This window comes from Danio aesculapii, chromosome 9 (genome assembly GCF_903798145.1).
Source record: "Danio aesculapii chromosome 9, fDanAes4.1, whole genome shotgun sequence".
In the NCBI taxonomy this organism is placed as follows: domain Eukaryota; kingdom Metazoa; phylum Chordata; class Actinopteri; order Cypriniformes; family Danionidae; genus Danio; species Danio aesculapii.
Window position 1 is genome coordinate 25230587 of NC_079443.1, and position 65448 is coordinate 25296034.

Consider the following 65448-nt stretch of genomic DNA (forward strand, 5'->3'; position numbering starts at 1 on the left):
TGTCACATCACCACCTCATTGACAATGTAAGCTGTGGGTAATGGTTTCGCTGCACACAATTAATTGTTGCAGTGAACAACGAGGCGCAGGCGTTGAGCCAGCTCTCGTGAAGTTCTATCATGCACATACCAGTGAGAGTTGGGGAAGTTGGAGTGTCGGACGTTGCAACCGTCTGCACAGAGGCCAACAGCTGCTCCTGGACATTTGGAAGCTCACTGAAGTCAGCCACGGACAGAGCATAATTGGCTTCGTGCGATATTCTCTGCAGTTCTCGGCTATCAGAGCCCCTCGATCCTATTCCCAAGGTCAAGACACCGAGCTCTTTTAGAGAGGATGCTGCTGCATCAACGCTGTCAAATGACCTTCCCCCGCTCAGCAGGATTAGTATCTGTGGCACACCCTCCAGCCGTCTGCTGCCGGAAGAAGCAGTAAAGACATTGTCTCTGACGTACTGGAGAGCTGCCCCCGTGTAGAGGGGTCGGCCTCCTTTGTGCCTCAGACCTCTGACCGTGTTCAAGATGTCTGCTTTTGCTGTGTAGGTATTCAGGTAGAAATGGACCTCAGCGTCTCTACTGTACTGCACAACAGAAACGCGGTCTCTGTTTGCCCCTATGTTGAATTTCTCCACTACTCTTTGCACAAAGTCCCGCATAGCTGGGAAAGAACTCCTAGTGCCATCTGAACCGTCCAGCAGAAACACTACATCTTTTCTGGGTGTGCTGTATTCAGCTAAGAGGGAGGGAAAGACAGCATCATTAGCAAAATAGTTATGACGATAAAGTATCTAAGCCTTACGAATGCCATATCAGTTCATCAGCTCATTAACTGTCTAAGCTGTGGGTAATGGTTCTACTGCAATCTCTTTCTCTATCTTTCGTTCAAATAAATAAAATAAGTAGGAACATCAAGAGGAAAGGCAAGACAGAGCGTATTTTAAAGTTCTGCTTTGCACATACCGGTAACAGTCGGTGAAGTTGGAGTGACGGGAATTGAAGTAACCTGTACAGAGGCAAGCAGCTGCTCTTGGACATTTGGTAGCTCACTGAAATCAGACACGGACAGAGCATAATCGGGTTCATATGATATTCTCTGCAGTTCTCTGCTATCAGAGCCTCTGGATCCTATTCCAAAAGTCAAGATGCCAAGCTCTTTCAGAGAGGAGGCTGCTGCATCGACACTGTCAAATGACCTTCCCCCGCTAAGCAAAACCAGTATCTGCGGCACACCCTCCAGTCGCCTGCTGCCAGAGGAAGCAGTAAAGACATTGTCTCTGACGTACTGGAGAGCTGCCCCCGTGTAAAGGGGTCTGCCTCCTTTGTGCCTCAGACCCCTGACACCATCAAGAATTTCTTCCTTTGTCGTGTATGTGTTTAGATAGAAATTGGCCTCCGCTTCTCTGCTGTATTGGACAACAGAAATGCGATCTCTGTTCTCGGCAACCTCCAATTTCTCCACCATTCTTTGCACAAAGTCTTTCATTGCTGGGAATCCATTCCTAGTTCCATCCGATCCATCCAGAAGGAACACAAAATCTCTCCTAAGTCCAACTACCTCAGCTATGAAACACATTTTGAGGAGTGAAATTGTCAAAAACAATACATTATTTTCCACAGTTTTGACATGAAAAACGCAATAAAAATGTTGCATTGAAAAGTTGGTCATTTTTATTTATGTAACAAGTTTACAATGTCTAGTTTACTACTTGTTCGTTGATTGAAAACAAATGTTTATTTTCTATAATTGATTATATGAAATAACAAAATGTTAACTTTAAATTTTAACAATAATACTTTTTCTTTTTTTAATATAAATGTTAGCCTAATTGTAATGCAAAATTTCTGCAACACTTACCGATTTGTTCTTTTTTGATGTAATTCATATTGTGTTTCAGTGCTTCATGTAGCTCTGCCTGGATTTTTGGTAATTCACTGAAGTCATTCAATGAAAGCACATTGTTTTCAGAAAAAATTTTATGTAACTCATTAGAGTCTGAGTACTGTACTCCAATTCCATATATTAATATACCACTTTGTTTGAGAGCAAAGGCTGCTTCAGAGACATTGTCCCTTGATTTTCCACCAGTAAGCAGAATTAATATTTGAGGGATTCCTTCTTTTTGCCTGCTTCCAGAGGCACTTATAAAAATATTTTCTTTGACATATCGAAGTGCAGATCCAATGTTTAGGGGTCTTCCACCTCTATGACTAAGCACTTTTACTGCATTTAATACATCTTCTTTTCTTAAGAATGAATTTAGATAAAAATTTGTGACAGCAACATTGCTATATTGAATTAATGCGATTCTGTCTTTATCAATTCCCACATTAAGAATTGAAATAAAATTGTATAGAAAATCACGTATTTCTGGAAATCCTCTTCTTATATTGTCTGAGCCATCCACAAGAAAAGCAATATCCCTTTTAAATCCTGTACCTAGGATTACAATAATTATAGGATTAGACAGACACAGCTTTAAATTATTTATTTAGATTTTCTTTTTGCTTAGTATTTTTATTAATCATTAAATCTTGATAAAGTTTTATCATGCATTATTGTTTATTCTTACCATCAACTTGGGATTCTCCTTTTTTTCTTACTCCTGTAAGCTTTGCCAAAAGGATTTGACGGACATTTCTAAAGTCATGAAAATCAGAAACAGCCATGGCATAATCTGTCTGAGTAGAAATGGCTTCCATTTCAATTAGATCTTCCAGCTTTGACCCGATGGCAAAAATTTTAACTCCCATACTTTTTAGTTCATTAGCTGGACCGCGAGGAGAGTCTTGGGATCTGCCACCAGCCACAAGCACAAGATTTTGACTAACAGTGCCTATTTCATGACTTCCAACTCTAGGGGTAAAAATTTTATCTCTAACAAATTGTAGTGCCTGACCAATGTATTGTGGTCGTCCCCCTTTTGGTTTGAGGTTGCGTACAGCATTTGCCACCTCAAAAGTTGATAAGTGTGTACTAAGATTAAAGCTTGTTGCTGCCGTATTACTGAACTGCACAACAGCAATTTGATCTTTTTCTTGGCCAACATCAAATGTCTCTACCAAACTGACCACAAATTCTTGTATAGCTGTGAATCTATCACTAGCATCATCAGATCCATCAATAAGAAAAACAATATTTCTTCTTACATCCAGAACCTGGCCTAAAATAAATAAAAGTGAAAATGTTTTTACAACAATCCTAAAGAAGCCAACATGTTCAGGAAACATGAATAAAAACATTCAGTAAACATCAGTTATCAAAGTTCTTACCCTCAGGAGTTGGATTTATCTCAGGAATTTCATCACCACTCAAAACAGAGACAACACTTTGGGCAATGCTGTTGATGGAGTTGAAGTCAGGAACAGAAAAGGCATAAGCTGGTGTTACAGACATTGTCTGTAACTCAAGTGTATCAGCATTTTTTGTACCAATTGTAAAGACTTTTATGTTGTTTTCTCTTAAATCCTGTGAAATTATTCTAACATCATCTGCAGATCTACCACCACTAAATAAATACAGAATTTGGGGTACACGCTGATGGCGTCTGCTTCCAGAGGATGGAGTAAATATGTTTTCTTTAATGAACCGCATGGCAGCTCCAGTGTTTAGTGGCCTTCCACTTTTGTGCCTCAAAGAGCGTATGGAATTTAGTACCTCCTTTTTGGTTGAATATGAGCTGAGATAAAAATTAGCTGTGGGATCCCGACTATATTGTACAACTGCCACCCTATCGAGATCTTCCTCCACATTTAGACTTTCAACAACCATGTGAATAAAACGGCGAATTGCCTCAAAACCAATTTTCGAATCATCAGAACCATCAATCAGAAATGCCACATCCCTTTTGACAGATTCTGCAATAAAGAAATCAGAAAATACCTGCCATTGTAGAACACTTTAAAAACACATTCTACACTTTTAGATAATGCATTTTGCCTAATCTAATCATGTTAGAAATCATGCTAGTGTGCACACATACAATAGAAAATGAAAGAATTTTGCCTTACCAGAAACCTGAGTAATCACTTTTGGTAGGTGTTGGTAAGATACTTCTTTTATTAATGCTAAAATATTCTCCTGAAGGTCACGAATGTTCCCAAAGTCAGAAATGGAAAAGTAGTTTTGTTGATGAGATAATGCTAGTAACTCAAGTGTATCAGCATTTTTAGTACCAATACTTAAAGAAATGACACCAATGTCTTTCAAAGCTTTGATTGGACCACGTATGTCATCATTAGATCTTCCAGAGCTCAGCACAATTAGAATTTGTGGCACACCCTCCAAATGTCTACTCCCTGCAGCTGCAGTAAACAAGTTGTCCTTGATATACTGTAATGCTGCCCCGGTGTGACGCAGCCTTCCTCCTTTATGGATTAGGCGTTTCACATGACTTATAACATCATTTAATGTTGAATGTGCATTTAATTGAAAATCAAAAACTGTGTCATCACTGTACTGGACCACTGAAATACGATCTTTACTTGGTGCCACATTCAGTTTCTCAACCAGAGCCTGAACAAAGTTTTTCACTTCTGAGAAACTTCCCTTTGTGTCATCAGAGGCATCAATTAAAAAAACAACATCTCTCTTTCCAGCATCTGTTGCAGATACATATAGAAATATATACAATCATGTAACTAACCCAAAACACCATTAAATCAATCATATGCAAAAGTAAATAAATATACAATCCTCATAATCGTAATGTTAATAACACTCCTTACCTGTTGTAGATGATGGAAGCCTCCTGGGCTGACGGGGAACTCTTTTAACGTATGATAAAAGATTCTGCTCAATAGTTTGAAGGGCATCAAATTGAGGAACAATAAGGGTATTAGCAGGAGTATATGAGATTTCCTGGAGCTGAATGACATCTGCATTTTGATTGCCAATACTAAATGGTACAATTTGTTCCCGTTTCAAAGCAGCAGCTGGAGTTCTAACATCATCCTGAGACCTTCCACCGGTCACAAGCACAGCAATCTGAGGAACCCCTTCCAGGAGTCTGCTCCCAGAAGGGGCCACGAATAGGTTGTTTTTTGCATATTCAAGGGCTCTTCCTGTGTTGAGGAGATTTCCTCCCTGGTGCTGCAGACTCTCAACTGAATTGAGAACTTCTTGTTTTGTGGCATGTGTGTTCAAGTAAAAATGGACCTGTGGCTCTCTGCTGTATTGGACTACAGACACTCTGTCTCTGCTTGGCCCAATATTAAGTTTGTCCACCACTCTTTGAACAAAATGACACATTTGTTTAAATGCATCCCTGGTGTCATCAGAACCATCCAGGATAAAGACAATGTCTCTTTGAGATGCATCCAATTCAACTAGGGTGAAAATTAAATGGCTTAATTAAAATGACATCACCAGCAAGCTACATATGGTATAGCACATGTAACACACTGTTACTTTTCAATAGTATTTACTAGGGATGGGACGGTTCATAAATATATATATATTTATATATATATATATATATATATATATATATATATATATATATATATATATATATATATATAGAACAGTTGGTTCTCTTATCATGGTTCAGTAAGCAAGTGTATTGTTTGGTTCATGTGTTTTTTGTTTTGTTTTAGTATCTGACTGGAATTTGTGATCCCGCTCTATGGATACCTGCTGACTGCAGTGCTCTCTCTCTCTCTCTCTCTCTCTCTCTCTCTCTCTCTCTCTCTCTCTCTCTCTCTCTCTTTCTCTCTCTCTCTCTCCCCCCCCCCCCCCCCCTCTCTCTCTCTCTCTCTCTCCTTCTTAGCCACTCACTCAGCACAGATGCATTTCAGACCCTTGAAGCAGTTAGTTGATGTGTTACTATTGTCACTACCCACTTCAGCCTATTCCGTCTCATCATGGATTAACTTTTTTTGATTTATACAGAGCTTACAACCTCTCTTTCGCAGTTAATGCTGCTACAGTAACTCACATGTTCCAGGTTATACCAGTTTAGGAATTCCAGCACACGATATGGCAGAAACTCAATACTAGCATTTGTGCTCATCTATCTCTCAGCCCACAAATGCAAATGCTTTTTTTTTATTATTCAACATGTTCTTTTACTTTAACATAACTGTGGAATGCATTTAACATAATGTCAGCATACCCATATTTAACAGTGAGCCAAAGTCTAAAGTGAAAGCACATAATATTGGACTTTATTGGAAAAAATGACAGCAGCCAAAATTAACATGCTATAATTACCATAAATCGACAACAAAATACTTTGTTAAAACTCTAACACTGTATTAAAATACATGGCCCATGCAGCCATACGTACTTCAGACTACATAATTAGCAATCTCCAGAAATGTATATAAGGCTATGTTTTCAGAATGAGCCTATGTTGATTTTTTCAAATATTGTATAAAAGATATAAGGCTATGTATTTAATGCTGATGTATGATATTTTTAAATGATATATGTGTTGCAATAGGGGATATCGTTTACTGAATCATACTGAAAACTGTGACCACAAAACTTTGTTATCAAACTGAACCTAAAGTTTTCTGAACCGTCCCACCTCTGTCATAAACAATAAAAATTCAAATCTGAACAATGAATGTAGACAGATTTACAATCCATGAGCCCCTATATATGTTGCTATGTGTGTGTTTTTTACTTTAAAAAAAAATAAATGTTTGAAACATCTAATATTCAATATTTGAGTTTCTGATTAATTACTAGTGTAATTAACCAGCTAGTTAAGAAATAAGGAAGAACAAGGATGAAATGCCAACAATGATTGAAAAATCATTGGCTCAGACCAGAGCTTATACTGAAAGAAATCTCCACAAGTAGTAAGAATCTTCCATGGTTAAGATAACCAGTGGAACAACAAATTTCAGTGATTGACAAAGCAAAAGATAAATAGTGAATATTTAGGTGCAAAGACCATTAACTGCCATTCGTTAACTGAGATGTTAAAAAGGTTGAATCAATCAATAAATGGCATCATTATTAAAACAGGCAGTTAAGTGAAAGAATGAGATTTTAATGAAGTTTAATTCCAAACAATCGAATGCTGAAAGTCAAAAGAAAAAGCTTGAATGTAAAGAAAAATGCAAGTGTGGTTATTCTTACCAATAATAGTAGGGGGTTCAATCCCCATTTTGGATTTGATAAAGGAGAGGATGTCCGGCTGAATATGTAAAAGTTCACCAGAGACTGGAAGATTAAAAATGAATCTAGGTGAAAATGCTATGGTCTGGAGCTCTGACTCTAAAGCATTCTTTATTCCAATGGCAATGGACAACACGCCAACATTTTTGAGATCTTCAGCAGGACCTGCCACCTGATCAATGGACCGTCCACCAGTCATAACAATCAAAACCTGAGGGACTCCTAGATAATGCCTACTTCCAGAAGCAGTAGTAAAAACATGGTCCCTGACATACTGTAGAGCTGCCCCAGTGTTTATGGTTCTTCCACCTTTTGCTGTAAGGCCATTAATGGCATAAAGTACAGCTTTCTTACTATTGTAAGTGTTAAGTAAGAAGTGAATCAAAGAGTCTTCACTGTACTGTACTACAGCAACTCGAACAATGTCCTGGTCAATGTCAAGATCCAAAGCCATTCTCCGAATAAACTCACGGATGGCAAGAAGATTATTTCTTGAATCATCTGAGCCATCAAGGAGAAAAACTATATCCCGTTTGTTAATTCCTGTATAAGGCAAGTGGCCAAGAAAAGAAAAATAAAGGATATTGGAATATATTTGACTCATTCAATATATAAATTGAATTGCAAAAGAATTGACAGAACATCAGCTGTTTCAATATGCAGGCAAATCAAGGAGCATCAGTGACATCGACCCCTCAAAACAATTTTGTGGGTCAGGAGGTGAAGAGCATTGAATAAGAAAATGCTCTTCCAAATGAAAATAGTTCAAAATAGTCCAGCGGAATGAACATCTTTGTATGCAAAAGATGCCAACTAAAGACATGGAAGCCATGCAAAAACACTGAAGAAGAAAGAAAAAAAATCGTAATTTTAACCAACATCATTCTATAATTAGCAGTTTCTATAAAGGATTTAATACAAATTTAAAATAGGTAATTCAGCAGGCACTCTTATCCATATTAACAATCTTTAAAAGGAACTAAAATTTAACCAAAAAATTGTTATCGTTTGCTTTAAGTGTAAGGTATTACTGTCTGAATTCAGAACTTCCATTTTATTAATTTATCCAGATCTTTTGCGGGTATGCTTTAAGGTTCAATTTATTTCTGATTCTACTAAAAGAAGTTCAGCAAATCAATGATTTGAGACTGGAATGATACAGTATTCAGCTAATTTAAATCTGCATTTTCCACGCTAATGCTGACTGTCACAATTTTAAGATGTGTAAGAGCAATGGAAGCTCCTATTATTTCACAACTACTGTAGATGGTCTGTTAGTCAACAATATTAGCAATTGAGGAATTTCTTAAAAGTTATCTACCAGATGAAGAAGTGAAATCCTGCTGCCTCACAAACTGGAGGGCTGCAACTGTGCTAGATATTTGTTCACCTTTGTGTTACATGACCTTTACGGCATTTAGAACCTCTCTCTTTGTTGAGTAATTTTCCAATAATACTCATCCACTGAGTTGTCACTGTACTGAACCACGTATTTTCTGTATTTATTCCCCTCAACCTTAATTTTCTCAACAACTTTTTGAAGAAAATCACACTGCATTAAATGCCCTTTTAGTAGAACTGGATCCATCCAAAAGGAACACAATTTCTTTTGCTACTTCTTCGGCATCAGCAAAAACAGCGCACCAGCAGTAAGAGAAACCGTATTCAGAAACACAGAAGAGCGTAGCATGAAGAAGACCACAGCAAAATAAAAAGCACAAGTTTTCTTACCTCTCTCTAGAAATTGCGTCAGGTCTTGATCTTGAAAGTTCACATAGTTCTTGAGCTTTTCCTGGACAGTGTTGAGCTGGCTGAATTCCTTCACATTGAAAGCAAATGATGGATTGTGAGAGATGGCCTCAATCTCTTTAGGATCTGCATTTTTCACTCCAACACCAAAAGGTACAACTCCCTCAGCCTTCAGGGCAACCGCAGGCTCTCTGACACTATCTCTTGATCTTCCACCAGTTAGAACGATCAAAAATTGGGGAACATTTTGTCCAGCTCGACCGCCATGTGCTTGTGACAGGATTGTGTTTTTCATGAAAGTCAAGGCAGCACCAGTATTCAGACCTCTGCCACCTACCAGAGTGAGCCCATTTACAGCTCTCAGCACCTCATCTTTGGTTTCGTAAGTGTCGAGGAAGAAGTTATGGCTTGGTCTATCACTATGCTGGACAACAGACACTCTTACTTTATTAATTCCTATGTCAAGAGGCTCAATCACTCTGGAAATGAAGTCACGGATATAGGGAAAGTCACCTCTGACATCATCAGAGCCATCGATCAAGAATGCAACATCCCTTTCTCCACCAGAGGGACCACGGGTTGGAATTTCTGTAAAAAAATCTAAATTAAAAATACGAATGAAAAACAGTCCAACTTTTGAACATCTAGGACAGAGAAGTGCCCTCACAGCATGTTTTTCCCATCTATTGTTACCAAAGGATACAAATAAATAATTCACTGGTATATTTGTTTCCTTTCGTTAACATCTGCAATAAAAGTAAGCAATAACTGTGACATTGGGTAATTCCCATTGCAGAGTTTATTATTATTATTATTATTATTATTATTATTATTATTATTATTACTATTATCAATATTATTATTATTTTATGTGTATTATCATGGCTGCACCGTGGCGCAGTGGGTCGCCTCACAGCAAGAAGGTCGCTGGTTTGAGCCTCGGCTGGATCAGTTGGTGTTTCTGTGTGGAGTTTGCATGTTCTCCCTGTGTTTGCGTGGGTTCCTCCGGGTGCTCTGCTTTTTCCCCACAAGTCCAAAGACATGTAGTATAGGTGAATTGGGTAGGGTAAATAGTCAGTAGTGTATGAGTGTGAATGAGTATGTATGGATGTTTCCCTGTGATGGGTTGCAGCTGGAAGGGCTTCTGCTGCGTAAAAACATATGCTGGATGATTTAGCAGTTCATTCCGCTGTGACGACTCCAGATTAATAAAGGGACAAAGCCGAAAAGAAAATTAATGAATGAATGAATGTATTATCATATACTCAATATATACATCTAAATTTCATTTATTCATTCATTCATTTTCTTTTCAACTTAGTCCCTTTATTAATTAGGAGTCGCCACAGCGGAATGAACCGCCAACTTATACAGCCTTTTACGCAGTGGATGCTCTTCCAATAACAACCCAGTCCTGGGAAACACCCATACACTCTTGCATTCACACACACATACACTACAGTCAATTTAGCTTATTCAGTTCACCTATTGCGTATGTCTTTGTACTTGTGGGGGAAACCGGAGCATCTGGAGGAAACCCACGCCAACACGGGGAGAACATGCAAACTCCACACAGAAATGCCAACTTACCCAGCCAGGGCTCGAACCAGCGACCTACTTGCTGTGAGGTGATTGTGCTACCCACTGCGCCATCATGCTGCCCCCATCTAAATTTATTAACTGAAAATGTAACAAAACTTCTGTGTGTTTTTTTTCCAGTTCTGCAAAAAACTAATCTTATAGAAATTATGCTTAGATGTTTCTCCTAAATTTTTTTTTTTTCTTTCATGAAACTATATTAGAAACTATAAGCAACTAAATGTTCTTAGTTCATTATTTGTGGTGACCACTATTAGGAAAAAAAAGATATTTTTAGGCTGCTGATGTTTCATAATAATCACCACGTTAAAAAGTACACTAATACACTAATTATAAGGGTGAAGGGATAATTCTGTTCTTTTTAAATTAATAATTATGATTTTGAATGCAGTTTTGGAAATGTATTTCATAAGAAGGTGCTTCAGCTCACCTGGTATGTTATCAGTCTCCCCAACAAAAGTGATGAGCGGTGTCATCATTTCTTTAACAACACTCGACAAGTCAGCAAAATTTCTTCTGTAATACGCCAAAGAGTCAATAAAAGCAATAGTTCTCAGAAAAGTCTCTTCCACTTGGCCAGCTCCAACAGCAAATGTCAAAACACCTTCTATAGCCACTTGGTCTGCAATCCTTTTGACACCATCTTGAGATGGGCCTCCTGTTATTAGCACCAGTACCTGCTGGACCCCTTCTCTTTTACGAGACCCAGATGAGGGTTGGAAGTGGTTATCTAGAGCATATTTCAGGGCTGCACCAGTGTTCAGTGCACTTCCTCCCATCAAACTTAACCGTGCAATGGCAGAAAGCACATTTTGTTTGGTGTTGTGAGAATTCAGATAAAATTCTGTACGCTGCCCCTCAGCAAACTGCATTAGTCCAATGCGCACCCTATCAGGTCGAACGTCTAGCTTGTTGACCACACCATTGATGAAGTCCATCACAAAACGCAGGTTATTTCCAACATAGTTAGATCCATCCACCATGAAGACAATGTCTCGGACAACTTTTTGTGTGTGGACTGTTGTAACCTCCACAATTGGTCCTAGAGGATTTGATATAACCAAAATAATCTCAGTTTGTGCTTTAGGTCAGAATCAATGGGCTAAAACAGTAAGTAAATAAAAATAAATAAATACATACAAACATGCATAACTAAATAGTTTTATTATATATACAGAATTTTATAGAGTAGTTTATGAGCAATATATTATCCTACAATTTGTTTATTTTTAAATAAATGTGCTTGTGACCTACCTGTTTCAGTTGGAGTCTCTGTCACAACAACACCAGACAATGTAGTGAGAGGGGAGATAATTTCTCTGAAGTTGCGTGACAACAACCTGAAGTCTCTATACATGAAAACCACACTGTCGTCAAAAGCTATTTCCTTGAGCTCTGCTTCCTGAGCAGCTTTGGAACCTGCAGCCAAAGTCAGAACACCCATTTGTCGAAGGGCTTCAGCTGGCTGTTGGACACTGTCTTTGGATTTTTTACTGGTCAAGAGCAATAAAAGCTGTGGCACTCCATCTTGAATGCGACTCCCCCTCTCAGCTCTGAACATGTTGGTCCTCACAAAATCCAGGGCTGCACCAATGTTGAGTTCAGCCGAAGGTTTGGGTTTAATTTTCCCAAGGGCAGAGATCAGAGACTCTTTTGAATTGAATGAGTTTAGATCAATCTCCATCTTTGGGATGGTGGAAAACATGGCCACTCCAATCTGTACCTGATCTGGGCCAATTGGTACGGTGTCAATAAACCTTTTGATGAATTCACGCACTGCATTGATTCCGATGCTACCCAAGCTACTGTCAATGAGAAAAATTACATCTCTCTGCCCAACAGCCAAAGCTAAAAGGAGGAAGAAAAAATAGTACTGATTAGTCATTGTGCAAATTCTAACCAAAATAGGACATACTGTATGGTTAGCAGTGTTGCCAGATGTTGCTGACTGTTTCCAGCCCAAAAGCTGTCGAAAAACTGAAAACCAAAAAGCGCCGCCCTACAAGATGGGTTGGGGGGATGTCGTGTCGGGAAGGGAGATCACAAGCATTTCTACACTGTTGTAAGCGTATGTATGCGAAGAACGGGGGCTATGGCATCTCTTTGGGGGATCAAAACTGGTGTATGAGGGCAGACTGGGGCTGGCGGGCACGCCGTTGCAAAACCGCCCAAATTTTCACTACCCGCCTATGTAATTTTTTACCCGCAAAAATAAATTCAAAACTACCCAATCTGGCAACACTGATGGTTAGCCCATTTATATTCATATATATATATATATATATATATATATATATATATATATATATATATATATATATATATATATATATATATATATATATATATACAGATATAGTGTGATAAAAATCACCTTTCCTTTACTTGCTATTAAGTGAAGATAGATAAATAATGTTAGAAAATAATATATATGGATTAGCATTCAGTGATTATTTGTTGCAAAACATGAATATAAATACCACTACAATTACCATAATTAAATTATATCCTGAAATTAAAAATACAAGACATGTTTTTGAGTGTAGTCCCTCTCCTCTTATAATGCTGACTAATTTTAGTTTAGTCTAAATATTGTATATTAAATAGAATATAATATGTTAACATGTCCTGACCGTGACAAAGCACTGCAATGATTTCCTTTTCTTCAGTTTCTCTATAGAATCCCCTCATACAGTAATTACATACCTTCTGTGAAATCTGTTTGAACCACAATGTTGCGCTGGGCGACCCCATTAATGTAAGGCAGTATCTGGTCACCAATGCTTGAGACTGTTCTGACATCAGGAGCCGACAGAACAAAGCTTTTGTCTGTAGCAATAGCTTCCAGTTGGGCAGAAGCAGAATCACCAGCAGCAATACCAAAGATGTACACACTGGCCTGTTTTAGGGCCCTTTCGCTCTGACTGACATCATCAGCGGACTCCCCAGCACTGATCACCACCAGTACCTGGGGGACCCCTTCCTCTGCCCTGCCTCCTGCGTCTTCGCCCAACAGACTGTCTGCCACCTCTTGCAATGCAGCCCCCAGATTTGCCTCCCCACCAGGGTATTTAAGCCCCCGGATAGCACTGAGGACACTCTGTCTGTTTTCATAGCTATTGAGATAGAACTTAATCTCAGGGTCAGCACCATAAAGCACAAGGGCTACACGAATTGCATCCCTGCCCACAGCAAGCCCCTCAATCACTTGGGCAGCCAAACCACTGATGAAGGGGAAGTTGGTAGCTCCAACGTTCTCTGATCCGTCAATTAAGAGTACAAGGTCAGCTGTCCCAGGGGCTTTGAAGAAGTGGAGAGAGGACAGAGAGACAAACAAAATATAATGCCAAAAGTGTGGGTTAAAAAACAGAAAGAAGGAGACAGGGGAAGGGTGCAAGCATAAAACATAATCATGGATAATTACAATCCATCATAAAAACACAACACAAACATATTATACTGCATGTCTGCTGAACCAAGGAAGATGCTTTCTTAATTTCATGCTCTAAAATAGTTTAGAATTATGTTGTGGGGTTTTACAGTACAGTGTGTTTAGGGTATCTGCATGTATAGTATGAAGTTTCTGTGTATGATCAACTGAAATCCTTCCATCTTCGTGTGTTCAGACAGACCATGCAGACTCTTGTTACAGTATTCAGTGATTACAGCACCAGTCATGACCCTTTTGTCTCATCTTTGGACCTTTAAAAAGTACTTTTGCTGTTACTTCATTAAATTTGCCTGGACTTCTAAAGACTTCACACAATTGCACTAAGTAATAACAACATTTCTATAGAAACAAATGGTTTAGCCAGACTATATCTAGTTTTGTCATATGATAATCTTTTGAGGTAATATTAGGATTAGGGAAGGTTGTGAACATTCAGCGGTACATTACAAATTGCTTAACGGCAAAATGTAAATGCACATGAAAAGCATACATTCTTTCATTTAAAAAATACGAGGTCTTTAATTTTTGAAAAACTGTTAAATATGCCCTTTAGCCTTTAGTTAAGTGAAAAACTCAAAGATGAGAACATTCAGGTTCATCACTGTTTTCATAGTGCAGAAATTTTCTTTACTGCTCTGGTTACACAGTGAAGACAGTCAGCACACAAACACATTAGAATCAGACATCAAGCTCCCAAGATATAAGCTGTACTGGTGGTTAGCCATCATCAGCTACTGATGATCTCTAAAGTCCCAGAAACAAACTGGTGACACCTTGTCAAAGAATTTAGGGATCAGTGAATTGTTTTTTCCGGACTCTCGAGAATTTAGTAGAAAAATGGATGGATAAATGAGTAAATGAATAATAGTAGAGGAAGAAGATGGATGTTGATGTTTCTGAAATTGTGTTATAAATATCATTATTATCTTATGTCTCTACATATAAGCACTACAAAAAGAGACAAGTCACAACATGCAGAAAATATGTCTGTGTGACAAACATATCATGTTAAAAGTCTGTGGAACGGTTAATCAGGTTATTTACGGGGGCTGGGGGTGGCATTTTGCATAAATTACCTATAGGCAGCTTTTACTGGATCTGCTTGTTCCCAATGATGACAGTAGCTTTTGAGACCCAGTTATCGGTTGGATCCTTTTGGATAATTTAACAGTTCTAAACAAAGTACACTCTTAAATAGTCTAGTATTATTTAATTCCCTGTAGCGCAATGGTCTTCAACTCAATTTCTGGAGGGCTTCAACTCTGCACAGTTTAGCTCCAACCACCTCCAACTCACACTTGCTTAATAGTCAGAGCTGCGGCCCTCCAGGAATCGAGTTTGAGACCTATGCTGTAGAGTATTAATTAACTCTATATACTCTATTCTATTTTGTAGATACTATTTTGGTAAAGATATTTCTTCTTACTGTCTTCAATAAACTGTTATACTTGTGACCAGCATTGAAGGAGTTCTATAATGATCATATGTTGAACAAATAGTGGTTAACTTAATAATAACTACACACTACGAATCATTTATTAAGCATTAGCAAATAGTTAGTTCATTATTTTGTAAGCATTAGCTCTACATTAATTGACATTGGTATGCAGTTTAAAACTACAGCCACACATGCTGTATTCTTGACAAGCACATGCAGAATGTGCATAATTTGTTAATAATTAATTTGTCATTACTAAATTAAGTATTTTATTTGCAAAGTAGTAAATATTTATTTATTTATTTATATATATATTTAAACATTATTTACAAAGTAGTTATTTAAGAGTAGATGGTGGTTTCTTAAGATCATTCAGAATGCATAAGTTAATGAATAATAAACCATTCAACTTAAAAAATTTGGATATCTTATTATGCAGGCATTAACTAATAGCCATTTGTATGTTAATAAATACTTTATTAACCCAATTTCATCCAGCTGTGTGACCTAATCTAAAGTGAGGACTATTTATGCTTTATAAATCCCTTATAAATGACTATTAAAAACCTAATGGCTATTTGTAGCTGTATTTATGAACTGCTTACTAACGTCTATTAATGTAGAATTAATTCTTAACAAATAATGAGTTACTTATTTGCTAATGCTTATTAATGATTTACAGTGTGTAGTTATTATAAAGTGTTAACAAACAGGGTAATAAAACAGAATGTTTACCAATAGAGCAAAGACAAAAATGAGAGTAATTTTAAGCACTCTGCTCAATCAACTTGTGCACTGTCTGTGGCACAGTAAAATAATTATGCTTCACCTAAACAGGAGGTTAAATGTTCAAGTACACATTTTAAGACCAAAAAAAAATGTAAATTAAATAAACTTACCATCTTGAGCTTCAAGTTTTGGGAATAGGCCAAAAGCCATTACACCCCAGAGGGCATACAGTAATAACTGGCTCTTCCTCATAGTCCACAAAAGCGTCAGAATAGACAGCTAGAGGGGGAAACAACAAAACTGTTTTTATGGAACAAAAAAAAAAGCATATAAACTTCAGGATCTTTTTTACTCTCACGCAGTGTCCTAAAGAGGCAGATTGACTGTTTCACAAGATCTTCTACAACTCTGTCATTACTTTGCAAAGATTGATAATGTTTTGCTATCAAATTATAGGTATCAAACGATCAATATTCTAAATATAGTCACTTATTGGGTTGTTTGTGTTCTCATCTTATCCCATAAAATATGACATAAACATTCTCTAAAATACCTTAGGACTGTTTGCGCTTACTTTTAGGAGGAGAGAAAAGGATTTGGCAGAACAGTACATTTATGTGACCTGTTTCCACTTTATGAGCCAAATCCACACAGCTGTCAGATTTCAGGATTTTTAAAAAGATTTCTTCCCACATCAGCTGTCCTCACTTGCCAATAAAAGCCACTGAGCAGTCCATAAGTGAAAAAATGAACACAAACAAATATGCAATAACATGTGGACAGATGGATGCCAGAACACAGAATGTCCTTTCCATGCTGAGCTCAAATTCACACTCTGAAAGGTCACAGTATGTCTTCATAACTATTAAACTGGAGGACTACAGGGAAATGACATGCTTAAAATCACATCAATCTCAGCTGCTAGACCTTAAGTCTACCTTAAGTCTATACTACTTGTACAAAGCCTTAAGTCATGGTACAAGTGAACTAGTTTTATGGTTTGTGGCCAAGTACCAATATGCTAATACACAAAAAGGCCACTATTACACAGTGCTCTAGAAAAAATAACAGATCATTTTATACTGTTGGTTCACTGAATTTTCCATTACAATGTATGTGCTTTTAAGTAGCAGCTAGTTATCTGCAGCTCTCACATGGCTGCCCACTGAAGCTAACCAGGGCTAGGTTGCTGTCGGAAGAGGTGTTAGTGAGGCCAGCAGGTGGCGCTCACCCTGTGGTCATTGTGGGTCACCCTCACCCTATGGTCTGTTACAAAAATGTAAAATGGTAATTCTGCATTTTATTTTTAAACTTCTGCTAACTACTGATGAATTTGAAAGACAAAAATGATAATTTCTATCAATTTCAGAAAATAGATCAACTGGTCTATATAAGTATGAGTATGAGTCCATTCTGGTGGATGACATATGACTTAAGCTTAGTGTCACGAATTAGAAGTAAAAAAAATAAATAAACAATGTAAACAAAATATAAAAAAACAATGATTTGTTTTTTAAAAATGGAGGGCAAAGATTTAAGTCATGAAGAGACCTTTAGAGGAGCTGTTTTTTGTTTGTTTGTTTGTTTGTTTGTTTGTTTGCTTGCTTGTTTGAGACTAGCATTTTGTTTATTTTTCTTCATGGCACTTTTGTGTTCAATTAAATGGCACATGCACAATGCATACTTCTGTCCAAGTGGTGGTGTTAAATGTGAAAACTATTTTAACAAAAGTGCATTGATTTGCTACAGAAAACTTTGCTTATTCATCCCCTGGAGCCATAAAATAACTAAATTTGGATTCTTGAGTTTCTCAGCAAATTAGTTAATTGATGGTCTAATTTTATTCTTTGTGTGAACTAATCATTTAACCTTAAACAATGATAGAGACTGTGGAATTGCCAATGGTAAGAGAAAAATTGGTGGATTTTGTGAAATTGTACTTAGTAAGAATTAAATACGTTTAGTAAGTATTTAACTTGAGAAAATTGCTGGAGAACCAAGCCCTAATTTCCTCGATAGGCTACAATTCAAAAGAGAGGAAAATGTTTATATAGACTTTGTGCCATTTTCTGTGAAATAACAGAAAAGTCCTCTAAATGATAATATTTATATACATTTTTAAGACACATTATCAGAAGTTTATAAAATTATTATATTTTTCTCTCAAAACACTTACCTATTAATTGCAATCCACTAATAATTTTAAGTGGAATTTATTGTTTTCTGCCACATTTAAAGCTATAATTATGAGACAATATGCATTTTAATAATTCTTAATATTAATTAAAACAATTGTGATGTAAATGCTAAAGTAAGGTGAATCCTATGAAAAAAATAATCGGAGAAAAAAAATGTAATCTTGGCTTGGCTAAGTTAAACAGTCCAGATATGTTAAATATTTAAATATCCTATTTAGAAAGCAAAGAATAAGTTTCAATTCAGATGTTAATTACACTTATCATGCAAGCTACTCTTTAAATACAGCATGTTTTTTTCTTCTTGGAGTTAATTTGTTGGAGAAAAGGAGGGAAAATGTATTTATTTAATGCCAGCACAGCTGGATAGCCACGCGAATTATAAAAATTTAAAAATCTGTCAACTTCACATTGAATTGCTCTAGTTATTTCAAATTTGCAATTGCAGGATATTGCTGAAAATTACTGTCATGCAGATAATGCATGAAGAAATAATGAAAAAAACATTAACTACAGTTTAGAATCATAAAAAAAAGTCACTTCACTCTGCAACAATATTTGTCAGACAACTTTCAAATCATTGAAATCTCTTTCTATGGTTTGACTTGCCAGCAACATTTTGCTGCCTCATTCATTAATGGTTTTTAAGGTTTCAATGACCAAGGAACAGTAATGAGATGAGAAACATATGTTTGAATCAAAACCAATTTCTGTCTTCTTGAACACAGATTGAAAAAAATGCCAAACGCATATCACAGCATCTCCACATTGTCCCCTAGTGGTTGAAGTGTAAAAAACTGCTACTCCTTATAAGTCTTCTCTCAAATCTTACATAGCAGAGAACATCGGAGGAAGGAAAAACTGTGCAAAAACTGTACCTTTAGCTTGTTACTAGAGAAATACAATCAAAGTTACACAGAGTATACCTCCCCATACCATGTGTATACTAGTACTGAATGATTCTGTGTGTTTGAGGTGATAATTCTGCTTGAACACTATGCCTACTGTATAGGCATGCACATGTTAATTGGAAATGCAATGGATCTATGTTTTCTAGTATTTTGAAGGGTCCACATCTGGTTCTGCTTGGCTTAAGTTTAATGCCTCAGCTTTAACTCTCCCAACATTCTTTGTCCATCTGGCAGAGACAGTGGAAAAAGTTTCTCACATCACTCTGTCTTTATACAGTGCTGGACAGAAGGTGGTTTTGAAAAGTACCCACAGTGAAATGTGCTTCCTGACTTGTTCTGCCTCTTGCTTCTGTTTAAACAAGGTTATAATCAGTGTTATCTTGATCAAACCAAAAACAACACAACTCAACCAGCCTTTTATAAGGACAATTCAGCAAAATACGCTTCTAAAAAGTATGCATTCTTCACATAAAAAGGACAAGGTAACCAAAGAAGATTATGTGCAGCCAAATCACCATCACTTGCTGTAACAGCAGTCTCAGAAACATTTCTACCGAATTTCTCAGTCTTAACTCATTTTTACAGCACATAGCCCCTCCTCATGTTTTCTATTATCAGAGCACGCTTGCACTCTTCTGCTTTGCCTCTTCCTGCGGTGCAAGAAATTTCCCTTTTTCCCAAAGCACTGGAATTTACAGTACTAATTCTAAGCATTTAAACTATAATTAAGAAGTAAAACCTCCTACACATTATGTGCATTGGATAAGCAATACAAAACCAAAAGCATACACCACACAACAGCAAACTGAATTTTAGCACTTTTACAAAAACATAATTACCTCTGGAATATAGAATTCAGAGCGACGTATTCCGCTCTTTCTGTGGGATATTCAATCGTCTGCAAAAAGACAACTGTTAGGTCATTATCTTCCAGGTATTTTCCTTCTGTGAGTTGTTCTGGATGTGTCAGGCAGAGGCAATGCTGATTAGCTCTTCTGTGACTCTGGTCTGTGTGCTCTCCAGAGAAGAAGTGCCACTCACTCCTGCCCGGGACAGAACACACAACTCAGAGAATCCTGGAGAAAAGCCACCCAAATTTTTCCACGCCTCTGCTTGCTTCTTTTTTCAGAGAGAAGGAAAAAGCATAAAGAGAAGGAAAAAGAGAGTGAGAGAGTCATAAACGAGAAACAGACCCAATGCCGTATTTGGTGTGTGTTCCTTATTTGGTATGTGATGTAACAAACCAAAGCAAATTTTTTTTCTTTCATCTTACACTCCTCCATCTCAACTTGTATCCTTGGCGAGGATTGAATAATCACAAACATGCCATATGAGTTTTCTTGCATGTCTATGTGGAATATAAAAAGTTGTGTAGTATCAAGCTAAGTAACTTTGGAAAATTGGACTTTGGGATTTAATTTTTTTTTTCTAATTTTGAACAATAATGATAACACTTTATATTGATGCCCCACTTTAGACACCCCGCTGAAGTAACTTCACAACTTCATCTAGCAGTCAGAGTAATGGTTTTATTATTACTATTTACAATAAAATAGTTTTTTTTAATTGGTAATCTCTGTTCATAGCTAATACAACCTGTATATAATGTTCATAGTACATCCATCTGTAAATATCACCATAGTTTTTCTATAACTGCACTTTATAACTTATATCTATATCCTGCACTTGCTGCTATTGCACTGCTGGTTAGCCCGAAACTGCATTTCATTGCCTTGTACTTGTACAATTTATTTATTTGTTTATTTTCCCGAACAGACATCCTACACACTATACGTATCTCTAAAAGTATTTCAATTTGCTATTTTAACAGTCTGCTGATACTGTACTAGTTGTTATACTTTCCTATGGTTGACATACTTGTAAATTTACTTATAATCAGGAGGCATTACCAAATGTTAACCAAATGTTTGGGAAAATAAAACTCAATGTAAACCAGTTACAGTTGCATCAGGTTCAATATTACCAGTCTAGAATCATAAAACATATTTACATGATGAATAAATATGCTTTAATATTTTGTGATACACAGGAAAAGTGAAAACTGTATAACACAAGTTCAGTGAGATAAGCGGAAAAGTGGATAGTTGATCATTCTCAGACAAATATCACACTTTGATGTGTTAAAAAGCAATGCAATTACTGAAAAGTACAAGAATACTCATAAAATTTAGGCCAGATGACTAAATTTTTGGTTAAATAATACTGTATTTCAGTGTTGGATCAACCAGTCTCTCTGTACTTTGAATTTTGTTAGAACTCTACAGATTTATCATGAGCCTTTAATTTAGCTCTGCTGTGGGCAGTTTTAACCTGACAATGTGAAAATGAATAAATTAAATGTACATGACCTACATCAAGGGCGTGGGTTTGCCCTTGACATTGGTGGGGACGGGTGAATCAAACAACCCCCAGCCCCCACAACCCCACAACTGCTATTAAAATATATTATTAATTAATACTCTCGTCATACAATTTATTAAGTTAAATGAAATAATCAGGCCTGTAGCCAAGGGGGGGTTGTGTGGTTAAAAAGACCAAAAGTTGCATTATTATTATTATTATTATTATTATTATTATTATTATTATTATTATTATGTTTGAAATGTTCTTATTACTCAAATGGCATAATTCTGACTGGGGAAAGTTGAATGTACCGGCCAGTTTGTTATTTGCCTATAAGCTTCAGTTTTAATTTGAAACAAGTTTTAACAGATTTCTAAAAAAATGTAATGATATATGATAAAAAATTTATCTTTTAAAATTAAGTATCTTTTCATATTTCTTTATTGTACATTTTTATTATTTTTCATTCATTCAATAATTCATTTATTCATTTTCTTTTCGGCTTAGTCCCTTTATTCATCAGGGGTCGCCACAGTGGAATGAACCACCAACTTATTCAGCATATGTTTTACGCAGCGGATGCCCTTCCAGCTGCAACCCATCACTGGGAAACAACCATACACTACACATTCACACACATACACTACGGACAATTTAGCCTTCCCAATTCACCTGTACTGCATGTTTTTGGACTTGTGGGGAAAACAAGAGCACCCGGAGGAAACCCACACCAGCACAGGGAGAACATGCAAACTCCACACAGAAATGCCAACTGACCCAGACGAGGCTCGAACCAGCGACCTGACAAAACGTGCTACCCGCTGCGCCACCGCGCAGCCCACTTATATTATTATTTTTATAAAACTAATATAAAACTTACAGTTTAAATGCACATTTGTAAATAAACACTTAACATAGTGAAATAGTATGGTAAGCAATTTGACAAAATGGTAGGAAATATTTTTTACATATCAAAAAGTCTGGTTATGATAACCATTCGACAAGATAATCCAGCAAAAAATAGTTCTTAAAATGTCCCTAAAGTGCAATATTTATAGCTCATCATTAAATAGAAAATCAAACGAATAACTGCAAAAAGGTTTATTTTATTTATTTATTTATTTATTTATTTATTTATTTATTTATTTATTTATTTATACAGGGACAATGTACAACATGACATGTTGTGCCAGAGTTAGCTATAAAGCTAATTTACATCTGCAGTCCCTGGGCAGGAAGTTGTAACAAATTTAACAGTAAAAAATAATACAATATACACTTACAGTACAATACATACAATACGTCATTGTCAATAAAATCAAATCAGTGGCTGCATATCTGATTTTGTTTAAGCCAAATTTTAAGAACAATTTTAAACTGATTAAAAGTGGTACTCTCTCTGATATGCACTGGTATTTTATTCCATCTTTCTGCTGCTTTAACTGAAAAAACTGATTGTCCAAAAGCAGTTCTCCTAAGCTTAACCAAACAATCACCTCTAACCGATGACCTAGTCTGTCTTATATTGTCCTTGCCGACAATCACACATTGTTTAAGGGGTGGTGGTGCAAGATCATTAAATATTTTATACATTAAAAAACATCAGCATAAAATAAGAAACTGTCGAATGTTAGTAATTTATGTTGTGCAATACAGTTACAATGATGATAGCTCCTTGGCTTTTTAGCTAAAATTTTTACAGTTTGTTTATATATAACATACAATGGTTTTAATGTTGTAATGTTCGTGTGGGACCAGCTTGTAGCACAATAAGATAAGTGAGGGAAAATCATTGTATTCATAAAAAGTTTAGCAGCAGTTTAGTTTTTAGGAAAACAAATAATCACCTCGTTTAATAAGCTGGCTACTGATCTGATAGTGTGATATCATGTTAAAAGAATGTTTATTAACTAATAAAGAGAGAGTTTAATAAAGACTTCCATTTAGTTTAGCTACAGTGCAAATGATAGTCATTTATCAGTATTAATAAATATGGAGGCTGTAGTTTTTCTGACAAATTGTTTTAACCAAAATTGGACATGCTACTCTGAGATATTAGGAGAACTGGCAGGGATCATATACTTGTACATGTAGCTGGTTATTCTGCAGTTAGTTTTCATGGAATAATATTCACAGACTATAAGTTTCTTATAATATTATACTGTGCGTTAAAGCGTAAAAAAATTGAGTAAATCCAAGGAATCATTTTTTCACCCAATTTTTTTCAGTGTGTTACTTCTGAATGCAGCAACAGCCTCTCACACGACAGCAGGAAGGTCACAGCCAATCACAATGTTCATATGTGTTTGGGGAGCGGTGCGATTCGAGGAGAGATGAGATTTAACCCTTTCTGCATGTCCATGTTAATATTGACAGCACGATTTTTTTAAGTGAATAAATTATTGGTGGGGACATTTCAATAGTAGGTGGATATTGGTGGGGACGCATTCCCTCCATTCATGCTAAATCTATGCCCCTGACCTACATAGAGTGACAATAGATCAAACTCACTACAGTTTGACAAATACTACTTTTGAGTTTTTTAGGCGAGAAATACTTGTTTAAATTGCAACTATACAGTTTATTTATAAGGATAGTGCCTATTTTTAATACTCATAATTTCGGAGATTCAGAGCGCCGGCGGCAATCAGCCTGTCATATTGAGCAGAGCAAAGACAGTTGACATACCGCCAAAAGATGGTGACAGAGACCACATAATAAATCTTTAAGTTAGAAAAACAGCATTTTCTCTCATTTTCTCATATTATCAATGGTGGGAAATTAAGGCACTCGGCCTGCGGCCTCAAGCCAACGCACACCTCCCACCAGTGCCGATATATAGCCATATCGCACTGCTATCAGAATCAGAATCAGAAAGAGCTTTATTGCCAGGTATGTTCACACATACTAGGAATTTGTTTTTGTGACAGAGCTTCTACAGTGCAACAGCATTACAGAGACACATGTGCTATATACTCATGTGATATTGCTCATATGCACAAAATAATGAGTTATGTAGGGCACTTTTCTGTCCATTTTCTTCTAGAAGAGAAGTAGACTACATCTACTGAAATGATAATGTTAAAAAAGAAACAAAAGTGGCAAAACAGAAAAACAAAGCATGAAACTTAATCTCCTGCATGAGCACACACAGCATCTTGTATGTGCTCTAACTGCTAGGCCATTATATTCTTTGAATTTGATTGAACATGTTTGTGTGCACATACTTTTGGTAAAGTTTTAACAATTTTGCCAAAACCACAACAGTCAAATGTTTTCCTTTTACTTCCCAGTCTGGCATTATTCTTTCTCCACTCCTTTCCAACACAACAAAATAAATTTCAATCTTTCATCAGAAATAAGCTACCAGCCCAAATGAATAAATATAACAGATACTTTATATGTGAATATGTTTCTGGCTAACTTTTTTGGTCACACCCATAACACATTATTATTTTCCTCATTTAAATATGATTACAGGTTGATATTTTTCTGATCCCATAACTCTGTGGCTAGTTGGAAAATATAAACAGATGCTTTTATTATAATGTTTACTTATACTTTATTTGTGTAGGTTTTACTGCAAATGTCACAACCATAATATCCATATTATTAATAATAACATATTACATTAACAAATTTTGTAAATGTATGTTAATTAAACTCTGAAAACTGGACTCACACAGTTTCAGTCTACTTTAATCTTCTATGTTAAGCTGCTTTGACAAAATCTACATTGTAAAAGTGCTATAGAAATAAAGATGAGTTGAATTGAATTGAAAAAATAAAAAGTAATTAGGTACAATCATTGCTAAACAATTAAATGCAGTTTTTAACAATTAAACAAAGCAATTTTGCAAAGGTAGGCCACATGTAGTCTCCAAAAACCCAAAACTCTCTATGTAAATATGCAGTTTCACTAACTTTATGCTACAAACTACACTTGAATTACAATCATTTTAGACTTTTTAGAGTCAAAAATAGCTTTCTCTGGCTTTCCGCTGTTTCAATAGTTTTACACATGGCCAGGTGGGCACAGGCCATCAATAAAGATGATTCACACATTGCAGATTAGTTCCAGCTGGACACATGTCGGAGAAACACGAACTTAACTTTGTAGGGAAGTCTGGTCTTTTTAAAAGTGCAAAAGCGTGCATCTAAAATAAATGCAGCACCAAACTTTTCTTCTGAACCAAAACCATAAGCAAAGCGTCTACAAGACTGAATGTTCAGATGGTAGCCGATCATCTGATTGTGTTAGTTTCCAAAGTCTCTCTCTCTTAATTTCTGTGAGAAGACTCTAAATCAGATGAAATGGATTTTCAGAGATGCCTGGCAGCTGTGCACAGCATGTGCACAACACATTTCTAAAGTCTTCCTTTCACCATAATCTTTTCTCTGGACAGTTGGGCTATATCTGTTTTGCATTTGACGAGCATTTTAGGATTCTTCCTGTGGTGTTGCAGCCTAAATACAAAAAAGCTTGCATCAAACAAATCTGACCATTCAAAGCTTTAGGGGATAAAAATAAGCATATAGTCAGGATTATATGTTACTGATGAGAGCAAAGGTTTGGTCACTTATTGTGTCCAGATTTGCTTTGGCTATTTAACATAATACCACATGACCATGGTATTTCTGCAAATCTGTTAAAAATACAATAAATCACTAACAGCAATTTTACTATGAACTAAAAGTGCTATACATGCTTACAAAATTATTTTTTCTCTAAAGAAAATCTACAAAAAGCTGCAAATAATCACTGGGTCTAAATATTTTAAATAAGCTTTATGTACCAATATTTACCTTTGAGTTCTCCAGGCACAAACAAGTACTTTTTAAAAAGGTACCCCCCTAGCGACAGTTTTTGTACATTTATTTGTGACAAAGTTATATGTTTTCCTCAGGTGTGTGTTTTTACCTGAGTACTGGAGGACTTTGGGACCACCTGGCCATATTTGGCAGCCCAGATTCATAGTGGAAGCAGAAAAAGAATGAGATAAGCAGCAAAAAAGAAATCAGAACACATACAATAATCAGAGCTTAAACAATCACCTATTTGTAGAAAACATTTCTACTTCCATGGCCACTATTTAACAGCCTAGAATAGTCCTTGGCTCTCAAAACTGTTTCCCATGTGTCAAATGCCCCATTTTAGCTGCCAGAAGCAGCCACAGTTTTACCCTCCCTTGTTGCTTCATTGACTCACCAATCTATCTGAACAAGAACTCGATTGAAACTGGATGTCCTGTACTGACAGCTGCTGTTTTAAAATTCTGAACCGAGTAACCATGACTACAATGCCACAATGACTAATGCTTCATAATGCACACATTATTCATGGTAGTGAAACTAGGTGTGATGGAACTTTTGGAAAATACCTCACAACACGAGTTCTCAAAAGTATCTTTGAAAAAGACAGTGTGCTCGAAAATCATACTCATGTTTTCCATGATGTACATATGCACTGAGGCTGAAAACAAGAATTTCCATGATTAAAGTGACTCATGCATAATGTTTGTTTGGAAAGCATCATACTCGTTAGGCATAACATTTCCCTCAACTCACATCCAGCTCAAACGGAAAGGCTTTGTGTAAACTGAGTAAAGAGCAAAAACTGGTGAAGAAAAAGCTACAGTGCATCAGTGAAGTGTGTTCCTGACGGTTAAATGACTGAGCCTCAAGCAAAAAGAATGCTTGTACATCTGTATATTGAAGCAGCTTAGAAAATGATTTTTACTGAAATAGAATTTACTGGTTTACCATATAAACCCCTCAACCATCCGTTGTACTGCAGCCCATTGTCCTGCTACCCTTGTGAATGCAAATTTAAAAAAACAGGTGTTATATCACTGTCTTAAAAAACTAAAATTTCTCAATGTATTTTTGTGTTTTTAATTTTTTTTTATTGTATATACCTCTAAAAGTACAGCTTTTCAAAAATGCTGATTTAAAGAGGACAACTTTGTTGAATCAAGTCTTTTTTGTTTGTTTCTTGCTCAAGTGGCAAACATAAAAAATAGACAAGTCTTGAACCACTCAGATAAAAGAAACAATAGGGTATATGCCGAGCCAGTATTTTTCCCATACTGATAAACTTCCGGTGACCTGTTATTGCGAGTTTTTCCCTATTTTATACAGTTCCTTTTACAGCATCGATGTTGTAATGTAATTCAAATACAATCAGTTAAACAGACTTTGGCTTTCATTTAGTTGCTCAAGCATAAAACGAGACAAAAGGCTGTTTACTCGCACGCAACTGTCAGATTCAGCAGGTTAGCGCAGAAGTTTCATTGAATATATTGAGGTAAAATAAATGCTCATATTATAAAAAAATTTAATTTAATGCAGTGCTACTTGTACAATCTGAGACCCACTATATATCAGATATCACTTAACCAGTGGAGATCACTGATTTTTAAAGAAAACAAACCTTAAACATGCCGAAATTGCATTGGCATACACTTCACTGGAAACGATTAACCCAGGTTACTGGCAACTTAAAAGTCCTATTAGCATGCTTCGGCATATACCCTATTAAAATATAATAAAAGATTATTTTGCCCAACTTTTTCAATTGGATGTTAATGTAAAAATATGTTCATGTTTTAATATTTCTTTTACTACTTACTGCTTGTAACAGCAAAAATATTTGCTAAAGAGTGGCCTATTAAAATCAGGTGTTATGTTGTATTCATGTAGAACAACACCAATATAACTTCACTTTAAACAGTTGTTGCACATTGTTACTGTTACTGACAGACGAGTCTCTGCATTCATCCCTTTGGCTAGCCTGAACCAACACACACCTGCAGCTTCTCCATGATGGATGACCAGCGTTCTCCAGCCCCATCGCCTAGACTGCAGCTCTGCACAGAAACTTTGGCCAGAGGAGAAATGGTCATGCCCAACTGAGCCTGGTTTCTTTCAAGGTTTTTTCCTTAACTTTCGTCAACTGGTGAAGTTTGTTCCTCACCAATGTCACCACTGGCTTGCTTGGTTTGGGACTTGTAGAGCTGCACATCGATAAATCTGCTCTTCAGTGTTTGGACTTTGCGCAGTGAAATTTTAACCACACTGAACTAAACTAAACTGAACTTCCACTCTGAAAACTGGACTGGCACAGTTTCAATTTACTAGAACTTTAAGCTGCTTTGACACCATGTACATTGAAAAAGGGCTTAAGAAATAAAGATGAATTGAATTAAAAGATTAATTCTGACTCCATTAGCAGGGCCGGAAGTAACACACAGGTGGGTCAAAAGTAACAAAAATATTTGCTAGATTTACATGGCTTAATCTTGATTATTTTAAATCTATCTGACTATGATATTGTTAATAGTAACTGCAAACATATTTTGTCAATGGCATTTTCATTTTAAATTACAGTTCCATCAAATATTTCAAAAGCAACCCAACAATGGAAAATGCTACATTTTTTTACAATTTTTGATTAATTTGCTTTATGCATTATAAAACATCTGAATTCAAACACTGCAAACTCTATGTGGAAGGGAAAAAAAGGTATAAATATTAGCGGTGGGACATAAATAGCAGTGTTACATTGAATTAAATGGTTTTGGAAAGTGACTTATCCTCTCTGCAACATTCTGGAGCATTTCAACTATTAAATAACCATAAATGTTTGCTAGACTTTTCCTCTAGCTGTTTTTATGTTAAATAATAATGGATTCTTCTAGAAAAATGTATCCCGTTTGTAATTGTTACTTGATTAGTTACTTGATTAGCACTTCCAAACTTACGTAAAGGGTGCGTAATGTGTATTGATGCAAACATTTCAGTGCACTGTTAGAATTTTGACTAATTTGAATAATACAATTAAAACAATGCTTTGAATTTTAGTATTTACCATTCATTTTCTGTGGGTGGAAAGAATTACAGATTTTTTGAACCTCTTAATATTGTTGTGTGTCCAGGCAAACTCAGAAAAAGTAGTTTTGAACTGCTCGGATTAAGGCAACTATTTTAAAAACGTAAATAAAATGATTTTGCCCAAAAATGTCCTAGGAGAAGCTTGAGGGTTAACCACTTAAAAATGCTACATGTCTGTCTCTCACAGACTTGTGTTTGTTAAAATACAGTTTAATTACTCTGACATTTATTGTGGTGTCAGCTGTGGCTAAGCTCCAAGGTCTCTTCTAAGTTTTATTTTAATATAAATGACATCAGATCACTGGCAGCCTTTTCTTTTTCCTGTCTTTAAGCATAGCATTAATTTATTTTTCCTCTTTGATGTTAAAGCAGGAAAGATTATGTTCTTGGTTTACTTGGCAAAGACATGAAAGAGACGCCTATCAGTTTTAGACAAAACACAAGGAAACAAGGAAACAGCAACATTCCTTACTGAGGCATATGAGCTTGTGTTATACTTTGAGAACATGTTCGCTGGAATTGCAAGGTAATCATTAAATAGCTTTACTTATAAACTTGTAACCATTCTCAAAATTTGACATGAACACTACTGCACGACACTGCATTTAAATTATATGTATAGAGTTTTCAGTATTTTTTCCATATGTTTTTGAAGAACCGTTACTTGTAAAATGATCATCTGTTCCGAACAGCAAAATCAAGGGGTGTGTTTTAAACATATTCTGGCGGCAGATCGAAAACGAAAAATGCAGTGCAGTATCTCCCAAACAAGGACCAACCCAGGACATTTTAAAGCCTATTAGAATGATATTTCTTGCCTTTTACGGCAGAGGGAGCTGTTTCTGCTAACTCTTGCAACTCTTCCATTCTTACAATTCATTTTAGGTTTCATTTTGTTAAAAATAATAGTTATATTGGGTTTCTTATTAACATGCGAACAAACTTGGCAAAAATCAAACTATTTTAACTTATTCATAAGCTTGTTTTTATTTACAAAACAAAGGTTTATCTTAGAAACAAATATATATTGAGTAGCTTTCCAAATGTTGTAGCTTAAGCTTTGTCATTTTCCCTTCATCATGAATAGGCACCTTGTTTAAAGAAAATGCAAATGGGAAACATTTTACATGCATTGCAAAAGAATCTAACTTGGGCCAGTTTAATCAGAGTCACCAGTCTAGAATGAATAATTTTTTTCCAGTTGAAAAAAAAAGTCATGTGTTTTTCCTTCCACGCTCAGGCAAAAGGAATCACTTTTCACACTCAGCAACAGTGCAGACACTTATTCCAGAGAAAATTAATTACAACGAATGAACCATAGAATTTGATCTACCACTGAGATGAATAATTGTAAGGTCTGTTGCAAATCTTTTCAGCTAACAAGCTGTGTAGAATGTAAATTGAGCATGCATGCTGTCACAGATCAGCTATCAGATATATTTTCAGAGATCTGTCAAAAATCTCAAATGAATGATAATTTTTGCTTTATCAAAATCTAGTTACATGCCAATAAATAAAACCCTTTAAACTTGCCCCCAAAATTAGAATAAGCAAATGCATTATACAAATTATCTATTTAACCCTAACTGTAAATAAACATGAGTGAGTAAGGGAATTAATTACTGTACTTTCTCCACAGAGGTAAAGAATACAATACTTACAATAGATACTTGAAATGTACATACTATAAGTTTAATAGCTACTGATTTAAGCTGCATCTGCAGTGTTCAGTTTGGCTGCAGCTAATTTACAAGATTAAATCAGATGTTTCAGAAAGACCTCTAAGGTGGGGTTTAAATACTTCGCTTGCCCTTCCCAACCACATGGTTAATTGGACATGTGATAAACACAGCAGCTTGGTTTTCTGCCCGAAATGGTCAGCTGAAATTCAACCGGACTACTACAAGCTGCAACATCAACTCCAGGTAAATCTTTTATAATACACTTTATAGGCTGCATAATGGCAAAATCTATATTGAGATTCTGTGTCTGTTTATAACGTGCATGATGATTAAAATGATTTTGTAATTTGTATAATGTTTTGCAACTGTATTTGAAACATTATCTTTGCATCAGTTGAAATTGGTACTGTAACATGCCTTTGATTGCAATATTACATCTTACTGCTTAACAATTCATAAGTTTCCTATTACATAGAGGCCTTTAGGGCCAGCAATAGGATATAAGAGCTTGTACATCTGATGTTGTGTGGAATGGAAAATACGTCTCAGTTATAAATTCTCAAATTTTAGTTTGTACAATGTTGCAAATTTAACCACTGAATTCTCTTTCATTTATTTATTTTGACTTGTACATGTAAGGGAAGAGATCTTTGCGATTTAATTTTGCAATGATATAAATAGCAGTTTAACTTTTCCACAGTTTGGGAATTTTGCTTTATATGTAAAATATCTATAGCCCATAACTTTTCCTTCAGCAGAATAACAAACTAGGTTAGACGACTTCTTATTCTCTTGTTAATACAATTAATAAACAGGAAAGTTGAAAATAGTTCAACTAGTTAGTGAACCGCTGATTATTTATCCTGTTGCAGTTGAAAAGGAAACATGTATCTTTAAGCAAAAACTATATAATTAAGTCTTTCTCATTTATTATTATGAAAAGAAGACAAAAGCATTTTTTGTATGTTGTATGTTTTAGTCAGAGCTTAAAAAGAATTGTCAGTCACACGGCTCTCTATTCAGAGCCAAATTAAATTACTGATTCTAATTGGCTGATTTATTTATATCATTGAACAAACTGATGTTGCTTTCCTTTAGTACAAATAAAAACTAAATCCCTTCATCTGTAAACAAGCAAAGGATAAAAGAAAATTTTCAAAAAATAGACAAATAAATACATTAAGTAATTTAAAAAGTCTTTTATTTAGATTAACATAAGTGGACTCGAAGGTGGAAATTAAGACGGCAAATGTAACACTGGTCTCATTTAACATTTATTGTAAAATAAATATCTTTAACCAAAAAAGTATTAAATGTTGAATGGCTATGTGTGTGTGTAAAAAAACTTTAAAGTGGCAATTCACTCCTAAAGAAATGTGCTTAAATAAACCATTCAGTCTATGGGGGAGTAAAAAGCTGCATGTTGACATCATGCAATGAATGAGGCAAAAACATTATTTTCTTCTATCTCTGGGAATCCTTCTACATGCTGGTGACAATGTGGCATTTTGATTAGTTTCAGATGCTTTCTCACTCCACTGGATGAGATTCAAGATGATGCCCAGCAGCAGTTCAGGAAAGAATCTGGATCTCTCTCGGCTAACAGACGATGAAGCCAAGCACGTCTGGCAGGTGATCCAAAGAGATTTCCACCTGCGAAAGAAAGAGGAGGACAGACTAGGGTGAGCCTTCTGGAACAATTGCATTTGTATGTAACTGGTGACTTTAAAATGTTCTTTAAAATTTCCCTCCAAAAAAGACAATCCATAAATAATTGTAATATGCAAGCTGTACTATATTTTTGACATAAAATATTTCAGTTTTTCATTTATAGTTCATGTAATTCGTGATAGTTCTGTCTATCCCATCATTAATGTTACTCATAATGTGGATCTGGTAAAAACTCAAGTGGTTTGCTGTTTTTGTTTTTTTGCTTACTAAAGGTTTTCTGTAGTCTGTTCATCTGGGATTTATCATTTGACTGGAATATGTGGAATGTCTGTCATTAATTTATGCTTTTTGAAAAGCTGGATCTCAGGAACCGTTCCACGGCATTTAGCCTAATGTGAACTCATCTGAAATAAATCTAAAATCTTTTTTGAGTGCAGCACAAAGTTTTTCAGTAGAGAATGTTTTATGAGGAATTCTTTAAACTGGTTACCTTGATTTACTTTTTAAATAACCAAATTACCACCAAAGGACATGTATGTTGGTGTAGAACTCATCCCAAGGAAGTGTAATTATGTTTGTGTTGAAGACTGTTTCATATATTGTGGAACATATTACTGTTAGACTTTGGCCTCTCTTGTCTACTGACTGAGTGATAGCTTAAGATGTAACTACCATAACTCTTGCAAGACAAATACAAAATGAGCCCAATATCATATAATTATTTATAATGAACTGTGATCAATAAATAAGCCTGAAGAATATTAGTTTGAACAAAAAAAGCAAAAATAAAAATGATCCCCTACCTCTACAAAATAAAAGTCATCAAACTGACTGCAGCCAAAGTGGCAGAAATAAATAAAATAAAATTAAATATATAAGACATGGAAAGTAAAATTGTACCTTTTTAAAGAAGGTTAGCAAATGTGTAGTTGGTGCATTTTTCATTTTCACACCAACTGAATGTCTTAAGTAATATCTTTGTAGGCAGTTTTGAATAAAATAGCTTGTAAAAAGCATTTCCTATGGCAGGCCTGATGCTCAAATTTTTGTGATGATGCTACTTTTAGTTGCTTGTTAAAAAAAGAAAACACTTGACTCCTCGGAGACTTTGCCAAAAGGCTGAGCCCATGTATGTCTGAATTCCAGTCATTTTGAAAGAGGTAATAGGATTTGTCTCGGAATATTGAATAACATCACATGACTGACATTTTTCTCTCAATTCTCTCACAGTCGGAAAGGAAAGGCTAGTACAAAATAGTCCCATGGAGGCTTTATTAAAAAGTAGACATAACTTATGGTGATAATAAAAACAAATAATGTAAATATGATGTTTATTGCAATGTTAAATTCGCAATATAATGACATTGCAGCATTGAATACAGAATTTCGTAGAATGTTTGAGTGAAAAAAAGCAAGAGTTAATGTAAGATGAACCACAAAAGAAAGAGTTTGCTGTTGTTGTCATTTCTTGGAAAAGAATTGTGGCCTGATCAAATGTGCATGTTCAAAACAGAGCACACTTAAGTATCTTGGTGAAAATGTGAGATATGTTTTAAAAGATAAAAACAGCATTTACATTTTTTTCTTCATGTGTGCTTTTCAAATTGATTATGCTGACATATGAGCGATTTGACTCACACTTGGACTGAAGCGCTTTCAACTTTTGCCAAATGAAAGTTGAAAGAGCCACAGGCATATGACCATTCAACATGTGGAGGAAAGCTCTTGGCTGAATTCTTCTTGAGAAGAGCAGATTTAGCTGAAATTTCTTATATATCCGGTTTTAACCCTGCACAGCTGTGCTACAGAGATGTCATTGTCCTAGTAGTCCATTGGATTTGAACATAAAGCATGAGAAATTGGCACATTAAGAATGGAGGTTTTCATAGGAAGAATAGAGAGGAAGTCCCGGCAGAATGTGGAGTCATTTCCTCTCTTTTTTATTCTGTCTAAAGCAATCTGGGCATATCTGTTCAAAAGAAATGTAATCCGATTGAATCAAATCTAGAAAATGAGTTGGAGTAGGGTGAAGGGATCTAGCATGCTGTCATGCAGAATAAAGAATGTATGCGCTTTGTAATTATTAATGAACAGTCAATATTCTATCAATATGCATGTAATAAGCATATTTAATGTGTTGCTGAATCTATGTGTTGCAGATGTTTATTTGCATCAAACTGTCAGTTTGTATTGTTCTAAATATGGATTTACATTTAATATAGATTTAATGTTTAATATTCATTATTAATACAGGGAACTCAAGACCAAAATTATGAAAGAGGACAACAAGAGAGAGCTGCTGGAATATCAGCCTAAACTCAGTGATTCACTCTGCATCCGCTGTCTCCAGCCTTTCAAATTCCTGGTCAACAGCAAGCGCCAATGTTTGGACTGCAAACTGTTTGTCTGCAAGTCCTGCAGTCGTTTTAACAAGAAAGACCGTGGTTGGGTGTGTGATCCATGCCGCATGGCCAGGTGAGCACCTGACAGGGTATTCCTCCATAAAGAAAAACAAGAAAACAATATTTTTTAAAAGTTGTGTGCAAATTATTCCCCCAAAAAGAAAAGGACTATTTTGGTAAAAATATATTATTTTTCTTTTACAATTCACCTAATATTTACTGAATAAGTTTCAAGAATGAGTCTGTTTTATTTTTTAAATGTTTTGAATACTTTGTTTTTATTATTCATATTCAGCCGAATTACTACCATAAACTTAATTAAAAATGAATTTCCACTTTTTCACTCTACTGCTAATGAAACATTGTGGAACTGTGAATATATTTGATCGTTATTGTTGGTAAACAATTAATCTTTACCAGTTATATGTGCACACAACTACAGCACTACCATAATAAATGTTCACATTGACTTCTGTCGTTGCTTAAGTGAATTACTATATGTTGTGTGGGGAAACAACTGTTTATCCAAGTAAACAAATAACTTGAATTTAAACAAAGCAAACCAGTGACATACAACACATGAAATGGCAATAATTTGATTGACCAACATACAGTCATAGCAATTCATACAGTGCATCTGGAAAGTATGGATAGCGCTTCACTTTTTCCACATTTTTTTTATTTTTTCCACATTGTCATATTCCAAAATGGATTAAATTAATTTATTTCCTTAAAAATCTCTACACAATACTCATATTGACAATTTTTTTTTAATTGTTGCAAATTTGTTAAAAATAAAAAACCTCAAAAATCACATGTACACAAGTATTCACAGCCTTCTCTAGTCTTCCAGTTCTTGCTGCTGAAAAACATCCCCACAGCATGATGCTGCCACCACAATGCTTCACTGTAGGGATGGTATTAGCCTGGTGATGAACGGGGCCTGGTTTTCTCCAAACAAAATGCCTGGCATTCACTCCAAAGAGTTCAATTTTAGTCTTATCAGACCAGAGCTTTTCGTTTCTTATGGCCCGAGAGTCCTTCAGATACCTTTTGGCAAATTCCAAGCGGGGAGTGTCTTCCGTCTGGCCACTCTACCATACAGGCCTGATTGGTGGATTGCTGCACAGATGGTTGTCCTTCTGTAAGGTTCTCATCTCTCCACAGAAGAACGCTGGAGCTCAGACAGAGTGATCATCGGGTTATTGATCACCTCCCTGACTAAGGCGCTTCTTCCCCAATCACTTAGGTTAGATGGCCGACCAGCTCTAGGAAGAGTCCTGGTGGTTCCAAACATCTTCCACTTACGGATGATGGAGGCTACTGTGCTCATTGGAATTTTCAGAGCAGCAGAAATTTTTCTGTAACCTTCCCCAGCCTTGTGCCTCAAGACAATCCTGTCTCAGAGGTCTACAGACATTCCTTTGTCTTCATGCTTGGTTTGTGCTTTGACATGCACTGTCAACCCCGGGACCTTATATAGACAGGTGTATGCCTTTTCAAATCATGTCCAATCAACTGAATTTACCACAGGTGAACTCTAATTAATGCATCTCAAGAATGATCAGTGGAAACAGAATGTACCTGAGCTCAATTTAGAGCTTCACTGCAAAGGCTGTAAATACTTATGTACATGTGATTTTTCAGGTATTTTTATTTTTTATGAATTTGCAACAATTTTTTTCACATTGTCATTATGGGCTATTGTGTGTATCAATCAATGATTTTACTCCATTTTGGAATAAGATTGTAAGATACAAAAATGTGGAAAAAGTGAAGCGCTATGAATACTTTCAGAAGCACTGTAACTAATTAGTATTATCATTTGTGTGTATTCATTCAATCTTCTAAAGACCACTGAAGGGATGATGTTCTCTATGCATTGGTTCTCTTAAAAAGACATATTAATTAATATGAAATCACTATCTCATGTTTTTTTTTTTTTTTTTTTTTTGGATTGACTAAATAATAATTTAGTTCTTGTTTTTGTCTTTCTTTCCTGTAGAATGCTTAAGATTGGCACTCTAGAATGGTTCCATGAGAATGTACGCTCTCGCTTCAAGCGTTTTGGGAGTGCAAAGGTGATGAATTCGCTTTTCAAGAGGGTGAACAGTGACCGTGCCTGCTCTCAAACTGACCTCAGAGGTAGACTTCAAAAGCCTGTTGAGATTCCCCTTATAGACAAAGTAGAACCCGGAGCAGTGAGCAATCTTGAGCATTACATTAAACTTAAGTTTAAGTAACAAGAACATGCAACATTAGGGGAGGCCGGTGATAGTTGCAACATTGTTTCACATTTCTCTCTATATCTTTGAGATCTTAGAGGTGTTAAAAATTAGCAAGTGTCTGCTATGTGAAATGTTACAATAGTTAGTGAAATGTTACAATAGTTAGCTGTAACACCATGGGGTGAGATGTACCAGCATAAAATAAGAATTGTGATTTTAAAAATGGATTTGGAAGTATTTTATTGAACACTGGGTTTTTGCTGGGAATAATTGGTGAGTGTGTGTGTGTGTGTGTGTGTGTGTGTGTGTGTGTGTGTGTGTGTGTGTGTGTGTGTGCGTACGTGCGTGCGTGCGTGTGCGTGCGTGTGTGTGTGTGTGTGTTGCATTGCTGAATAAAATGTGCATCAACAATTGAACACTATTTGTGTTTGCAGGCCTCATGAGGCTACAGAGAACAAGTCAAATCCAAAATCGTTTGGCACTGAGGTCTTTCTCTTTCAAGAGCTATAGGAATGATGAAATAAAATCATATAAATACAGTTTTAAAACTGCTTGGGGTTGGTGGTAACATAATGTTGTTACTAACCAGTAGTTTTGTTGTTACAACTGACTCAGAGCCTTCTAGCTATGAATTTACTTTACTTACAGCTAACAGCTAAAACATTATCACCAACAACATGCATTAAAATATCTACACAGAGACACAAATGACATAACTTTTATGCGTTTAACTACAAATCAGGCCTTACTACCCATAAAGTAATTGAAGTTAAAAAAACATTTCTTAGCTCAAATGTAGTTTCCCCCTCTAACAGCTGCTTTGATAGCCACAAGACTCTGCTTTTTCATATGTGGAAAATATGAGCATGTGTGAAGTGAATCTGCTGATCTGTAACTAGTCCCTGATTGTGGAGATTGGAAGTGTTACAAATGACCCATGTTACAACTATCCCCGGCCTCCCATGTGTGCTAGGTTTTGGTCTCAAGAAGCTAGGACCATTCTGAGAAGAGATATAAAGATTTCCATAGACTTCTGTCCATTTATTCCTAAAATTGTTGTGAACCTAAACCAAGATTTACACAAAGGTTAATCCACAGAAAATAGAAATGAAAAGCCAAAAGAGAGGTAATTACTCCAAAGAAAAAACATTATTAGACAAAATAGATTGACTGAACTGCATCTTTATCCTCTCATTGTAAACAGTATCCAGTGAGACCTTGCTCTTAAGCTGTGGTCACTTTGCAGTGAAACTGCAGCAAAATGTTGCTGAGAAAAACAGGTCTATTGTTTATTGTCACAATTGAGAAGCACATCTCACACAGAACTTTCTCACAAACCCAGCAGTTTTCTGCTAGTGAACAACTTGTGTGACCAAATTGAAGATGATGGAAAACTGCTGAAGGAAATCTTTCACTCTCAAATATGTAACGTTATCACACTGCATACTGTTTGTTTGATTCTGGGTTAACTTTCTACCATCTACCCAACTACCCTTTAGCAATAAGAGAATTGAAATGGCATTTTTACAGTGCCATCTGTTCAATGCAAACCAATATTTGAAACAATTTCTGACAGATGACTTACAAGAGGAACACTGAAGGCAGAGCTTAGAGGAGAGGCCCTCATAACTTTGAAGGATTTAGTGGGGAATCCAGAGGGAGAGAGAGAGAGAAAATTGGCCATGCTGAATCGTCCATGTGATTTACTCCTTACTTAAACAGTCACATGTCTTCTTTCTCTCTCTGCCTGGACCTGAGTGTGCCTCTTTTATCCAATTTTCAAGCTCTATCAGTCCTGAATAAAGAGGTCAGCAAGAGAACATTGACATTTAAGTAAAAAAAGATAAACAACATTCAGAACAAAAATATTAATATTAGTATTCTATAATGTTCACTGTACAGATGGGTGGAAAATACTAACATAGCTTGTTGTTGAATAGAAATGTTGGTACAGGGTTGTCATAGGGTTGTCAATATTTTTTTGCTTCTTCAAATAAATGTCAAGATGTGCGTTTGAGTGCATTTTTCACATAAATGTGTACAATAGCATGGGAATGACAATTGTATGAATGGGAATTGTGTGGAAAACACTAATGTGCTCAACAAAGTGACCCAGCAAAACCCCAGTAGCTTTTGATGTTTTGCGTTGGTAGAGCAACACAGAGAACTGAAGGAAAACACTAGAAAACTGCTGCTTTCAACAGTTTCAACAGCTTCCTGTAGCCAATCACAGTTTGTTATCTGTTTCTTGTCGTTTTATGTTGAATTTTTCATCTGCCGCTGTTCTTCTCCATCACACAGAGCCTCGAGACGATGACACGCACAGCATGCCTGAAGTTCACAGTGAGTAAAACAAAGTCCCGTTCCTTTGTGATAATAGACAATATTAATGTTGATGTCATGCAAGAATCTAAAGTAATCAGTGAATGTCTTTCATCTGTCCAAACAAGACAGCAGCAATCTGCTCTCACGTCATCTTTAATTTAATAAGGCAGGGAACAAAATGTCTGTGGAAGAAAAACACCTTAAATAGCCAGGATAAAAACTGAATACCCTTTTCTAGGCACAAACACTAATATTTTCTGTTGTCTTGGTTAAATAAAATAATAATAATAATAAATAATAAATTAATTAATAAAAAACAGTAGTTCAGTTTTGCACCTACCCTGTGTATATACTGTATTTCAAACATAGTCAGTACAAACATATTTAAAATAATATCATGTAGGAAAGAACATTCATTAATTCATTTTCTTTTCGGCTTAGTCCCTTTATTAATCAGATGTTACCACAGCGGAATGAACAGCCAACTCATTCAGCATATGTTTTACACAGCAGATGCCCTTCCAGCTGCAACCCATCACTGGGAAACACACACACACACACACACACACACACACACACTACGGACAATTTAGCTAACCCAATTCATCTATAGTGCATGTCTTTAGACTTGTGGGGGAAACCAGAGCACCCAGAGGAAACCCACGCCAACGCGGGGAGAACATGCAAACTCCACATAGAAATGCCGACTGATCCAGCCGAGGCTCGAACCAGCGACCTTCTTGCTGTGAGGCGACAGCGCTACCCACTGCCCCACCGCGCCACCCAGAAAGAACATTATTATTATAATTTCTAAGTCTAAATAATGCATCCAGGAATTATTTGATCATTTTCAACATTTTAGATAAATCTCAGCTGTTAGCCAGCCACTGTACATGAATACGTATTATTTTTACATTTTTGGCCCTGCTTATCCATCTACATTTGGAGCTGTGAGATTTAGTTTTATAAAAAGTGAATATATATGAGAAAATCTTTAAAACCTCCAAAAACAGAACATGTGATTGAACAGTCTTTATTGAGTTCAAAGGAATTGATGTTTATGATTCTTGTCTTTCACACAGCTGCTTCTGTCTATAGCCAGGAAGATGAGCAATCTGAGAGGATCGACCGACGCCACCTCAGCCTGGTACCGTATTATTGCTTAATCATCACTAACTGATGTTATAGATTAAAGCAATTCAGAGACAGGAACCTTTTACTGGCTTGTTAGCTGTTCTTTCCGTTCAAAAATGGTGCGAGATCGCCCCCTCGTGCTCAGATGTTATTTTAGTTTTTAACCCGTTTTCTTCAGTAATGGGCTGAAATTTCCTTTAATTTGATTTTAACTACTTACTGTATATTGCTACTAGAGGGTGGTTTTCAAGCCAACGTTAAATAGATATATACATTTATATTCAAATATCAGTTTTAAGACTATCCTCAATTTGTCTAAATATATCTGAAACTCAATCTATACATTGTGCTTATGGGCCTTTGAGAGTAGACAGGAAAATGAAGAAAAAACAGGACTGAGGCTTCACTCTTGAAAAATAAAAGTTCTGGTTGATTTTTCTCAGCAGCTTTGGTGCATCTCTCATTTCAGAATTGAAATTCTCAATACTTGTTCAATCTTCACATCATTGTGTCAGTTGTGCACATCAGAAAAGCAGTTTCTCATCACTTTGAACAAGTTGCAAATGATTTTGTACATCCATGCAAATGATTATCTGCAATTCTCTGATGTTTACTACATTATCAATTGCTTATGTCCTGTCGATCACTATTGAATAGTCTCACGCCCTACTACAACATTTAATCATTTGTTCATGGCAGGTCTTTGCTAAAAATGGCTAAAATTGTCATAATATTTTTACATAATGCATTTTCCTGTGCATTTCCATTAGACTTTTATTCTAAATCTATCTACAGTTGGTAAATTTCTCTCAGGTGAATCTCTGCATTTTCTTATGAAGGTGCATCCCAAAGGAGATTGTCCTGTGTTCACAATTCTACTTTTGTTTAGATCTTTCTTTGTGCTATGCTGTGCTCTTTCATCCTTTCAGTATCACAATTAATGATGTAAACAAATTACGGTACAAACGGCAAAAAAAGAAAAGAAATTAACTATAGTTTACATCAGAACACCCCTCCAAAGTACACTGATATGTTGACAGCATGACTAAGTAATTTGACTGTTTTATCCATACACAATGACCTGTCATTCTGATGGCACAGACAGATGGCATTTGAGAGATGAGCTAAGGATTTTGAGCAAGAGACAGGTTTTTTTGGCAATAATCCATGGTGTTTTGCCATATGCATTATTTTGAGAAATGCATTTATTGTTTTGCAAATTTCAATTCTGATCTGAGAAATGTACCAAAGTTACTAAGAAAAAACGGTAATGAACACCCATGAACACTTTCCATTCCACTAAAGGTCCTGTATAAAGGGGAAAAATATTTTCTAGTTTAACTTGTTATTTAAACTAGTTATTTTAGAGAATTAAAAATGTTTATTTGTTTCTCCCTCAAGATGAGAAAAGGCAGGCGGCTGCTTCCTGTTCATCCTCTAGATTTTAATCTTGGTGTTGAGAACTGTGCTTATTCTCGGCCTCCCTTACTTCGGGTTTGTATGTATTTTTTTACACATCTGTTGTCAGAAAAAAGAAACTTTTTTGAACATATCCTACGGCCAACATCAACATCAATCTGGATTCGCATCTTTTTAAAAAAGAAAAATACAGCGGTAGAAGCAGTGTGAAAAATGTTTGAATTATCCAGGCAGAGTTCTAACCAAATGCTCTACAGAGCTCCCACTGAGAATGCTCTGACTGTTAACAGTGATAAGACTTCTCTTCAAATCTTGATTGTTCCATCACTGATACAAATAATCACAAAATTAGACATGCCCAAGGTAGAGTGACAGCATTTCGGTTTGTTTGTCTTTGGTTAGTTTGAGCCTCAGAAGTTCAGCAAGGAATGAATCCAAAGTATTTAAAATTAGGCAGAACTAAATATTACCTTAACAACTCTAACAATATTTATTTCAATTTCTTCACACTAAATAGTCTTTGAAAAAACTTTGACAATGCATGGAGTGAAAACAATAATTGTATTAATTAAGGTTTAAAGATTTTTTTAAAGGCTGTTATTTAATCATATTTTTAAGCATTCGGGTAGCCAGGAGAAAATAACCCAGACTAAGGACTCACAAGCAGAAGATGACTGGTCAACAACTGTTAAGCAGATACTAGAAAATGGAACTCATGGCAAAGGCAATGAGATGAAGGATATATTGCACATCAGCCAAAAAAGTCTGGACAAAGCCTCTCATTTTGGTAAGATCTGCTATCTGCATTTATTTCCTTTACCAACATTTGAAGAAATATAATAGAAAATATCCTGAAAAGAATAAATGTATGCCAGACTAGTTGAACAGACTCAGAATTTCCTTTTACTTCATAATAAAATAAAATTTTGCGTTGACAGACGCCCTTTATTTTATACATTCTGTTAACCATTATTAACTGTGTATGTCAACTTATTCTACCAACGCCAACCCTATAGTCATTCATTTTTTTTCGGCTTAGTCCCTTCATTAATCTGGGGTTGCCACAGGGGAATGAACCTCCAACTTATCCAGCACATGTTTTATGCAGTGGTTGCCATTCCAGCTGCAACCCATCACTTGGAAGCCAACACTATAATGTGTCTTATAATACTCCAATGACAGTTAGTGTAGTTGACCTTCAGTTGCAAAGTTACTTGTAGGTCAACAGAATGTCTGCCAAGATAAAGCGTAACCAACTTTTGAGTTTTGTTTGCTCTTTGTAGATGACTGCACACCACACCTAAACCAGAGATTGGCAAAATCATGTTCCCTCTCCAAAATGAGCCTCTCTTCAGCTGGCAGCACCAACTATCACCTCCAGCGTGAACTTTCTTACAGCCTGGATGACTCAGATGATGAGGAGGATGATGATGAAGAAGAATCAGAGATGAATGTTATATACAGTCCTGCCCTACATAGGGAGCCCTCACCAGATGAAGTTCCTCCACAGGTGCAGTCATACTTCTAATAATGGGGCTTCACGGCTTTCTTTCTCAAAAAGTTCAGGTGTTTTTGGCAAAATGCAACACAAACGTTTATGTATCTCTATGGCTTTAGATTATTGAGCTCAACAAGCGTATGTCAGCAATTGAATCTATTCTGAGCCGTTTGGAGCAGAAAATGACTTTGCCAGTAATTGGAGGATCAGTCGAACAGGTTAGTTAAATAGTTGGCTGCCTAATATTTCTGTAAAAACCATACATTTTCTGGTTTAATGGGCCTTTAACTCAACTTGGGCTTGGCATGGGATGATAACCGTTTTCAAGGTATACCGCGGTTTGAAGTAAGTCGAGGTTATAAAACGCCAAAATATTTTGTAATACCGTTCCTAAGGTATGTGTAAGATTTTTTATTTACTTTTTTGTTTGTTTTTTAGGACAACAGTATCTCCAGCAGAAAAGATATCCAAAGAGGCTGTTTTAAATTGTAAGAAATCTGTGTTTTTGAAACCAATGAAGACAGCAAAACTCGATGATTCGTTTTCATTATTTAGCCTGACATGTATACTGTTCCAAAATATTTAAAATCTTTCAAAAAAATTAAATATATTGTTTTCAAAGGGGAAAAATTGTTGTTTTTTTACCCAAACATTTAAAAAGGATATATTTTAGAGCAGTAATCACAATACCGCGATACCGTGAAAACGGGATATTTTTATCCAAGCTTATACCATCAGAATCTTATACCGGCCCATGCCTAACTCAACTACAGGACACAGTTTATTCAGATATCACACAGAGACTCTCCTGACTCCCTGTAGGTTGAGCAAAAAGCTGAGGATCTGTCTCCAGCTGATTTAGAGGAGCTTGAGCTAAGGAAAAAGCTTGATGAACTCACTGAAAAAATAAGCGACAAAGGCTTTTCATCTGATGAGGAGGATGCAATGAAATCACCAATGGCCTCTCCAAAGAAAAGTGCTGTTTACCAAGTTTCACCTATAAGAGGAGCTTCAGCTGGACTTGGAGATGTCCGACTTGACTGGCCTCCTGAGGCTGAATGGGTGAGAGTACTCTGCGTACATATTTAATATATATCACTATAAATACTTAAACCTATTAAACAAAGAGTGACATTTTATTCATGTTCCCTTACCAATACTTTATGTTAATGTTGTGTGATTTTACCACCTTGCCATCCTAAACGATTTGCTATGTTTTCAATTGTATACTCCAGAAAGCAAAGCCGAATGCACACAAATCATTAAAAAAGCAGAAGAGGGTGAGTTCCTTTGAGTTTAGTAACACAACTAGCTGTGAGCTGTCACAGCTGGAGGGTAAAGTTGCAATGGCAGCAGCCAGCGTCCAGAGCACTCAAAGTGGGGTACGTCACTTTAGTCCATATTCTTTCTTTTAACATTAACAAAATCTGTACTCTGTATTAATATGGGACCTTAACCTTTCTTCCAACAAATCTTAACTTTGAAAAGTTAAAAAGCGAAAATACAGTAAAAAGTGATACAGTATATTGCTTGGGTTGGTGTTGTAAGAAAATCTTGTAATAAACTGCAATCAAATGTTGTTATTTTACAGCCATTTTTTCAATATATATTATTGCTTATAGATTATATTATTTCAAATTGTAAATCACAAAATATGGAAACTAATATGTTAATTAACAGACATTTTAACAGTATTTAACAGCATGTAAAAGTTGCATGTGTGACTTGAACTACTTTAGCTGACTTTCAGAAAACCTACTAGTCTAACATTCAGTCTGTGAGCTTAACAGACTGATAAACTTCAGCCAGATTTGATCTAGATTCCACTGATCACTGAGTAAACTACCTTATGTACAACACATTTTTAACATTGGATATTAAGTTCTGCACTTCATCAACTGTTTCAAAGCGAACAGGATATGCACAGGTGACAACGCTGAACCAGATTATGGTTTCACAGTCTCAAAAGAACCAACTAGAAAAAAGCAACTACTCCAGATGGTTGAGTTTACATGTACACTAGCGCACATGTCTGCGTGTGTGTTCATGCATGATATTAAATTAAGTATATTTAGTTTGCAAGACTGTGCGACTTCCTCTGTGAACATATACAAAAAGAACTGAACGTTATACGTTAACTGCCTGTCTGTTCATGCTTACTGTTTGCTTTATGTGAAGGTTACAGACATTCAGAAACGAATCGCTGCTTTGAGTGCAGCAGGGATGACAGTGGAGACATCCCGCAGACGGGTATGTAGAGATCCGAATACTCGTACGTTCCTATTTTTCCAGAACAGGAGCATGTACAAAATCATACAAACTATATTTTTGACCAAACATGAGGCAGTCAATCATAAATTCTGTTATGTTTATAGCAGCTGTTTGTAGCAAGTTCAGACAGAGGCTAAATATATTTTTCTGTTCTTCCCTTTTTCATTTAGACTCCTCAGCCATCGAGGATGTTGCATGCATTTCCAATTAGTAAGAGCAAAGTTTTACACTGCATTTTCAATAACATGTAATCTGTCATCAGTGCTGGGTAGATTACTTACAAACTGTAGTCTGTTACTGATTACAAATTACATGTTGAAAATTGTAGTTAGTTACAAAACTGTTTAGGTTATTACTTTTTGATTTTATATTCCATTTTATTTTATTTTATTAAGAGACTTTGACCCAACTTATTTACTCTGCATCATTTAAGTTGAAGGGTGTGAACTGACCATTTTTTTCTGAATCTCTGTATTGCAAAATGCTTTTAAAAATTCTTCAAATTCTGAAACATGTTTGTCCTGCACCCAAATGTCAATAGTTAGTAAATGCCTACAGGAGTCAACATTTGTATTGGATCAAAAAAGGTTTTTCAAAATTGTCCCAAGTCAAGAATGGGTGTTGTTGAATAGCTTTAGGGCAACTTTGATGAAAGGTTTGAATCCAATTAAAATCTTGACTATTGTACATTGATTTAAGTGAAAAGTGTTTTTGTCCCCAAATTCAGAATTGTTTATTGCTAATTAATTTACATAACTTTTACATGGGGATTTAAAAAATATAGACATAAATTTGTTTGTAATTACATAGCAAAATATCAAACCCAACACAGACAATCTTTCCCAAAATGAGCATTGTGCTGATTTAGATTTTAAAACTAGAAATATTGTTCCCAGATACAATTACTAAAATATGCAAGTCATGATTAAACATAGCTAAGATAGTATAACAATAGTTAAGATTCCTTATAATAGATTCTGAACCAAACACTGTGATTTTAACACATGATAGCAATCAGGTCTCATGCTCAGCCTCTAAATCTAATTGACCATCTGTTGTCATGAAAGAGCATTTGAAAAATCAGTTATAAAAGGAGCTGTAATGTTGAGAGTTGCTCAACAGGTTGACTTCTCAGAAAGTGATCAAAAGATTTATTATAAAAAATTATTCTGTGTTCTTCTGTATGCATTGATAATGCTCTTTTTTGCTTTCTCTGAAGGAGGCAGCAACGGAGCAAGATCATTACGGAAGCTGGTCACTATGTGAAACAATGACAAAACCATTTCAAAACAATGACAGATTCACATAAAGCATATTTAATACGTTCATTGTCAGCTGCAAGTGCTTTTTTGTTCTGTGTTGGACATCCAGCTTAATATTATAACATTAATATTTGCTTTAATTTTTCAGTAGATGGATGTCAGATTGTGTAATGAAGCTCACCTTTTGCATGTGCTTTTTATGATACAAAATGTAATTTGTGCACATAATATATATTGTTACTACATTACTGTTATTTACATTGTTGTTTTGATAAAGTATTTGCATTTATACTGTCAGATTTCTATGTAGTTTCCTTCACAATTCTTGAAAAAAATGTATTTTAAATAACGTGTGTGTGTGTGTATATATATATATATATATATATATATATATATATATATATATATATATATATATATATATATATATAATTTCAATGCTATTTTGAAACAATATTATAAACATGATTTCTACACATTAAATAATTTAACTACGCAAATGTCTTTTCCATTCCATTGTCTTCCATATCAGTGATTTATTAATGAACACATAATTCTGCACTAATGTATTGGCAAATTCAAACATATTCAAATCTTTCATCTTCTCCGTGTCCAATTGATCACTGTTTTTGCATATTTCATTGTGATGTTTTGTGTGAGGAAATGTAAGCCCTCACCCTCCCACATACTGAGTATAAATTGCTGGATCCGTCTATCCAGAGCAAATGTCTTCAAGCTCTGAGAACGACTAAAGAAAGCTGCTCAGAAGTTCATATAATGACAGATACGTCAAGATTTTGAGAAAATACATCATTGGGAAACACTGTGATCTTGAAGACATTTATGCATTTTCTGCATTAAAGGATTTTTTTGTAAGTATCCATAAACTCTTATTTCTAAAATGCAATGGTTTACTGGATTATTCAATTATTTGGTTAAGAATATTAAGAAAAAATGTGAAACATTATATAGATTTTAGTAGCCTCAAATACAGAACAAGAATAAAATGACTAAATGTAAAGATGATTCATGAAATATTCATTTGGTGCTCACAATACAAATTTTTTGACATAATTTGTTGGTCTTGAAGCATTATTTAAAGACTTTCTTTACGTTTCTTGTGATTTTTATTTCAGGTGACTTTTCTCTCTGTCCGGTGGCATTCACTAAGTCATGGTAAAGCTGTGCACTATTCTCTGTTTTCTTATGCTGCTAGCATGTTTCACCCAGCCAAAACCCCATGATGGATTCCCATTACATTCACTGGAGATGAGAGGTTAGATTTTATTGATTTGACATTTTTACATTTTGCATGCCTTTTCAATATCATTAGTGTACCACATTGGATGCTTGTTTTTTTCCTAATACCGTTTATCCCCGTAGATCCAAACATTGATGCCATGTGGTATAAAGACAGAGGAATACGACCCGTGGGGAGATTTGGTAGAAGGACATCACAAAGAAGTGAAGGATCACATTTTAGAAAGCACAGGTTGTGCTATCCGGAGGTCCTGGCTATGGACTGACTCGTGAGCACAGATAACTTCAGACGGCATAAAATGATCTGCTTGTGTTCTGTGTTTAGATATATTTCACTCTTTAACACTGATGTACTTCATTTTATAGCAGCATGTAATAAAGTATGTATCAAAGTCACAAAATATCAACTATTTTTTTATTTTTTTGCTTTAGTATAAAGATAAACAATGAATTTAGCAATTTATTCAGATAGAGGCAGATATGGACGCAAACTTGCAGTCAATTGTAAGAATAGTAAAGTCTAGTATGCAAATATTAAGTTTAAGAAAAATAAGTTTGTCGGTTCACTAGAGCCGTGTTTCCAACCCTGTTCCTGGAGGCACACCAACAGTACATGTTTTGGATGTCTCCCTTATCTGACCTATTCATTTCAGGTTTTTTTTCTCTTCTAATGTTCTGATGAGGTGATTCAGGTTTGTTTGATAAGGGAGAGGTTGAAAATGTGTACTGTTGGTGTGCCTTCAGGAACAGGGTTGGAAAACACTGCACTAGAGGATGTGGTGGTAATTTAATTAAAGTAAAAAAAAATTTTTTTTTAAAAACCAACATGCATGAATCATTCACAATAGAATTATTACACTTGCATTTAAAAATCTTTCAATTTTAATGTTGACTATGAAATGTGGGAATGGATTGAATTTTAACAGCTACACTTGCATGTTCCTATGATTTAACTGGGGTGAGTGGGACTGACAAATGATACCACAAGTCTTTTGCTTATACTTTTATCATTTCAGTGTTCTTGAAAAACTGCGGAATGTGTCAGAATTCATTTGTCCATGCCAATACCTGCTGTACCTTACAACAGGTATTGGCTGGCGTAAAACTGTTCTAATTGATGATCTGCAGCCTCATCAATGGTAACAGATGCTGCGACAAACTGTGAGAAATCAAACAAAATGAGTTTACTTAAGATAGGAATGATCAAACTGAAGTAGCAAGAACAGACTGATTCTGTCTGAACACTATTCTCTGAAAACTCTAGCTTCATCTAAGCAAGAGTCTGGGTAAGGGCAGTTCCTGTGGTTTGAAGATTCGGCACATCCAACATTGGATCAAGTCCATTCACAAGCACCACTGAGAATTCATTTACCAATCTGTACACTAAAACGGACTCTCAGAATCTGCAGGAATGACTTTCAGTGGTGGCTGAAAACTGACATCAGGTGAAAAGTCAGGATGCTCAACGGTCCAAAGAACGTTTCTGGATTGCTTCCATAACAACATTTTTGAGGAGGGCGATTACAGAACGAGGGTCATCGCTGCTCACCACGGCGCTGCCCGACACGATCATGTTTGCTCCAGCCTAGGGATGTTGAAGTAAAAAAATAAAACATTGGGTCAAACTTTTTTTTTTTACAAGATGAAAATATATTAAATATAATGTTACTCTAAGCTGTTCCAAGAATGTGCATGAAGTTGCAGCTTAAAACCGCTCAAGAATCTTTTATTACATCATGCTGTAATTAACTGCAAAATACACTGTTTCTTTAAATGCAAATGAAATGCTGCTCCTTCCTGATTTCGTGAAGAGCAGGGTGCGAAATCTGGCGTGAAGTACTTTTAACCAACACAGTCTGTTGCTTTTTTATTTCACGGATTAAAGGTTTGACAAATTGCACTGATTATATTTATTATGGCTACACTGAAAGACATATCAGAAAGACTATGCCAGCTGTGCTGTCAAGTTAAAGGTGCAGTAAGCCATCTGTGAAAAAGCTTCCCTGCTGTCCAAAGCCACGCCACCTGAAGTCGTGAACGCACACACCGAATAGATGACCATAGACATCCTTATAACACTAGATTCCACAGTGAGAAAACTTTATAGTATTTTAAAATACAGCAAACCTTTTGAAAAGCTATATTATATCTAGCATGTTTTCAGTTGTATAGTTGTTGACAGGACGCAGGGTAGAGGAATACCAGAAAAAAGGACTGCTAAAAACAGAAATATGTCATCCATATCACATTTTACATTACACTTATTTCTTTTCACAGTTACCAAGACAACAACTGACACTTTAACTCACCACATTTGTGTTTAAGCAGCCTTTCATCATGTTTTATACTTGAACAACTAAATGAATGCTGAGCTCTATTTAACTGACTGTATTTTGATTAAATTGCATTATTAATGCTGTAAAGGAAACCCTATGAAGTTGAAAACGGTCACCGTTCATTTGTTTTTCATTGGCTGAAGTTTTTTTTTGTTTTTCCATGCATATAGCTCATTCGTAAAAGAACACTGCATGACTAACATAGCTTTAAAACAATCATACCTGTAGGAGCACAGTTTTGAACAGCATAGCAATAGCACTCAACAGCATGCAAAAGTGATATTGAAGAAGTTCTCCAATCTGGTACAGGTGAATTAGATCAAATAAATTGACTATAGTGTATAAACAGGAGGGTGTGTGGGTGTTTCCCAGCACTGAGGGTTGTACTCTCAGGGCTGAGTTGTGGCAGGAAGGGCATCCGTATACAGCAAACTACAAACACAACTCAACTAGGTCTCATTCAGTAGGCCTTGCTTTAGGTGATATTTTTTTTAATTCAACAGGTTTTGATGTTTGCATTTCTAGATATAATAATAATAATAATAATAATAATAATAATAATAATAATAATAATAATAATAATAATAATAATAATAATAAAATCAAGATAACCAAGACATTTTGGGAAAGAGAGCTTACTGAATTAATAAATAACTCCCTTAGGAGTAGACATGATGAAGATCTGGAACTAATTAATATACTTATTCATGTTCAAACAGCAACACAGCATGTAAAAACATAACAGGGTTGAACGTTTTTCTATTCTTACAAATGAATATGTGAGGGCTAAGTGGCTTTTGTACCTCAGCACATCTGTGGATGCTGTCCGGACCGACTCCACCATCCACTTCAATGTCTAGAGATGGGAACTGACTCCTGAGCCAGCTCACCTGTGGAGAAACACAAACATCTTCAGGGTCCAATACTATTGTCTGAAGAATCTAAATAAAGGCATAGATGTACCGACTTACCTTTGGCATCATATCTTCCATAAATTTCTGACCACCAAAGCCAGGTTCTACAGTCATGACAAGAGCCATATCGATCTGTCTAGCCCATGGTGCCAATTCTTCAACAGTTGTACCAGGTTTAATAGCAAGACCAACCTGGAGTTGAGATTAAAAAAAGAAAAAAACATGTCAAGAAAAAAAATTGTCATGAAAAAAACTTGGATAAGCAGCAAGCTGCTCAGAACAAGCAAGAGACTCTTGAACAACAATCACAACTAAATACAAATCAATAAATACAAAGAAACAAAACAACTGTACAGTAGATTATGCAGGTAACCACACACAGTATTGAAAAAAACAAGGACTTACAAACTAAAGTTATTTTAATAATTGTATCTATTATATAGCTCTATAATCTCTGACTTGGGACAGTTTTAAATAAAAAATAACTATTTGTATGATCTCTCTTATTTTGTTAAACATTATTCACATTACATTAATGGTTCACAAACGTTCACTTGCCACTGTGTAGGGGTCTATTTTATACACATGTTAGGGCAACAGTATTATGAAATTAGTCAGAATATCTGAATACATTACCATATCATTTTTAATAATTCACAGATTACAATTTATAAGCAATCTACTTATTACCCATGGCTTAGATTATGATTTTTTTGTTGCAATTAAGCAAATTTTACTGTAATCAGCATGTACATGTTGTTAATACTCTGCCACGTTTTTTTTTTAAATTTCCAAACATGCTAAATTTGCGATGAGTCTATTTCACTCATTCAAGTTCGAGTTGGCATTTCTGTGTGGAGTTTGCATGTTCTCCTCATGTTGGTGTGGGTTTCCTCCAGGTGCTCCAGTTTCCCCCAGAGTCCAAAGACATGCGCTATAAGTGAATTGAATCAACTAAATTGGCCATAGTTTATGAGTGCGTGTGAGAATGTGAGAGTGTATGGGTGCTGGAAGGGTATCCAATGTGTAAAACATATGCTGGAATAGTTGGCAGTTCATTCTGCTGTGGCAACCTCTGATAAATAAGGGACTTAGCCATAGGGAAATGAATTATGTAGCATGTCACAAAAACAACAAAGCCCACTCCTCCCCATTTCACAAACCTTCATGCCGCTCTCTCTGATTTCCTTGATAAGGTTGCCCGGGTTGGTTGTAGCTTCTAGATGGAAAGTATATTGATTGGCTCCTGCTGCTGCCATGGGATTCACCCACTGCTCTGGTCTGGATACCATCATATGCATGTCTGCAACAAGGCAAAGGTTAAGCATAGCCTCCAAATATTCACAAAACAAACACTGTACAGAAAGAAAGTCCAACTCTTAACAAAAAGCAGACTGCCCTCTTCAGAGGAAAACTAACAAAACTGTCCCAAAGAAGAGGGTCAGTATGTGTGAAACTTCAGTGCAATAGAAACATGCATCGATAGAAGACTGGAACTCACCAAAAAATGGATCAGGTCCGATACAGCTTCGTAAACATTCCACCATTGGATGCCCAAATGTGATGTTTGGAACAAAATGCCTTAAATATTCACATATGAAGATAAAGAGTTTCAATAAAATTCATCAACTTATCACACATTTAATGTTTATGTGGAATGTGATACAAAATAAGACCTGAAACTCAAAATTGAATGGGCAAAATCGATAACAGACTTGCAAAATATAGTCTAAATGGGTTATCTCGGTACAGATTAAACATATTGATTGGATTTCTTAAGGCTCATGTGATACTGAAGACTTGAGTAATGTTTGCAGAAATATCTGCTGTGCCATCACAATACAAAAATAACAACTAAAGCACATTGTGTGCTCATTTAAAAATAATATGTAAAGCTGAAATACAAGTTGTTCCCAGGCTGTACAATTTTTGTGACATCTCTTAAAATTGAGACAAATATTTTTGTAATGTGGGTGAATTCATGCAATAGACTACCACTCAAAATGTGGTTTGTAATAATTAAACAATTTAATTTAAATTAGCCTTCACTGAGTCGTTTGGTGCTTACAAGTCAATATTATGTGACAAAGTTTAATGAAGAACTTTCCTCACCCATCCATGACGTCAAGATGCAGATAGTCAGCACCGCACTCCATCATTCGCTCGCATTCCCTCCCGAGCTGGGACAGGTCGCTGCTCAAAATAGATGGACCGATCTTCGCCGTGTACGCCATGCTGCTTCTCCTGCCACTGCTACACACTTCCGCTATCATTCTGCTATTCCCAGGCGCCTTTCAAAACAAAAGTCATGCGCTCTTCCTTTAAAGTCAGGAGGTGGCGCCATTTGAAAAAATTAATCCAGTCTGTGCTTTTCGATCCTCACATATCTAAAAATATTAATAACGATTAAATATTTGTGCCGCATGTTACATGAACAATAGACATGAAAATCTGTCTCATCGCAACTGCTCTTTGGAGAAAGTGTTTTAACAGCATGTGGCTGATAGATATGTCAGATAATCAAGATAATCAGCTCAAGTGATGAGGCTGCATGGACTGTATAAAAGGATGTTCATTGCGCTTCATAATATTTTACATATTTTTCGTAATATTTTACAGTCTATGTTCATAACCCATAATGATGATTACATGATTACATTTTTTTTTTACCAACGATTAACATTTTAAATTACGGTGATTGGAAAAGCATAGTTAAATGTTTTTCTTAAAAATAATAATAAAATAAATAAATAAAGGCGTTTCTTACAAACTGTATTTTTCTGACCCCTTACAAAGTCACATTTCCATAGCATGTAAGCTGCTTTGTTAAATAATTCAAGAATTATTGTTATTTGGAACAAACTTATGAAGAAAAGAAAATACCTGAAATGCTCACCTGTAATCCCATGTATGAGATGAAACCAAAGTTAAATTAATGTCCTCAAAAGGCTGCAGTTTATAATTCACCAGCGGTCTTCTACAAGTAGCTTGTTGTTAAACATAAATAGATCTTTGTTCATCTTTAATTGAAAAAAGATGTTTTTGTTGTTTTAATGTTGAGGATATTGTGCAATAGAGTGAACATTAGATCACATTTCACAATATTTCCAGCATTACTGCAGCATTTTCTGAACTTTTACAAATTTCCTGCAAGTGGACAGATTATTTTACGTTTGTGTTTATGTAACTGATTTAGAGCTTAAACACAAATATTTACCATGTAAAATCAATCAGGAAGCCTCTTTCAAGATTCACGCTAATATTAATCACAACTTTCACTGATGTACAGTAGCTCTGATGAGCTTGGCTGTTTACAGAAGAACATCCTGAAAGCCTCTCCTTTCCGATCCTTTGAGTCTGTCTGATAACTCGGTCTGTGACGGAAATGTCCTTTTCCCATCTCCTCCTCCACCGTCCTTCCATCTCTGCAGGAGTAACAGCTTCAATTGTCCTCAGAATTGTTTGTCTTCCTGGACTGTTTTTTGTCCTCAGGTCAGGAAGTTATTTAAAAGAGAAAGAATATTGACATTGTTCATGATGCATTTCACCTTCACATGCTGAAACAAAAAGCTTAATAAACCCTTTTGAGCTTATAAAATGAAATTTTTTTTGTGAGGGGTTGAATGCGCAAAATGCATCTGTACAAAATAAAAAAGGACATCAAGCACAGATTTCCGAACATTAATTACAACCAAAAATTCAATTATTTGTAAAGTGATTGTAAAAGTACACTGTTCAAAAATTTACCTTAAATTAACAGTAAATTACTGGCTAATAATTGCATCACTTTCACAGTAAAATACTTTATGTAAATTCACAGCAAATTACCGAAATGTAGTTCACAGTAATTTACTGTGATTTTGTTACATTAAATTACTCTAAATTTACAGCCATATAGTGTAACTTCACAGATAGTAGAGTCCATTACTATGATTCCACAGTATTATCTTGCAGAATTAACTATATTTTACTGTGAAGAAGGTTTTCCTCGGCTATTCATTCTATCATTTACTCTGACTTTAAAATCATTTTGGGTGTTTAACAGTGTTTGATTTTATAAATCAATTACTTTTGTTCCAGTTTATTACATTTTTGGCTAAGCACAAAGTTTTGTTCATTAAAAAGTATTTCATATTCCCATGCTAATCTTATTAAATTAAATAAAGGTTCAGTGCTCCCAAAAATGAAAATTTACTATGACATTCAAGTTGTTTCAAAACAGGATGATTTTCTTTCAAGTTATTTTTGAAGATGTAACCAATTTGTTTTTGGGGCTGCAAAAACATTCTGTTATTTCTAAATATATTCAATATATTAAAAAGTGCCAATACCAGCATAAAAATGTATTTGTATGAATGTCTGTGTTGAATGAAATAAAAAGAGTTTGAATTCCTATAACTAACATGCAAAAGATATAGCCCTTTTACAGTAATTTGCTGTAATCATGCTACCTGCTTTAATTTCACAATACAACAATCTGAATACAACACATTACTGTGAATTTTTACTCTTAAATCCTGTAAAGTGATACTTATGTAATTTACTGTGGAAAAATTACAGTAATATGTTGTGAAAATCTAGACATTTTTACAGTGTAGTCAACAAGTATCAAGCAAGCAAAATTCAAACGTTAATGGAATGATTTACATGCTACCAATTGTTTAAAAATACACTCTGACTTATAACTGTGTTATAACCTGAACACTAATAGTAAGAATCACCAGTTTTGACCATGGTGCAAAGCCCAATACATTCACAGAGCGGGTGATTACCTTTAATTTGTCATGCAATACTACAATATAATATCCTCCCTTCTGAATTATGTTTTTATTTACAAAAAAAGTTATGGAAAAAATAAGAGACCACTTGACAATTCTCAGTTTCTCTGAATTTACTGGATGTATTACATATGAGTTTTAGTAAAATTTCCATATTTGTTTTATTATAAGTCTGAGAAAATATCTACCGTATTCCAAATGAAGTACTGTCTTGGTACTGTTTTTTTGTTTTTCATAAAAAGAAAATTAGTAAGAATAACAAATCTTTTAACAAATATTGATTATTTGAAAACCCTTCTGAAAACACTGAAATTGTGTTATCTAAAAGCAAACATGTAAAAAAAACAACAACATGACATATATTTGAAATGTCAATAGTAATTTACAGAAAAAAACAATAAAAATTGTTCAAAGCCAAAAGTAAAGTTAGGGCCATAGACAGATTGCTGCTCATTCGACATTCTCCTGGAAATACAAAAATTATAGCACATAATGTTTATTTTGTTAGCAAGTGCTGAATCTGAAATCTTGTAGCAAGGGTTTCCACTGTGCATCTGTTGGGAATGATGCTGTGCGTTGCTTTTGGGAATAGTGTTGGCTTCTCCTCCTTCATTCCTGATATCTCTGACGTGAGAAGCAGTCTTAGCTGCATACCTCCAATTCCTCATTTTAGAGGACAGCACCAGTTCTGCAGGGGTCCAGTCTCGGAGCCAACAGCAGAAACAGATGGTCAGAAGAATGGATTTTCATAGTTACATTATAAGCTGTTTTTGCTACAAAATATCATAACAAATAAACAGACTGAATAGAAATACACATATTGGCTTACAGAAATCTCACTCATTTGTGTTCAGCTGAAATCTAAAAGAATTTTGTTTGTTCAGTCTCACATTCCTGTGGTATTAGCACAATAAACCAGAAATTTTAGAAGAGAAAGGGGTCAAGCACAGTTATTTCTGCTCTTTGGTATGTACAGTCAGTGTAACATAACATTTTCATGATTATATAAATATCAAATGTAATTAAAAATCTAATGGATTTGGTGACAGCGCATCATCTCACTTAATCAGTGCCATAAGAGTGACTTTGCTTTTAAAGCATTAAAAGCTCCTGACAATCTTCTCTTGCAGTCAGATCTGCAGATCTAGGTTGTAGATCTAAGCAGACCTTCTGTTTGCTTAGCACTGTGGTGCTGTGGTTTGGATCATGTTCCTCATGGTGGGTTTACCTGTCATGTTATGCCGCAGTGATGAATGACGCCTCCAGGGAGTCTGGAGTCACCTGTTTGTTTATTGCCGTAAATGGAGCTAAAGCACAGAACAGGCCAAATGAAACAGTCAGTGTTTTTGTAGGAAAGGACCAACTAATGTGAAAAAAGTATGACAGATGTGTTAGCAAACAACAGATTGATCTGTTTATGAATAAAAATATACTTTCCTATGCAAATATACCAATGCAATGCATCCAGAAAGAATATTTCAGAACAACTACAAAGTATTTTCTATAGATTAATATTTCTTGCATAATATACTCTTCAGAATAAAGATTTCTTATTGGAATCAGTGGTACCAATGCAAAACTTTTAACATCCACGTCAACATACTCTTAAATGGAAAAATAAATATATGAATGTTCTCCACATTAAGAAAATAAAATTAATGATCAAACTTTTGATTAAAGTTTTTTTAGCCCAACTTTTTTTACATTTTATTTCTATGGCATCAATGGAACGAAATAATAAACAAACAAACCTTTTGGAGTCCTTATTTTAAAAACCAGAATAACAATATCAATCAGTAAAAGCATAACAGTTCACTCACTGAGCATTATTGATTCAGCATTCACATTAATTGAATATTGTTTGGGATAGTGATAGTGCAAACAGTGATAGCATAGCATAGCATAGCATACTATTAAGATTAATTTCAACATGACTCATTTAAATGACTCAGACTGTATGTATAAGACTTTGCAAGATATTAATTTACCTGTAAAAATATATTGCTATAGAGTAAGCATATATACAATAAAGTGTCCATTGGAGGAAGTCAAACAGTGTTTTTAAAAGTATAAGTAAATAAAAAAGATCATTTATGATTTGTATGTTATTATATGCGGCAGCACTGTCGCCTCACAGCAAGAAGGTTGCTGGTTCGAGTCCCGGTTGGGCCAGTTGGCATTTCTGTGTGGAGTTTGCATGTTCTTGTGGGTTTCCTCTTGGTGTTCCGGCTTCCACAGTTCAAAGTCATGCGGTATAGGTGAATTGATGGAACTAAATTATCCGTAGTGTGTGTCTGTGTGTGTAAATGAGAGTGTATAGGTGTTTCCCAGGGTTGCAGTTGGAAGGGCATCCGCTGCATGAAACATATGCCAGAATAGTTGGCAGTTCATTATGCTGTGGCAACCCCTGATAAAAAAGAAAAATAAACATGTTGTTTGCAATTATATAACAACCTTCTTCTATTCTTTTCACTTTGCTGAGTAACAGAGTCTTTGTAACAGAGATCCAGTTTGGGATGTGTGGATGAATAGAAAGAATAGTGGGCGGGATAAACCTGCTTTCCTGGTTTACTAATCAAGCTACAGTTTCCATGTGCAACTTAATCCTATACATATTTGATTCAGTATATTGTATGAGCTGATGCTTGTGGTTAATGTGAAAAGGGCCAGAGGATTGTTCGGCTGCCTTTACCAAAGCAGACCAGATGTTCTCATGGGAATTCATGCTGTATCTGTAGGAGAATCACTGACATTTCAGGGATCTGAAAACAAGACAATGTGCCCATCTACGCACATATCTACCTCCAGAGAGAAACTTGACTCTGACTTCCTCTTGACCGTGGGTTCAGTTCAGTTATTCATCACTTAATGAATGGTCGTTGTCCAAAAGTGTCTTGCTCAAGGTCAGCATAATGATGAAGTAACTGTGAAACTCTCTCTTTCATTCATTTCTTTCCTTCCAGGGTTTAAACCTGAACCAACCCACAAGTATAGTAAGAAGAAATATATGTCCATCATAGCAGAGAGAATAGACGGAGTATATTTCGCAAAAACAATAGCACATAACTCTCAATGACAGTGTGAGATCCCTCTGCCTACTTGAGAAATACAGTTCAATTACACAAATCAGCACATGGCACATGATATCTGTTGAATTCCTGTATAGGGGTCGAGATGTTTCCATACATAAAAGACAGTGAAATGTTTAACCACAACTCGAATGACAGCATTAGGTCTTAGCGATCACTCTCCTGACGCTTTAAGTACACAAATCTTAAAAAAACTTCAACAGATCACAGGTTTTCATCATTCTAAACCCTATGAACATTAATTTATACATCAGTTAATTTAAAAGCAGGACATTTTTTTAGTTGAAGCTACTAAATTCCAGAGATTAGCCCCATTATATCAGAATGTTCAGCCAGCAGTTAATTTCATCCCTCATATCCATGTGCTTTGAGGAATCTTGCATTGTATAAACAATTATTTCAGGATTTGAAGGAAAACATCCTTTAACTTAAATTAACCATGGTTTTTACTATAAACAAAACCAAAAAAAAATCCAGGATTTTGCTACATCAAACATACACTCTCAGAAATAAACAAGAGCTGTCACTGGTGCTGTTTTACCTTTTCAAAGGGTGCACATTTGTACCAAAATTGTACAAAGTGTTGTCTCATAAAAAAAGATATAGTAGACATTATAAAAAGCTGACCACTTTAATAGCTCTCATACTCTCTCACTCATTTAATTTCCTTCAGCTTAGTCCCTGATTTATCAGGGGTTGCCAAAGAGGAATGAACCGCCAATTACTCTACTACATCCATCCATTCAAATAACCCTGCAATGCAAATCGTCAGTATGTCAATTAATTGTCAATTAATTGCCAATTAATTGTCATGAGTGAAACAAAAAGCAAGATCTGTTTACCTGGGTTTAGAATGACCTGGGGTTAACTAGTTCAAGTGTGGAACCCCTCTATAGTCTCTAGGGCATCTGTAAAACTTTAGGATGCAGTGAGATCACAGGGGAACCGCAGTGAACCTGACCAGACTGATTTACAGTACTTCTGAAACGGTTTTCTTGTGAAGTTCAGATGTAGTTCACTGCCACATATCCACATCATAAGAATGATGTAACTGTACATGTGTGGAATCACAAATTGATGTTTTGTTATGAGATAAGGATGTTGAAAAACAAATTGGACTATGACTCTTGAGACAAGATATGGAAGAAATTGGATGATTTATGTCCTTACTTCCTTACAAATTATGCATTCAGTTCTGACACTTACAAAAGCCTTTTAGTAAAAAAAAAAAAAGTAATAATAATAATATTAGCATTATTAGTTTACATTTTTGTGTGAATAAAATAATATATAACCCTTTCCTAATCAAAACAGTTCTCATTGCAAGCAATCAGGTATAACTCATGCCATCATGGCAGTGATGTGAGATATCAATATTTGTAAAGCAAAGTGAAAAGAGAGAAAAGCACCTCAGAGTTCATAGAGAATTGTATTACTCGAAAACTGTCAAGTCATCAGCATTTATAATGTTTAAGTCTTTGTTTCTTTGTAGCACAGCTTTAAAAAAACAAGGATATAATACATTCATCATTTACTTTTCTGCTTAGCCCCTTTATTAATCTGGGGTCGCCACACCAAAATGAACTGCCAACTTATCCAGCATATATTTTACGCAACCCTTCCAGCTGCAACCCATTACTGGGAAACACCCATACACTCTCACTCACACATACACTATGGACAATTTAGCTTACCCAATTCACCCACGCGAACACGGGGAGAACATGCAAACTTCACACAGAAATGCCAACTGACCCAACGAAGGCTCTAACCAGCAACTTTCTTGTTGAGAGGCGACAGCGCTACCCACTGCACTACCCGATATTATAATATGTTATAGAAAAATAGTGTAACAGCTTATTTCATGTTATTTCAGCTTGTTAGAAGCTTCTTGAAGGATCTTTCTTTCATCTTTCTCCAGTTTGATTGTAGTCCAAATTAGATGACAGTTTGTGTCCTTACGTTACTCACCAGCTTGTAAGTAAAATAAGGACTTCATGTTACATTACAACATAAATTACACACAATCACACCTTGCTCATGAATGTCTATACTTTCTGTGATCTAGTAAAACACATGTTTACAATACAGAACTACACTGCCCGCACTGAAAGGTCAGGTTTTATGTGTGATTAATATTGTAAAACCCATTCCATATTGGCAAGCAAGTAGTCATCAGCTTTATTAAATAAACTGTTAATACACCCAGATCGGCCAGACTCACAAAGCATATTCAAAATATTTGTCGTTTGTCTGGCAAATTTACAAACTATGAGTGCATTTTATTAGTATAGGTCAGAAAGGTATTTTATTTCTGTGAGAAGTTTATCATAAAATTAATTATAAAATTATTTATCATAATTTTATTACTCGTATTGATTGTTTATTTGTTTGTTTTTTCATGAAGAAAACCCATAACTGAGGCAACTAGGGCTGAAAATGTGTACAAAATATGAACATAATGGTGGAATAAGATTTTTCTGGTCCCAAAAAAGAAATAGAAATAAATGGATGATTGTGTTTGTTTATGTTATTTATGTTGTTTATATATATATATGTGTCTACTGTATATTTCTTGGCAACATTTTATGTAGCAATTTTCTCTATTAATATGGCTTATTACCTATAATTATATTGGCTGTTTATTTGTAAGTTTAACCCAACTACTACCCTAACTATTAATAAGGAGTGAATTGGGAGTTTGAGGCAAAATCATAGTTAATGCTATATCAATGCTGAAAATTGGATCTGAAAATAAAGGGTTTCTAAATTCAAAAAATGTTTTGATGCAGGTTGTTTGCAAAATAAATCTTTTTCTTCTTGATCATAAATACATATTTTTATATAGGATCATTCTAATCAAATAAACCTAAGACCTGCAATATTTTCATGAGCAAAATCTACAAACAGCATCAGCTCAATGACAGACAAATACATATAAAACCAACATACAGGAATTCCGGCTGTTCACATTACACGCCATCCTGGGCTGTTTATTCATCTTGCGTGAACCAGTGACTCTCTGCCTTGTTTTTCAAATCCCTTTTGGAGAACCAGCCAAACCACAAGAGGAGACTAAAATGAAAGACAACGTTTGTTTTCTGAAGACTCATTTCATCCAAGCCAAATTTAATGTAGGGCTAAAATAAAATATCAGACAAATGATTCATGAAGATATATACTTTTATTCGTTTGCACATTGATTATTCACACTGTGAGGTTGCAGAGAAGTGTTTTCATATGTGTTGTGTCGGCATTTGTGTGGGGAAACGAGCAGGAAAAAGTATGCTTGTTTATAGATAGTAAAATGTAATTTGTGATTTTCATCTTTTATCTCTTCAATGCTGTGGATATTTGGATTAACAGACATTATTAGGTCAAATGTATTGTGGATAAGACCTGCATGTAAGTGTGCATTTCCTAGAAACTTTTTGCAAACCTTTTTTTATCAACCAGTCAGAATCATGCATTCAGCATTTGCTATAGTACATGCTCACTTATTTTTCTTCAATTTATTCCTTTTTTTATCATAAGTCACCACAGCAGAATGATCCACCAATTACCCATGCAGTCCTGAACTGCTGAAAAACACACTCTCCTCTTCACAAACACACCAACTATGCTGACTTTACTATATTCAATTCACATAGAGTACAGTGCATATAGAATCACTGCAATAGATTAATTTAAAACACTTTAGTATTTACTATAAATACCTACAGTAGCCTATTTTTTTCACGCTGGTCCACACAAGCATCATAGCCTAGTCCAGGGGCGCCGCTGGGCGGGGGAAGTTAGAATGATTTTAAGGGCCCACGCCTTTTTAGAGCCCACAGAGATACTATTAGGGGCCCACCAGAACCACCATGCTCTTCACTTTTTGCGACACCCACGAATGTTGTCATAGGGCCCGTACCGGTCACCAGCACCCCTGGCCTAGTCTGTACTTGAACCAGCAACTTTCTTCCTGTGAGGTGAAACATGTATAAATGTAATTTGTCATGCGAATTTTTTTCTGTACAAAAATGTTTCATCATGGTCTCTGGAGAAAATATTTGTCTTTCTCTGTACTGCCTTCACTGTGATGCAGTTAAATCCTAAGTCTCTGAGCTGTTAACATTTGGCTGTTCACCATCTTTGCTGTTGGACAACCAGTAAACTGAGGCCTTTTATAACAGAAACAAAAGTGCTTTGAGTCATAACCGGTTTCAAACTGGTGGTCTGTTTTTATTTCCCTGTGTGAGGTGAACATGGTCAAAGCCTACATTCGGGACCATTGTGTTTGAAAGAACAGCATATTTATAAGGCTGTTTAATGCTTTTAAAGCTTTGACTGCGTTGTCCAAGTGTCATGAGGTTTAGTTGTGTTGTGGAGTTATTTACCAGACAAGAACACTTTGAGCATGACAAAAGAGATTAATAGCTGCCGAGAAAAAGATGCAGCGGATGTTTAGTAATGTGAGAAGGGAATTAACAGATTAGACAGAAATCAAAACCAAATGAGTCCAAGAGGGATCAAACTAAGTTAATCAACCAAGCTGCTAATTATGGGAAAACATTTTAGCTGTACAGTAACACTCTTCTTTGATGCCATGTTTGATGAAGTGTGGAACAGACTGAAGGGTTAGTTTGATTTTGTGAATTTAACAGTATGTTGGACAGTAACATTGCTTTTTATGTTTTTTTGTCCTTTCATGCTTTGGGTTTGTAAAACAAAAACAGCCATCAGAGGATGTTTTTGAACAGCAACTGGTGTGACCTTAAGCAGTTTTGCTCAGGCCTTGCAGGTGTCCAAACACAAGAAAGTGCTGAAAATATGACAGACCTGACACTGGTTGTAATAAATCAGGTAAATCACATATATCAGGCTCTAATATGTCCTTGTGGCTTTGCATTGGCTTGATGTGGAAACTCTACTTTTCCATGAGTAAAGATATATAGTAGTTGTAATTCGTTAATAAACAAAAGAAGCAGTTGGGTCACTGAATTCTTGAATTGCTCAATAACATTGGTTCTTGCTGACACAACACACTACCATGCTGATGTGTGATATTGCTTAATTATTTGACAGCAGAAGAATCAACACAATCTTACTTCAAAATGTTTCATGGAAAGTTTATCTAGAGAATTGTTTTCATTTCTAAAAACATTCAAGCTTCTTCGTGTGTGTAGATCAATGTGAGACACTCAAGACAGTAAGTTCAATATTCAGTTATGCATTTACATCCTTTTTATATTGATCATTAAACGCACTTGAAAGCATGTAGTTAAATCCGCTTGACTGCAAGATAATATGCCATAGTTATGATCATCTTGAGTGTTTTCAATTAAATCAAAAAACTTCTACCACTGTAGTGGTACTATCAAAGCATGTAGCTATCACCTTTAAATCTTTATGATGCCCCTGAGGTTGAAATAAAAAGGGGCCACCATTGTTGAACAGATGGTGAGCCAGTAATACAGTGCTGATTTTTATTAAACATGAAAAGGCATGACTTGATTCAATCCATATTAAGGCCAGGAGCTCATGCATGAGTTAATCCTAACTATGCATTTTCTATAAGAAACACTACTGAAGCTATATATGCACAATCGTGTTTGGGGGGTGGGGGGAAAGATAATAAACAAACATTTGATGTGCAGTTATTACTTAAACTGCACTAAGACAAATGTAATTTAATAGGTACTTTGAATGTATTTATTTTTTAGCAGATTTATGAAGCACA

The 65448-nt window shown here is 35.6% G+C and overlaps 4 protein-coding genes across 7 annotated transcripts in view; 1 reads left to right on the top strand and 3 right to left on the bottom strand.

Moving 5' to 3' along the window:
- LOC130234654 (collagen alpha-3(VI) chain-like) overlaps positions 1-20323 on the bottom strand; it is a gene marked incomplete at its 3' end in the record, with an annotated part of 21926 nt that extends 1603 nt beyond the window's left edge. Inside the window, exons 1-14 of the mRNA XM_056464895.1 lie at positions 20037-20323; positions 16262-16370; positions 13180-13773; positions 11728-12321; positions 10904-11515; positions 8857-9462; positions 7087-7668; positions 4722-5321; positions 4005-4595; positions 3267-3851; positions 2567-3157; positions 1852-2433; positions 957-1556; positions 130-729 (exon numbers count right to left, since the gene is read on the bottom strand). Coding sequence (XP_056320870.1) covers positions 130-729; positions 957-1556; positions 1852-2433; positions 2567-3157; positions 3267-3851; positions 4005-4595; positions 4722-5321; positions 7087-7668; positions 8857-9462; positions 10904-11515; positions 11728-12321; positions 13180-13773; positions 16262-16343 — 7219 coding nt within the window. The remainder of the gene's footprint in view (positions 1-129; positions 730-956; positions 1557-1851; positions 2434-2566; positions 3158-3266; positions 3852-4004; positions 4596-4721; positions 5322-7086; positions 7669-8856; positions 9463-10903; positions 11516-11727; positions 12322-13179; positions 13774-16261; positions 16371-20036) is intronic.
- Positions 20324-31274: 10951 nt separating this feature from the next.
- mlphb (melanophilin b) lies at positions 31275-47703 on the top strand. 4 transcript variants are annotated; one of them, XM_056465750.1, is made up of 15 exons: positions 31275-31379; positions 32653-32818; positions 35061-35282; positions 37215-37354; positions 39739-39780; positions 40845-40909; positions 42298-42390; positions 42934-43102; positions 43599-43825; positions 43933-44031; positions 44636-44875; positions 45049-45195; positions 45992-46063; positions 46255-46294; positions 47304-47703. In XM_056465750.1, exons 2-15 carry the CDS (start codon positions 32679-32681, stop codon positions 47348-47350), a joined length of 1743 nt encoding a protein of 580 aa, XP_056321725.1. In that variant the 5' UTR covers positions 31275-31379; positions 32653-32678; the 3' UTR covers positions 47351-47703. The 4 variants fall into 4 exon arrangements, with proteins under 4 accessions (XP_056321725.1, XP_056321724.1, XP_056321723.1 ...); XM_056465749.1 differs by lacking the exon at positions 46255-46294; XM_056465748.1 differs by lacking the exons at positions 46255-46294; positions 47304-47703 and having other exon boundaries at positions 45992-46248.
- A 907-nt stretch (positions 47704-48610) lies between these two features.
- On the bottom strand, positions 48611-54128 carry rpe (ribulose-5-phosphate-3-epimerase). The gene is made up of 6 exons (XM_056465501.1): positions 53969-54128; positions 53358-53437; positions 53020-53159; positions 51914-52048; positions 51746-51832; positions 48611-50191 (listed from the first exon to the last, which is right to left on the bottom strand). The coding sequence occupies exons 1-6, from the start codon at positions 54088-54090 to the stop codon at positions 50069-50071; spliced, it is 687 nt and encodes a 228-aa protein (XP_056321476.1). The 5' UTR covers positions 54091-54128; the 3' UTR covers positions 48611-50068.
- Positions 54129-64845: 10717 nt separating this feature from the next.
- Positions 64846-65448, bottom strand: part of ackr3a (atypical chemokine receptor 3a) — a 6751-nt gene continuing 6148 nt past the window's right edge. The window contains exon 2 of the mRNA XM_056466042.1: positions 64846-65448. This exon is cut by the window's right edge and continues 3098 nt beyond it. The gene's annotated coding sequence lies outside the window, so the exon portion shown is untranslated.

Bases quoted from the DNA above. Each gene is read 5' to 3' on its own strand.
- mlphb (XM_056465748.1), top strand. From the start codon at position 32,679: ATGAGATTCAAGATGATGCCCAGCAGCAGTTCAGGAAAGAATCTGGAT. The intron at 37,355-39,738 runs GTAGACTTCAAA...TCCATCACACAG, and splicing joins CTCTCAAACTGACCTCAGAG to AGCCTCGAGACGATGACACG. The intron at 42,391-42,933 runs GTTTGTATGTAT...CATATTTTTAAG, and splicing joins CTCGGCCTCCCTTACTTCGG to CATTCGGGTAGCCAGGAGAA.
- rpe (XM_056465501.1), bottom strand. From the start codon at position 54,090: ATGGCGTACACGGCGAAGATCGGTCCATCTATTTTGAGCAGCGACCTG. The intron at 52,049-53,019 runs GTTTGTGAAATG...TCTCAACTCCAG, and splicing joins TCAGAGAGAGCGGCATGAAG to GTTGGTCTTGCTATTAAACC. The intron at 51,833-51,913 runs GTAAGTCGGTAC...GTTTCTCCACAG, and splicing joins TGGAAGATATGATGCCAAAG to GTGAGCTGGCTCAGGAGTCA.